The sequence below is a fragment of the Solanum verrucosum genome, unplaced genomic scaffold (genome assembly GCF_900185275.1).
Source record: "Solanum verrucosum unplaced genomic scaffold, falcon-dt-bn FXZP01000253.1, whole genome shotgun sequence".
NCBI lineage: Eukaryota > Viridiplantae > Streptophyta > Magnoliopsida > Solanales > Solanaceae > Solanum > Solanum verrucosum.
In genome coordinates this window covers 3,514,988-3,587,076 of record NW_026019984.1, presented here as the reverse complement: position 1 = coordinate 3,587,076, position 72,089 = coordinate 3,514,988, and the positions used below count along the sequence as shown (strand labels likewise).

General features: G+C 32.7%; 5 protein-coding genes, 1 long non-coding RNA gene and 2 pseudogenes across 7 annotated transcripts in view; 3 read left to right on the top strand and 5 right to left on the bottom strand.

Moving 5' to 3' along the window:
* LOC125818217 (uncharacterized) overlaps positions 1 to 652 on the bottom strand; it is a 1,873-nt gene extending 1,221 nt beyond the window's left edge. The window contains exon 1 of the mRNA XM_049497764.1: positions 1 to 652. This exon is cut by the window's left edge and continues 1,221 nt beyond it. The gene's annotated coding sequence lies outside the window, so the exon portion shown is untranslated.
* Positions 653 to 12,895: 12,243 nt separating this feature from the next.
* LOC125818194 (uncharacterized) lies at positions 12,896 to 14,689 on the top strand. The gene has a single exon (XM_049497739.1). The coding sequence runs from the start codon at positions 12,941 to 12,943 to the stop codon at positions 14,468 to 14,470; it is 1,530 nt and encodes a 509-aa protein (XP_049353696.1). The 5' UTR covers positions 12,896 to 12,940; the 3' UTR covers positions 14,471 to 14,689.
* Positions 14,690 to 15,523: 834 nt separating this feature from the next.
* On the bottom strand, positions 15,524 to 17,720 carry LOC125818188 (heat shock cognate 70 kDa protein-like; annotated as a pseudogene). The gene is made up of 2 exons (XR_007442344.1): positions 17,507 to 17,720; positions 15,524 to 17,408 (listed from the first exon to the last, which is right to left on the bottom strand). The product of XR_007442344.1 is annotated as a heat shock cognate 70 kDa protein-like (transcript).
* Positions 17,721 to 26,996: 9,276 nt separating this feature from the next.
* LOC125818187 (heat shock cognate 70 kDa protein) lies at positions 26,997 to 30,233 on the bottom strand. Its single transcript, XM_049497728.1, has 2 exons — positions 29,932 to 30,233; positions 26,997 to 28,756 (listed from the first exon to the last, which is right to left on the bottom strand). Exons 1-2 carry the CDS (start codon positions 30,143 to 30,145, stop codon positions 27,012 to 27,014), a joined length of 1,959 nt encoding a protein of 652 aa, XP_049353685.1. The 5' UTR covers positions 30,146 to 30,233; the 3' UTR covers positions 26,997 to 27,011.
* A 12,673-nt stretch (positions 30,234 to 42,906) lies between these two features.
* On the bottom strand, positions 42,907 to 43,473 carry LOC125818373 (uncharacterized). Its single transcript, XM_049497903.1, has 2 exons — positions 43,368 to 43,473; positions 42,907 to 43,304 (listed from the first exon to the last, which is right to left on the bottom strand). Exons 1-2 carry the CDS (start codon positions 43,471 to 43,473, stop codon positions 42,907 to 42,909), a joined length of 504 nt encoding a protein of 167 aa, XP_049353860.1.
* Positions 43,474 to 45,334: 1,861 nt separating this feature from the next.
* Positions 45,335 to 51,186, top strand: LOC125818372 (pectinesterase/pectinesterase inhibitor PPE8B-like; annotated as a pseudogene).
* Positions 51,187 to 56,925: 5,739 nt separating this feature from the next.
* LOC125818198 (inner membrane protein PPF-1, chloroplastic) lies at positions 56,926 to 63,877 on the top strand. Its single transcript, XM_049497742.1, has 11 exons — positions 56,926 to 57,354; positions 58,326 to 58,436; positions 58,685 to 58,759; positions 59,167 to 59,227; positions 60,849 to 60,922; positions 61,011 to 61,115; positions 61,326 to 61,433; positions 61,532 to 61,635; positions 62,117 to 62,266; positions 62,339 to 62,465; positions 63,609 to 63,877. Exons 1-11 carry the CDS (start codon positions 57,031 to 57,033, stop codon positions 63,714 to 63,716), a joined length of 1,347 nt encoding a protein of 448 aa, XP_049353699.1. The 5' UTR covers positions 56,926 to 57,030; the 3' UTR covers positions 63,717 to 63,877.
* A 725-nt stretch (positions 63,878 to 64,602) lies between these two features.
* On the bottom strand, positions 64,603 to 66,039 carry LOC125818233 (uncharacterized). The gene is made up of 3 exons (XR_007442350.1): positions 65,912 to 66,039; positions 65,674 to 65,834; positions 64,603 to 64,826 (listed from the first exon to the last, which is right to left on the bottom strand). It is a non-coding gene; the product is annotated as an uncharacterized LOC125818233 (long non-coding RNA).
* Between the last annotated feature and the right edge of the window lie 6,050 nt (positions 66,040 to 72,089).

Sequence of the window (72,089 nt, the reverse complement as noted above, 5' to 3'; positions counted from 1 at the left end):
AATCTTGCACACAACCCTTTTCTAGATTTTCCTCAATGAGCCAAAAGAGAAACTCAAAAAGCAACACTACTTGCAAAACTCACAATCTTGCACACAACCTGTTTGTGGAAATTCCCAAATGAGAAAAAAGAAAACAGAAAAACAGGCAGTTTTCCCAAATCTATATACTTGAGCAACTTACATAAACTTCAAACTTCAAAACCAAATCAAGAAAACCATTTAAAGACTACCCATTTTTTCCTCTGAAGTTCAGATCCTGAAACAACCATTAATTGATTCCTTAAAGAAAAAAAGACCCTTTTTTGGGAACATTATAATATATATATTTGCCTTAAACACACGCTAAGAAAAAAGCTGTGCCTGTGTGGATACTTACTGCGGTGGGAAAAGGGAAAACAGAAGGAAAGGGAAAGAAATTGAATCAACCAGTAAGTTGTACAAAAGAAAGTGGCAGAAAGTATATATTATCTATGATATTAAAAATATGTAGACTAGAAGGGTGTATTGAATGGCAAAGATGGGAGTTTATGTCCTTTAGTGCAAAAAATGGTTGGTTATATGTGTCAAAGTGTCTTTCTAAAGATAGCTCATCACATGGGCTGGCAAAAAGCATGCATTAGATAATATTTGTGTGAACATGTTTTTTGAAGGGATATTTGAAAAATACTACTAAAAAATTCTAGAAATAGGTAAAATAAAACCATTTTAGAAATAATAATTATTTCAAAAAGGTTTTTCATGTGCTTGTTAGTATATGGAGTTCAAGAAAAAGGAAATATAATAGTCTGCTGATTTTGATATATAGAGTAGTTTATGTTCTTGTCACGCCCTGAGACAATCACTTAGACGTAACGTGGTGCTTAGAAGCTAGAGCTATAAGTGATCCCAAGCTAACCGCATGACATGACAATAAGATAGCATAATAAGACTGAAAATATTAAATGCGGGATAAAGTCTGAAATAATCTATTATTATAGTACTAAACAAAAATATGATAAAAACAACATAAGCGAACTTTAACTGTCTGTCTGAAAGTCTCTACTAATACAAGTTGCTAGAACAAACCCCTAACTAACACGAACTGTCTGAAAACTAAAATAAAGCACTGAAGGAAAACATAAAGGTCATGCTCAGATAGATGAAGACTCACCAATTGGTCTGTTAGCTGATGAGCGCAAAACCTATATTATCAAACAATATATGCATAAAGTATGTGTTCAATACTTGAAATGTATTGAGTAGGAGAAAATGCATAATAAACATGATTCTGAACATGGTAAATCTGTAAACCATACTGATGCAATGACCAAGTAAGATAATATGATATTGAGATATACTGATCTGAAATACATATATACAAGATCATCCAATATTTGAAAATTTAACTATGGGAGATATTAAAATCGATATAAATTATGTGAGCTACTACACGGAGTTTAGTGTACTACTTCCCCACCGATATAAAATTTAATTTGGAGATATTAAAATCGATATAAACCATATTGTTCGTGATTCCTTTTACGGACCGTAGAATCCTATCCATAGAAATCAAAGAGATTTCTTGAGTTCTGAACTTTGAACTATATATGAAACCCTTCTACGGATCATAATTCCTTATACAATCCGTACTATCCATTCGTAGAAAATAGAGTACTGAATTTCACATTCTCTGAAGTATGATCTACGAGACCCAAACCATGACATGTAGTCCCTTTTACGAACCATAGTGTCAGGTCGTCAATCCAATTTACTAAAGGTTATGAAGTCTCGGGACTTGAAACTACAAATGTCGTTTTAAGAATCGTAAACACTTCTTCGACTCGAATTTAAGGCTCGTTGTGTCAAACTCATTTTTTCAAGTTTCAATATTTTTTTTACGAGTGCAGTTTACGACCCGTAGAATCAAGTACGGTTCGTAAACCCACTCGTAGTCACTGACATAATTAATCTGAAATTAGAAGTCTTATCTACGAACCCTTCCCATGAGTTGTAATACTACTTACGAACCGTAAATCTCAAAAATATGCAGACTTCCGATCTTTCTTTTTCTGATTTTATTTAAGTTTGAATTTCTGAGGTGTTACAATTCTTGAAGAAATTTAAGCCTTTTTATTAGTTGTTGTACGAATAATGACATAATTCCTTTGAAATTTACAAAGCCTAGGAAGTTCAAGTTTCAGTAGTTAATTTGAACTTTCCACAAGAAAAAAATTATTTTTCTTATGAGTATTTTGAGAAGAACAAAAGAAAGATAGTTATTTGTATTGTATTTTTGTTTAGAGGAGATACAATATTTATAGTTACTATATATTAGAAGACTCTAGGAATGACTATCATTGTGCCAATAAGATCTCTACAAATGTCCAATATATTTATAAAATATATAAGTGGGCCCCATCACCTTCTACTTAAATACTACATATTATATATTATTAATTACTATACTATAAATCACTACTAATATTCAATATCAAACTATATAAGTGGGCCCCACCACCTTCCACTTAAATACTACATATTATATATTAATTACTATACTATAAATGACTTAAATACTCCATATTATCTATTACAATAATTAACAATTATTTGACACTTTAAATTCTATCAATGCCATATAAATTAGGATAAAAAACCTAACATATAATATTTAAATTTATTTAAAAATAATATATGTAATACTATACATTATAATAATTAACAGCTTAATTATTTAAAACTTATATAAAAAATTTAATTGACTCTCTAAATTCTATTGGTACCACATAAAATGGATTATATAATAAACATATATTGTTTGAAATTGACGAAAAAGAAACAATAAATTACAATAATTAATAAAAAAAATAGTTCACTCCAAAAAATCTATCAATTAACAACATATATTGTTTGAAATTGACGAAAAAGAAACTATAAATTACAATAATTAACAAAATAAATCTCTTGACTCCAACAAACCTATCAATTAATGCCACATAAATTGGGACATGGCAAATAACATATAGTATTAAAAAATTAGGTTCAAAATGTACTAAAAAAATACAATAATTAACAACTTAATATATTAAAGAGACATAAAAAAGGGTTAATATTTGAAATTCTGCATCTGCCACATAAATTAAAACAAAGAGAGTAATAAATATTACTTTCAAAATTATGTTAAAAAAAAAGTACTGCAAATCACAATAGCTAACAATTTAAAATATTTTTAAAATCATATAAAAATTTCAATAACTTCTCAAATTCCATAATATGACATAAATTTTTTTAAAAAAAGTGTTATAAATCATAATAAATAGTACAATATTTAAACTACTTTAAAAGCATTATAAATTGTAATAAATAATACAACAATTTAAATTACTTAAAATTTAACGACTTAATTTTTTTTTTAAAATGTATTAAAATTTTGGTTAATTGTCAAAACTTTACATGTGCCACATAAATTGGGACATAGACAGTCACACATATTTTTTTTTAAAAATTACATTAAAAATATTCTATCAATTAACAACATATATTGTTTGAAATTGACGAAAAAGAAACTATAAATTACAATAATTAACAAAATAAATCTCTCGACTCCAACAAATCTATCAATTAATGCCACATAAATTGGGACATGGCAAATAACAGATATTATTAAAAAATTAGGTTCAAAATGTACTATAAAATACAATAATTAACAAGTTAATATATTAAAGAGACATATAAAAAATGGTTAATATTTGAAATTCTGCGTGTACCACATAAATTAGAACAAATAGAGTAATAAATATTATTTTCAAAATTATGTAAAAAAAAAAAAGTACTACAAATCACAATAGCTAACAATTTAAAATATTTTTAAAATCATATAAAAATTTCAATAACTTCTCAAATTCCATAATATAACACTTAAATACTACATATTATATATTAATTACTATACTATGAATGACTTAAATACTCCATATTATCTATTACAATAATTAACAATTATTTGACACTTTAAATTCTATCAATGCCATATAAATTAGGATAAAAAACCTAACATATAATATTTAAATATATTTAAAAAAACTATAAGTAATACTATACATTACAATAATTAACAGCTTAATTATTTAAAACTTATATACAAAATTTAATTGACTCTCTAAATTCTATTGGTACCACATAAAATGGATTATATGATAAACATATATTGTTTGAAATTGACGAAAAACAAACAATAAATTACAATAATTAATAAAAAAAATAGTCGACGAAATTGACGAAAAACAAATTATAAATTACAATAATTAACAAAATAAATCTCTCGACTCCAACAAATCTATCAACTAATGCCACATAAATTGGGACATGGCAAATAACATATATTATTAAAAAATTAGGTTCAAAATGTACTATAAAATACAATAATTAACAACTTAATATATTAAAGAGACATATAAAAAAGGGTTAATATTTGAAAATCTGCATCTGCCACATAAATTAGAACAAATAGAGTAATAAATATTATTTTCAAAATTATGTTAAAAAAAAAGTACTACAAATCACAATAGCTAACAATTTAAAATATACATATAAATATTTCAATAACTTCTCAAATTCCATAACATGACATAAATTTAAAAAAAAAGTGTTATAAATCATAATAAATAGTACAATATTTCAACTACTTTAAAAGTATTATAAATTATAATAAATAATACAACAATTTAAATTACTTATTACTTAAAATTTAACGACTTAAAAATATTTTTTTAAATGTATTAAAATTTTGGTTAATTGTCAAAACTTTACATGTGCCACATAAATTGGGACATGGAGAGTCACACATTTTTAAAAAAAAATTACATTAAAAGTATTCTATCAATTAACAACATATATTGTTTGAAATTGACGGAAAAAAAAACTATAAATTACAATAATTAACAAAATAAATCTCTCGACTCCAACAAATCTATCAATTAATGCCATATAAATTGGGACATGGCAAATAACATATATTATTAAAAAATTAGGTTCAAAATGTACTATAAAATACAATAATTAGCAACTTAATATATTAAAGAGACATATAAAAAATGGTTAATATTTGAAATTCTGCGTGTGCCACATAAATTAGAACAAACAGAGTAATAAATATTTTAAAAAAAATTATGTTAAAAAAAAGTACTACAAATCACAATAGCTAAAAATTTAAAATATTTTTAAAATCATATAAAAATTTCAATAACTTCTCAAATTCCATAATATGACATAAATTAAAATAAAAAAATAATATATATTGGGCCCCGTGATGGCACGGGGTCCTATATCTAGTATCTTTAGAAGTCCGTTAGCAACAGACCCAATCCTTTTCAAATTGGTGTCTTTTCAAACACCAACAAACATTTTTGATTGTCATAGTGGCCGCGCTCTCTTATAATTCTATCAACACTAACTATTTCAACAATCTTCCACTTAGCTAGTGATGTTTTAAATTTATGCATATAATAGGAGTCATTCGAATCAAACCTACTACTTATATAAACCATCAAGAACTTGTCAAAATTAATGATTAGATTAAATTCTATTAAATCATAATTTCTTTATGGCAAGAGGGGATTTTGTTTTATACACATAAATGTACCATGCAGGTTACACAATTTCCTTAATTGTGAGTTTTAGCATTAGATTATGTCTAAATATTATCCACATATATATAAATTAGAACATGCAAAATAGGACCTCTTTAACTTTTGTTGTGATTGTTAAAAGACAACAAAACACACATACACATATACTCACAGCTGTCTTCTTTCTCATTCTTTTCAGAAAATTAAAATAGAAAAAAAAATATAAAAAAATATGTTGATTTCTAGCCAATAAAATTGAAGATATGAGAACCCGTGACCAAATGAAAGATTGAGGCATCACAACATGTTAATAACAAATTTTGAGAAAAAGTTTTCATTGATAAGAGATTTTTTTTTGTTTTTGGAAAACAAAAAAAATTAGGGGTAGGTTGGTGGAAGGTGGGGGGTGCCTCGGGGGGTGGGGGTGCCTGGGGGAGGGGGTAATTTTTTTTTTTGAAAAATATATATTTTTTAAAATGGGTTAGAACCATTTTACCCAAATCATATTTGATCAAATCCATATTTATTCATATTTTATTTGGGTGGATTGTGATCCAAACCATTTTTGCTTAATCCATCCAAATCCGATCCGATCCAATCCAACCATTTGCCACCCCTATTAATTCGATTCAATCAATTATTTTTTGTTTTCCTTCTTTTGTTATATAGAGAGAGAGAATTGTAATTAAACTATTTTTGAATTGTTCAAACGATCTCATTTTTTTCCATCAATATCGACAATTTTCAATAATTCTTTCAAAACGTCAAGTAAATGTCTGATAATTTTTTTTGTAATATAATGACAAATGTTCATACAACACATTGCGTATAACTTAAGAGTATTAAATATATATCCATTGAATATGATCTTTACGATAAGGACTTGTGTATTTAAATAAGATTTTAAGTTGCAAGTTAGAGTTTGAGAAACCTTTTAAAATCAACTCGTTTCGATTTTAATTCTTTTATGATATTTAAAACTTAATTAATTATTTGATTCAATTTTAAATTTTTATCGAAACCTACAATTTCATTTAAAAACATAGTACTTTTCGGTTGATTTGATAGATTTCAAACAATAATCGACTGATTCTGTAATATGCTTATATAATCAAATAACTTTAAGATGTATACCGATATATTTTAGGAAAAATGACGCGTATAAGTAAATATATACAAGTTAATTAGTTAACATAATTATAATTTGCCTTAATTACAATTTTTTACCTCCTTTTAGCTATAATTACACAACCCAATTTTTTAATTTTTTATAATTCGCACGTTTGTATAATTCAGAATTTGTATAACTTTTGTATAATTCGGAATTTGTATAATATGATTTGTATAACTGTTTATACTTCTGATGTTTGTAATTGTATAAATTTGTTATTTCGAGTTTATACAAAAATAACTGAATTATAAAAATGAACCCGCGAAATTATACAAATCCATGAATTATACAAACAAGTAGCTTAAACTGTAGCTATAACATGTAAATATGCAAACTATAATTATGGAGTATAGTAAATTTATTATAGTGGCAATTTGCGAAAGTCCGCTATTATATTTTATGTCAAGCATTAACGATGACAACTTACCTATTGTAATGGGTTAAATTACTTGTCAACTGATTATTTTTTTACACTCTAGGGTCGAAAATAGTGCATACATGCATTACCTTTGTGTAATAATTAGTATCTTGTCTGATATTTTTTTTGAATTTATATTATATATATGTATTAGTTATATGTTTTATTTGATATTAAGGTATGTATAACTAATACATGATAATCCATGATATTAGTAATACAAAAGATTTCAATGTATGCATTAACATGATTAAAGTCTTGCCAAAATCTTTTTCACATAGTCCTTTCCATCATATTTGTGGAGGGTTTTTTTTTTTTTGTAAACAAATATTTTTTTAAAAATTATGCAATGCATGTTATCTTCATATATCAAATCAAACACTGCATTAAGAAATAATCTTAGCATGCATAGCTAATTCAAGACATTATTAATGCCAGCATTACTAATACACCATTTTCAACACTATTCTACTATTTTTATATACCATATCAAATGATCCCGAAATGCGTAGAGTATAATTTTATACATCCAATCATAATAATTTATTTTATTTTTTTTATAAAAGAAGGGTTTGCATCAGCCATGTTAAACATTCACGAAATGTCGTGCACTGATTATTAAACGACACCATTTCTACGCAAAAATCTAGCTGGATCACTTTGTGTTTTATTTTTATTCCATTTTTTGTTTGAAATCTTGTGCATCATTATACTTCTTTTTGACCAAGATCATTGCTCATTAGATTGCTTCTATTTGTTGTGTTAGCTCATTAGCCTATATTTTTTGGTTTCTCATCTGGTGTCTGGTACTCATATTAGAGTTTGATTAAATTTGAATTCGCGTCAGAAAGTCTTACATTAAAGTATTGTCTAACAAAGTAACTTTGTACTCAAGACATTTGATTAAGAATGAAGGAGTGAGTACTTATCAGTCCACTGCAACCCTGGTCGGTCATTAACCAATATATTATGGACCTTAATTCAAAGTGCTCTCTTGTCATACCTCTTTATTCTTTGGATTCATGAATGGTGAATAAGAGAGATTTTCTCATTAAAATCTATTCAACCTTGAAATCAACAACCAATTTTATTATTCTCTAGTTTTAATTTTGTTTTGAATTGGAAGTTTAAGAAAGTAAATAATTTTTTTGAATTTTATGGTTTTAATTAAAAATATGTAGAATATACCAAAATGATATTTAATTTTGTTGTCTTAAATATCACGTGAAAAGTTGAAATTAAAAAATTATCAAAAAGGTGAAAGATGTTATTTTTAAAACAGAGTACAATAAAACCAAAATAAATAAATTAAAACGAAAAGAGTACTATTTTTCAAAGTGTTACATGTAAGCCACGAGGACTAACTGATTTTCCATGACATTGATGTAATAACTCAGGCTTCTTCTGTTCGAGTTTACATTTATCAAATCATAATTTGAAATCTTGTACTCCTTGTATCTCAATGTAATTATGTGATATTTTTTAGCTTATCAAGAAAAAAAGTACTATCTTTTTATAATTAGAAATAACTTATTTTTTTTATGAACGTAGTGATTTTCTCAACTCAACAATGAATAACAGAAAGAACAAACTAACAAGCTATGATTCGTACGTATATGAGCAATTACAATATGAAGAATACTAATAAAACAGTAACTTTAAAGGAGAATGAGATGAGGGGACTAAGAGAGAATTGAGGATGAGAAGCATAGTTTTGTCTACGCATAATCACACTTCACATAAATCTATTTTACTCTCAAAAGACTCTATTTATCAACCCAAATTCCACACATAACCACTTAATCTGGCATTGGGCTGCTTCGCCAATAGTGGTCTAGGCACATTCATATAACAAAATGATTTATTGCCCCACAAAAGGTTCAAAGAGTGTTTAAAGCTATCAATTCTAAACATTTTATTTTTTTCATTAAATTTCATGTCAAGTCAAACAATGTCATATAAATTGAGACGGAAAAATATAAGTCAATACATTATCTGAGATTTGTTGGTGGAATATGGATTGATACTTAAGAAGATTAAAATGTATTCAATGTAATGCTTTGTGATTGCATTATAAGGTTTCAATTGAATACATTAATAAGCAAGTTCAAATTGACGTAACATAAAACCTTAATCAGGTCTTTATAGTTCACCAGCAACGTAATGTAACATTTCTTGAGATCTATAAATTCAGGCCAAGAAATTGCAATTAGTGGAAAGTGTGTCCCTAGACTTATGTGAGATCACACATCTTACTAAATCAAATTATTTCTTGAGGGGAAGTTGCATATGACTTTGTTATTATGGAAAAAGGGTAATTTGTTGAGCTGAGTTGAATTCAAGTTTTAATGATTAACAAACATTTTACAAGAATCAGATCCTAATTAACAGGACTTTTAGAAGAACAGATTATGTTGACAACTAGTTAGGTTGTGTTGGATTAATTTAACAAGGTGCGAATGGAAAATGAAAGGTTGTGACTTTTCTGAAGAGTTGTGATTATTCTGAAGAATTGTGACTTTTTTGAAAGGTTGTGACTTTTCTAAAGAATTGTGATTTTTCTGAAGGATTGTGACCTTTTCAATAAGGTATAATAAACACTTGTTCATACTTTTTTTTGTTGTCGGTAAATAGAAGGGTTTTCTCTCATTTCTAACAATGAATTTTCTCAACTTCTTCTTTTACACAAACAAATTCTAGCGTATTTTACTGTTGTTGAGTGGTTTGTTGACATCGTGATTTTAGGTATCAATACATTGGTGAGTAAAATCGTTCTATCTTGGAAGGAGATATATATTTCATACATTAACCTAAGGGTACTTGAGGAGAATAATTTTCCTTAAGAAAGCATTGTGCATTCAATGAACTCGGTTTTCTTCTTTCAGAAAAATATTTCAAATTCTTTTTTGTTTACTGATTTTGAGTTTACTTGTTTTGAAAATATTTTTTAAACCTTACTGTTTGAAAATTTCTGTTCATAATATTTTAGTAATACATATTAATAACAAGTTGTAGAAATATCATCGACATTGAAGATTCAGGCCCAATAGACCAATGGAGAGAACTGTTGATTAGAAGTTACTCAACAAATTTCAAATGCAAGAAGAATTTATTGAAGAATTGAGTTTAGGAATAAACATGTTGATCAAGGAAACATGTTCTTATAACATGCAAATTAATATTTCTACAAGCTTTAGGTTGTATGAAAATTCTTTCGAACATTGTTAGACTTTTGTTTTGATCATTTTATAATTCAAAAAATAAAAATAAAGGACGGGGATGGAAAGGGTAAATTGACTCCTAAATTATGTGAAATGAAACTAATATGTCCTTGTTAAAATGAGTTATTTTCAAACTATAAAAGCTTAGCATCTGGTGATGTCACGTGTTTGATTAATATTTTTTAAGCTAAGGATGAATTTTACCATTTTCTTAATTTTGAATTTTTAAATTTTGTTTTCTATTATTCCTTTTTCTTTTCCAACACTACTTTATCACCAATCACCCTTTTTTTTCTTCCTTTGGACATGTGGTATCATCGAGTGTCAACCTTTCATCGTTTGAAAATAAAAACAAAATTTGGTCATTTTAATAAAGTTAAGGGTATTTTTTATTTCAACTATTAATGTAGGATAAAAATTCATTTCATTTCGCATAATTCAAGAATAATTTAAGAAAAATTTACACAACTAGACAAACATAAGCCTTATATTTACTAATTAGAACCGTATTTAAAAATAATTAACCAACAAAGTTACAATATTATTTTAATAGCAAATTTAAATGGTTATGCCAAACCCTTATTTCACATATAATTAAAAATTATATCAGAATATTTTTTCTCTCTCTCTTCTTTCTCTCACTTATACTATCCCTATTTATCTCCCATGTCTCAACTCCACCAATTAAGTATGATTTACTTCAATTTCTTCTAATTAAAGTTAATTAGAAATTTTCCTAAATTTCCTCTTTTATGATTATCCATATAAGGTAAAGATTTTATTTCAGTAAGTTCATCTACATATTTTTTTTTTCGATTCTTATTTTCTAAGTATAATTTTTAATTATTTTTTTAGGATTTGCTCTAAGCTTTCACAAATTCTCTATCAATGGTGTGGATTCTAGTACCCAAAAAAGTGAAAATGTAGAAAAGATTGTATTAGACATTATTGATACATCATGTATTCGAAAGGTATCATGATACATTATACATTCAAAAGGTATCATGATACATAATGAATCCTAAACGTATCGAGATACATCATGTATCTTAAGCGAATCATGATACATCATGTATCCTAAACGTATCGAGATACATCATGTATCTAAAGGTATCATGATACATGGTGTATCCTAAAGATATCATGATACATCACAATTAATTTTCTATGCATTAATCTTCATGTTAACTTGTAGAAAAGTAGGTTTCGTCCATTGCACATTCAATTAGTGAATTTTAATTAAAAAAGTTGTTTGGGATATATTATTACCGATATGAATTTATACGATTCTATAGCAAATCAATTACTTAGTTTCATAAATTAATGCAATTGATTACATTGTTGTACTAATTACTTACGTCAGATAAGAAATTGTACAAATAATGACAATAACCATAATTGTATCTTTGATACAATCTTCACAACTTCAATACAAAAAATGTATCTACACTTGCGTAACTAGAAAAAGTATCGCTGAAGTACATAATATACAAAAACTTTCTCAGTCCAATAATAATTGTTCACTATTGACTTGACATATCCCTTAAAAAATAATAAATAATAGGGATAATATTACTACTACCTCCATCCATTTTTAATTGTCATAATTTCCTTTTTTAGAGTCAAACAATAATATATTTGACTAATATTTTATGATGTATCTTTTCATCATATTGATATGCAAAAAGTTGGAATTTACGGTACTTTTCGTATAGTTTTTGAATATCTAATTTTTTTTGTTTAAAATATCAAATTAATGTAATCTAATTTAACTTTGAAAATTAGTCAAATTGACTTTCGAAAAACGCAACATGACAATTAAAAGTGGACAGATGGAGTATATTACTTTGACTTTATTAAATTTAATGATTTGAGAAATATGTTAAACGATAAATAGTATTTAATAACAGGGTTAAATAGACACAAAATATAAATTATCTTTTGATTTTTTAGAGTGGAATGAGGGAGTATAAATAACAAATATGTACGTAAGATATGATAAGCTAGATTACTTATCACTCATCCCCTAATCACAATTAGACCTTGGCTTATCAGGCGTTACGTTTCCCATTAACGCCGTCAAAGTTAACGGTCTCCGTCACCATTTATTTTTTCTTCAATCTCAAAGGTCTTTCTTCCTTCCTTTTTTTTTTTTCTCTGTAGACATGGACTGCTGCTGCTGATTCTTTTTGAATATTTCTATTCGATTCAAAGTTGAAATCTTTGTTAAAAAGGTAATCTTAATAAACCCTTTATTTGTATTCCTTATAATTCAAATCCATATATATGTTTTTTTCAATTTTATAGGGTTTTTTCTTGAATTCAAGAATCCTTTTTTTTTTCTGATAAAAATCTCATCTTTATAGCATAGAACAACCTCTTATACTGATATTTGATAAAATATTAAATACCCATGTTTGTTTTATTGTTTTTGTAGTAAAATCTTGAACTTGTGTGTGTATTGAGGTTTTTTTTTTTTTGGTAATTGGGGTTTTGTTGTAAGGAATTAAATAGTGGTAAACAGATGGGGGAAGATTTGATGACAAGTTTGTCAATTGATAATTATCAACTATCTACATTCTTGTCTATGGACTCAATTGCAATTGCTGCTGCTACCTCTAATGAGGATTCAGACAGGGATATGAATAGGGAGATTGTGATTTCGAGGCCACCGGATATTAATCTCCCATTATATATGGAACGTAGCCCTACTCCTCGTCCTCCACCACCACCTCTATCTTGGAATCATGACGTGTTTGATATGATGGAGGTTGGACTTGGAAACCAGATTAATGAATGTTTTGAGCTTCTTGATTTGCCTAAAGTTGGAAGGAATTGTGATAAGAGATTGGATAGTGTTTGGGGTGCTTGGTTTTTCTTTACTTTTTACTTTAAGCCTGTTTTGAAGGAGAAATCTAAGTGCAAAGTTGTTCGAGATAGTAATGGGGTGTCGGGATTTGATAAGTCTGATCTCCAGCTTGATGTGTTTTTGGCTCAGCATGATATGGAGAATATGTACATGTGGGTTTTCAAGGATAGGTCTGAAAATGCGTTGGGGGAAATGCAGTTGAGGAGTTATATGAATGGACATTCCAAGCAGGGCGAGCATTCATTTCCATTTAGTGTTGACAAGGGGTTCATCTGTTCTCATAAAATGCAGCATAAGCATTATAGAGGCCTCTCCAATCCGGTGTGTTTGCATGGAATTGAGCTTGTTCCATCACCCAATTTATTGTGTATTGATGAGGAAGAGCAGAAGAAGTGGATGGAACTTACTGGTAGGGATCTCAAATTTTCAATACCACCCGAAGCTAGAGACTTCAGTTCATGGCGGAACCTTCCCAACACAGATTTTGAGCTTCAAAGATCGATCCCTTTGCCAAAGAGCAATTCTCATCTTCCTTCGAAAAAATTGCTTAATGGTTCTAGTCTTAACTTGTCAACTCGACCATCAAACCATGTGAACAGCAATGGTTTAGAGCTCTCATCTGATTGTGGTAAGAAAAGGAAAGACTTCTTTTCTCATGGAAGTGATGAAGATTGTTTCTTGTCGACTAATCCCAGTTTAAACAGACATCAAGATGGACAACCACACACTATTGCACCACCTTGGATGAATGAGTTTTCGGGGGTAATGAAGAATGTGTATGGGCCAGCCGTTGCTGCAAAAGTTATATACGAGGACTCGGAAGGATATGTGATTATGATCACTCTACCTTTTGTTGATCGTGAAAAGGTGAAAGTTCATTGGTGGAACAATACTAATCATGCCATCATAAGAATAACATTTGTGTCCACGGCATGCCCCCCATTCATGGTGAGAAATGGTAGAACATTCAAGCTAACTGACCCATCTCCAGAGCACTGTCCTTGCGGTGAATTCACAAGGGAAATCTCACTTCCAACTCGAATACCTGATGATGCGAAGCTAGAAGCATATTTTGACATGAGTGGAGCTGTACTTGAATTGAAAGTTCCCAAATATGGCACAACTCCAGAAGTGCATGAAGTTCCTGTTTGTCTTCGACCTCCAAATGAGTTTATGTTGTCGTGAGATAGGTATTGATTGCAGAAAGTGTAGTGTAGCCCAGATAGTTAACTTCCATTCTTTTCTTAGGTTAAGTTTTTAGTGGGAAATTCAATCATTGTTGAATTGCTGCTCAGTCAAGGGCCTCATAGCTGATGATACCACCTTATTAGATCCTTTGCTGCTGCTCTTTTAAGGCTGTTCTGTAGCACTGCTGTGTCGCGTACAATGTGATGCAGAGCGAAGCATGTTATTATAAGTGGAGATATATGTAGTCATTTTTAATGAATCAAGTCTATAGGAAAAAAGAAAAGGTAATCTTTAGTGGTCTGAATTACAATGATCCATTCTGTTACTCTAGGAACATGAAGACTGTTTCCTGCCTAGTGTTTTCAGACAATAAGATCTACTTCTTTTCTAAATTTGTCGTTTCTAACGTTACATAATGCAATAGAGCTCTGCATAGTCTTTGAGTATCTATGTTCCTCTCCCATGGCACCTCTTGAGTGAACATGTTGTAAGTGCAAGTGGAGACAAATGTTCATTCCAGGTATTGAATACCAGCTTATAATTTTCAGAAATGCAAAATGAACCATACTATTTTGAGCTGGATTGTTTTCTCTAATAGTACATATATCCTTTTTGCTTTGCTTGGGAGTTGATAAATGTATTCCCAACCAAGTTTCTTTTTCTCCTCCTCTTTGTTGCTAACGAGTTTTTCTCCTATTTTAACAAATATATATATGTAACCCGAAAATGTTGCTAATGAGTTTTTCTCCTATTTTAACCAAATATATATATGTAACCCGAAAATGAAAGCAATCGAAGGAAGGAGTAGAGCATGTTTTATTTTCCCGAATCTAGCTTTGCTTGACTAAGGAGTAGTCCATCCCAGATAGGCTTTCCTTTATGATACTAAGGAATTTCCCAATTATTGAAGTGCATATATTTGTATATTGTATCTCCATATATTCAGTTTTTAATCTAGTGAACTAAACATTATAGTTTTGACATAACTTGTTCACAAGCAGATTTTTGTCAGAAAAAGAAGAAGCTATTAAGTCACTGCACCACAGTTTAAGGATAAGAACAGCAGAAGCTTTCTTCAATTCTATATTGAAAAGCACATAATTTATTAACAACAAAAGGATGAACAAACTTTCATTACAAAAGGCTATTCAAAGCATACTTAGTAACAAACAAGTAAAACAATTCAACTCAAAAACTCCTAATCCACTTCCTCAATCTTTGGTCCAGCACCACTTCCTGCACCACCACCAACAGAAGGACCACCATCTTCATCCATAGTAGCTCCACCAGCACCACCTTGATACATCTTGGCAATAATCGGATTGCATATGCTTTCCAGTTCCTTCATCTTGTCTTCGAACTCATCAGCTTCTGCAAGTTGGTTGCTGTCTATCCACTTGATAGCTTCATCGATCGCGTCCTCAATTTTCTTCTTATCAGCAGCTGGAAGTTGGGAACTAACCTTGTCATCTTTAATAGTGTTCCTCATGTTGTAAGCGTAATTCTCCAATCCATTCTTAGCTTCCACCTTTTTCTTGAGCTCTTCATCTTCAGACTTGTACTTCTCAGCTTCTTGCACCATTCTCTCAATCTCTTCCTTGGAGAGTCGACCCTTGTCGTTGGTGATAGTTATCTTGCTCTTCTGTCCGGTAGTTTTGTCCTCTGCGGAAACATTCAGGATTCCATTGGCATCAATGTCGAAGCAGACATTGATCTGAGGAACACCCCTTGGTGCAGGTGGGATGCCAGAGAGTTCAAACTTGCCTAACAGGTTGTTGTCCTTGGTCCTCGCTCTTTCTCCTTCGTACACCTGGATCAGCACACCGGGTTGGTTGTCCGAGTATGTAGAGAAAACTTGCTCCTTCTTGGTTGGAATGGTTGTATTTCTTGGAATCAACACAGTCATTACACCTCCCGCGGTTTCTAAACCGAGTGACAGAGGAGTGACATCCAACAGCAACAAATCTTGAACCTTCTCGTTGCCTTCACCGCTCAAAATTGCAGCTTGCACAGCTGCACCATAAGCAACTGCTTCATCGGGGTTGATACTCTTGCAAAGCTCCTTTCCATTAAAAAAATCTTGAAGTAATTGTTGAACTTTGGGGATCCTAGTTGACCCACCAACAAGAACCACATCATGAACGCCGCTTTTATCCATCTTAGCATCTCTCAAACACTTCTCCACAGGCTCCATACACTTCCTGAACAAGTCCATGTTCATCTCCTCAAATCTTGCCCAAGTGATAGTTGTGTAAAAATCAATCCCTTCATACAACGAATCAATTTCAATTGTTGTTTGAGCAGTGGATGATAAAGTCCTCTTAGCCCTCTCACAAGCAGTCCTTAACCTCCTCAAGGCTCTCGGATTCCCACTAATATCCTTCTTATGCTTCCTCTTGAACTCTTGAACGAAATGATTCACCATTCTATTATCAAAATCCTCACCTCCCAAGTGAGTATCACCAGCAGTAGCTTTAACCTCAAAAATCCCCTCTTCAATAGTGAGAAGAGACATCAAAAGTACCACCACCTAAGTCGAAAATCAACACATTTTTCTCACCAGTACTGGTAGATTTCTTGTCAAGTCCATAGGCAATTGCAGCTGCTGTTGGTTCGTTGATTATACGCATCACATTAAGACCAGATATGACACCAGCATCTTTAGTTGCCTGACGCTGCGAATCATTGAAGTAAGCAGGGACTGTGACGACCGCATTCTTGATTGTTGTCCCAAGGTATGCCTCAGCAATCTCCTTCATTTTGGTTAAGACCATGGATGAGATTTCCTCAGCAGAAAATTGCTTCTCCTCACCCTTGTATGTAACAACAATCATTGGCTTGTCAGCAGGCCCGGGTATAACCTTAAAAGGCCATAATTTCATATCGCTCTGCACCGAAGGATCACTAAATCTCCTTCCAATTAAACGCTTAGCATCTGAAACCAAAAAAGAAAATCAAAATGTCGTTCGATAATTACGAGTAGCAAGCGGAATGTTAAACATACAATGCACAATAAGTAAAACAGGTGCATACCGAATACAGTGTTAACTGGGTTCATAGCGACTTGATTCTTCGCAGCATCACCAATGAGGCGTTCAGTATCAGTAAAAGCAACATAAGAGGGTGTGGTTCTGTTGCCTTGATCATTTGCTATAATTTCAACACGATCATGTTGCCATACACCTACACAGGAGTAGGTAGTACCCAAATCAATTCCAATGGCTGGCCCTTCACCTTTTCCTGCCATTCTTTTCTTTTCTTTTCTTTACTTTACTTTATTCACCCAAATACAGAGAAACAATTAAATTAAAGAAGAAAGAAATTGTGATGTTTGAGATGTAATGTAATGAAGCAAATTTCTGTGATTGGAGAAGACAAATTGTCAAGTTTATATATAAAGGAAAAAAGTTTGATTTCCAGAGCATTCTGATACTTAGATTACGGCCGTTCGATGAACTCTCTATTGCCTTCCTGTTCCTTCCAGAATATTCCAGTTTGACCTTACTAATAATAGACACATTTTATTCAAACCAATTATTTGAGGGGAAACTGAACTCATGTCCTATAGACAATTTTAATTTTAAATAAATAAATACCCCATAATAATTACTAATATTTTCAAATTAATTATGATTAATATACTCTAACTGATATTATGAAGGGATTATCAGCAATTACAATCTCTTTCCAATTTTTTCCTTATTCTCTAATTCTCCCTTTTCCCCTAGTTCTCTCTTCTTCTTTTTCCCCCAATTTTCCTTCTTTTTCAATTCAAATCAATACTGGATTCCATAACATTTTATCAATAGAGAAAATTGTGATCCTCTTACTACATCATGGAAGTTGAAATTCACAATAATACATTAGTTCTGACGTTGAGATAATAATAATAGAATTGTTGGAATTACAGATGATGAAAATCCATTAGGGAAGAAAGATAGCAAAGGTTTCATTATGAAAGAGAAGAGTGTTTCAGACATAGATATTGCAAAATTGAAAAAAGCAAAGTAAAAATGAAGACTGAAGAAACACGTGGCCTCACAGCTGGCACCAATCCAGAACCTTCCACAATTTTCTGTTCTTGTTTAAATATTATTTCCATTTATGTTTTTATTAATTGTAAATAATAGTTTGTTACAAGTTAGCCAATTGAGATAGGACACCTGTTAGTCTGTTAGCATTTTTATTCCTTGTATTTCCTATATATACATTTGTTATGCAGAAATAAGTTATACAGAAAATTTAGCTCAATTGTTCTTCGTCTACTCATTCATGGTATCAGAGCAAGAGTTCTGATTTCTACTCTTTTCATTTTTTTCAGTTCAATATTTTGTTATCATGGTAGAGACTACTGAAATAGCTACTGGGATTACAGTTCTCCTTTCAGCTGTTAATATGCTCTCTACTGATTTGATTAACCCTGCTCACCCTTACTTCATATCACATTCTGATTCTCCTGGTACTTTGTTGGTCAATATTGTGTTTGATGGAAAGAGCTTCGGTGGATGGAAGAGAGGCATGTGGATAACCTTGACTGCTAAGAACAAATCAGGTTTCATTGATGGATCAACTGTGGAACCTGAAGCAGGAACATACCTCCATCAAGCTTGGTCCAGATCTAACAACATGGTAATTTCTTGGTTACTGAACTCTCTTTCTAGAGAAATTTCTGAAAGTGTCTTGTATTACTCCATTGCTAAAGATATTTGGGCAGAATTGGAAGACAGGTTTGGTCGGAGCTCTGGCCCTCATCTTTTCCAACTTCAAAAAGAACTCAGTGACCTTGTCCAAGGGTCATCTGATATTATTGCTTACTATACCAGGATCAAACGACTCTGGGATGAGTTGGATACTTTAGACTCTTTTACTCTTTGCTCTTGTGTGTGTTCCTGCGGAGCAAAAGAGAAAAACGTTAAGTCCAAACAAGATGAACGTCTAGTTCAATTTTTAATGGGACTCAATAAGTCTTATTGTGCTGCCAGGGGTAACATACTCATGATCTCACCCTTACCTTCTATTTCAAATGCTTATGCCCTGTTGATTCAGGAGGAGAAACAAAGGGAGTTGCAAAAGATCCCAAAATTTCCTGGAGAATCCTCTTCTTTTATTGCGACAAATCAAACAAATGTTGGTCAAAGGACTTTTTCTACTGATTTCAGGGGTCAGAGAGTTCCTTATGATGCTAAGAAATCAACTCTTTTATGCAAATATTGTAAGAAATCAAGGCATCTTATTGAGAAATACTATAAGCTACATGGTTTTCCACCAAATTTTAAATTTACTAGGTAGAAAAATTTTCAGAATTCTGTTCAGGGACATGCAGTGACTTCAAATGAGTTTTCTGGAAATTCTTTTATGGCTGATGTGGACTCAACAGATTCAGGTAAACTACTATCTACAAATCAGCTAGCACAGGTGATGCAGATGCTTCAAAATATGAAAAACAATGATCAAAGCAACAATGTCTCTGAAGTCACAACCTCTGTTAACTGTGTTGGTATAACTTTTTGTCCTCGTCCTTTTTCTTTGAATTTACATGTTTGATCCTACTACCTATACTAGGCTAACTTGGATAATAGATTCAGGTGCAAGTGAGCACATAAGCTATAACAAGGATCTCTTTTTCAATCTTGAATCTCTACCTAAGACTATTTGTGTTAATTTGCCTAATTCCCAAAAGGTTGAGGTCTCACACTCAGGTTCTGTGAAACTTTTCTCTAATCTTATCATTCACAATATTTTATTTGTGCCCAGTTTTCACTTCAACCTCTTGTCTGTCCATCAGTTGTGCAAACAACTTTCTAACATGCTAATTTTTACCTCTTCTCATTGTTTCATGCAGGGTCCTTCAATGAAGAGCTCAATGCTCCTTGGTGAAAGTCAGAATGGTCTCTATGCCCTCAAGAATAGGCTTCCAGTTGCTCTTTCTTTTAAAAATTCTAGTTGTAGTTCTCATTCCTTCAAGGATGTTTCATCCAGTTTGTCTTGTATTTCTTCTAATGATGTTAAAAGTAGACTATGGCATGTAAGATTGGGTCATATCCCTCTTTTAAATATTCAGCATATTAATGAAATTCCAGTTTCTGTTGTTTCAAAGTTTTCTGTGCCCTGTTCTATTTGCCCCTTAGCAAGACAACACAAACTCCCTTTTCCTACTAGCCAGATTTCTTCTAAGCAAATTTTTGACTTAATTCATATTAATACATGGGGACCCTTTCAAACACCTACTTATGATGGATATTTTTTTACCATAGTTGATGATTTTAGTAGAGGAACTTGGACTTTTTTGCTAACCACTAAAAGCAATGCATTCACTATTCTTAAGTCCTTCCTTGCTATGATAGAAAGACAATTTCAACAAAAAGTCAAAATCATTAGATCAGATAATGCTTGGGAATTAGGTTCCAGTTCAGAAAATTCTAGATTTCTATCCTCCAAGGAATTATTCATCAAACCTCTTGTGTCGCCACACCACAACAAAATGGTGTGGTTGAACGAAAACACAAACATTTATTGGAAATTTGTCAAGCCCTTCTTTTTCAGTTTCATCTTCCACATAAATTTTGGGGGGATGCTCTTATGACAACCACTTACTTGATTAATAGGTGCCCCACTAAGTTATTTTCTTTCAAAACATCTTATGAAAGATTGTTTCACCATCCTCCTTCTTACTCTCATTTAAAGTGTTTTGGGTGTCTTGGCTTTGCCTCTACTCTTTCTCAGGGAAGATCTAAATTAGCGCCAAGGGCTGAGCCTTGTGTTTTTCTTGGATATCCATTTGGCAAAAAAGGTTACAAATTATTAAGTCTCATTTCTCAAAAGTGTTTTGTTTCAAGGGATGTTAAATTCCATGAAGATATTTACCCTTTTGTTGCCATTCAGCCATCCGTTTCTATGTTTCCCTTTGACATTCCTCAAGCCTATTATGAGCCTGATTTTTCCTCTAGTATGTCACCTTCTCCTGTTCCTATTATTTATGTCCCTCATTCCCTTGTTTCGAATCCTCCTATTTCTTCTTCAGATCCTGTTATCTTACGAAAATCCACTAGATCTGTCAAGACTCCAGCCTACCTACGAGATTATGTTTGCAATAGTGTCCATCTTTCTCGTGTGTCTGATATTTGTTTCTCTTACCCTTCATCCGTTTCCCTTTTCGCTTTTTCTGCTTTATCTCACTCTAACCATAATTATATCACTTCTTTGTCCCATATTCAAGAGCCTACTTCTTTTACCCAAGCTATTTTATATCCGGGTTGGCAAGATGCTATGACTAAGGAGCTAGAGGCTTTGATCACTAATGACACTTGGGAAGTGGTCTCATTACCTCCGGGAAAGAAAGCTTTGCCTACTAAATGGGTCTACAAAGTTAAGCTCAATTCATCCAGTTCTGTAGAGAGACTGAAGGCTAGGTTAGTTGTACGAGGTGATTTTCAAAAATACGGTATTGATTTTACAGAAACTTTCAGCCCTGTCGTCAAGATTACTACTATACGTTGTCTGCTTGCTATTGCCATTAAGAAGGGTTGGGGGTTATATCAATTAGATGTAAACAACATATTTCTTCATGGTAAGTTAGATAAGGAAGTCTACATGAAATTTCCAGTTAGTTTGAAAGTGGCTGATCCTACTCAAGTTTGTCGTTTAAAGAAGTCTCTTTACGACTTAAAACATACCTCGAGACAGTGGTATATTCGTCTGACTTCAGCCTTGCAGTTTAAAGGCTTTACTCACTCCCTAAATGATTATTCACTTTTTTATAAGTGCCATGATTCTTCTATTTCTATCCTAGCCGTCTATGTTGATGATATTCTACTTACAGGCAACAACAAGGCAGAATTAGATGCTTTAAAATCATTCTTGGACTCAGAATTTAAGATCAAAGATTTGGGGGACTTACACTATTTTTTGGGTATTGAAGTAATCAGGGAACCCCATGGTTTAATTCTTAATCAACGAAAGTTCATCCTGGAGCTCTTATCGGAATATGAGTGCCTTGGCCTTAAACCCGCTTCTTCCCCTTTGGATCTCACACACAAATTACAATCAGATATGGGTTATCCCCTTCCTGATGCTACTAGTTATCGCCGGCTTATTGTGCAACTCAACTTTCTCACCCACACACGCCCTGACATCTCTTTTTTCGTCCAACATCTTAGTCAATATATGCAACGACCTCATCAAGCACATCTCTTGGTTGCCTATCATGTCCTTCGGTATCTTCTTTCCGACCCTGGCTTAAGGATTTTCCTTAATTCTTCCCTTTCTTTCACCTTGTTGGCTTTTTGTGACTCTGACTGGGCTACTTGTCCTGACTCTCGCTGGTCAGTCAGTGGTTTCTATATTAGCCTCGGTGGTAGTCCTATTTCTTGGAAATAAAAAAAGCAACCATCTATTTCGCTTTCCTCTTCCGAAGCAGAGTATAGGTCTATGCGCCGTGTTGTTGCCGAGTTAACATGGCTTGTCCGTCTTCTTTCTGATCTTACATTGTCTCTTTGTCTACCCATTTCTCTTCATTCTGACAGCCAAGCCGCGATTCATATCGCCAAAAATCTTGTTTTTCATGAGCGGACGAAACATGTTGACTTAGATTGCCACTTCGTCCGACAACAATATCTTGCTGGTTTGATTTCTTTATCGTTTCTTCCTTCGTCTTCCCAGATAGCAGATCTTTTTACTAAACCGCTTCCAGGTACCTCTCATCATCTTCTGTTAAGCAAATTGGGTGTTCGTTCCTCCCCCTCCAATTTGAGAGGGGGTGTTGGAATTACAAATGATGGAAATCCATTAGGGAAGAAAGATAGCAAAGGTTTCATTATGAAAGAGAAGAGTGTTTCAGACATAGATATTGCAAAATTGAAAAGAGCAAAGTAAAAATGAAGACTGAAGAAACACGTGGCCTCACAGCTGGCGCCAATCCAGAACCTTTCACAATTTTCTGTTCTTGTTTAAATATTATTTCCATTTATGTTTTTATTAATTGTAAATAATAGTTTGTTACAAGTTAGCCAATTGAGATAGGACACCTGTTAGTCTGCTAGCATTTTTATTCCTTGTATTTCCTATATATACATTTGTTATGCAGAAATAAGTTATACAGAAAATTTAGCTCAATTGTTCTTCGTCTACTCATTCAAGAATTTACTTCCCATTACTAAAATTTAGTCACACAAATTTCAAATCAATTCAAAATTGTTACTTCTGAAAATATCGAGATCAAGTATGCAATTTTACTTGAATTTTCGTCATTAAAAATATCTAATGATATATACTTGAAAGTCTACATTGAGTTGAAGAAGAAGACTCAAATGGTGTCAACGTGATACCCGTTCCCATTGTACCGGTGTTATACCCATTTCCATTGTATCGGCATGGTGCCCGTTCCAGATGTTAGTGTAACGACAAGGTACCCATTCCAGATGTTAGTGTACTAGCGCAATACCCATTCTAGATGTTAGTGTGCCGGTGTGATACCTGATCTCAATCAACAACTCACTCAAAATCACAATGAATCACAATCACACATGTATATTCATGAAACACATTCATTGCATGTGATTGATTACATCTTTCATTTCATATTATATCCTTCCAATTTTCCTAATCATATATCACACATGTGTTACTAACTATACAATTAACAAACACATATATATAACATGAACGGGAAAATCACAACCTTTACCTACCTTGAAACAAGCCTGAATGCTTTAAAAAACTTGAGTTTTCCCCTTGCTATGAATTTTGACTTGTTCTTAGTCTAAAACAATAACAAAATACAATAACTAATGATCAATGACTTAGTTAAACCCGGATCATACTCAAATCCTAACCCTGGGCCAATTCATGATCTTTCTACCTATACTAGGATTTTTCCCACCATTAACTCAAGTCAAAACCCACAATACCCTAGATTCTAAGGCTTAAGAATCAATTTAAAGATAAAAGAGTAATTCACTTACCACTGTCGAAGAGATTGGTGGAAAAACTGAAAGAAACTGCCCTAAATCACCCTTTCCAGTTCCAAGAACAAAGTTGCAGAATATAAAAGATTTTTGGGACTTTTCTGCATAAAATTCCGACTAACCCCATTATAGCCGCTCAACCCATTATAGATTGTCATAACGGCCCATCCACTACAGTGGAAATTAATTCAGGCCGCTATAGCGGCTTACACAGAGACATAGACTCGTAAATTCTTCTTCAAGCCCTCATTTCGCAACACACCTTTGAATCTTGACGCTCTAAACTATCCTTTTAATATCAAGTTCGATTCCTGAAGTCTTACTCCCCGAATTCAATTCTGAAAGGCTTTGTGGATTCCTTAATGTCCTACTACTAGGAAATACGATTCAAGCTTAGACATACTACTCCATCCGTTCCCAGATTGCCATAAAGCTCGCCTCACTCAAATTCCATCTGAGACTGGCCTAGCCCTAACTTTATAAGTCACTACCCAAAAAAAATTCTGGCATAAAAAAAAAGTGCCACAAATCATGCTTTATATATCATGATTTAGTTTTTCTCATTTTGTGTTCATACAAAAATTCATTATACCCTACTGAATTTACACCTTCATGTGTTCGGACTATCGGTCTAAAAATTTTGCATTTCTCAAGCAAAGCTAAGAATTGAATTGCATTTCTTTCATTTGGTCATTCATTTCTCTACATTCCTCAATAGAATTTGATTCAAGATATTTATTTTGTTGCATTATTACAATGGAAAAGGGTCAAAATTGCCCCTGAACTATGCGAAATAGATCATTTATACCCTCCATTACATTTTGGGATCAAAAATACCCCCGCAGTTATTCCAGGAGACCACAAATACCCTCAAGAGTTAACACCCCAATTTTTTAGTGACGTGGCAAGCCACATGGGACTAATCCCTCCACCTAAGCATTGTCAACTAAGATTCACTACAAAAGAACTTGACTTTTAGTAGCGACAAAGTCGCCACAAAATCCCAAAATATTGTCACTAAAGGTAATGAGTGATTTTTAGTGGCGACTAAGGCTCCAACAACCATTCGCTAGTAAAACCTATTTTTTCAACAAAAAAATATGATAATTAATTTTCGATTGCGACCTAATTTTCTAAAATAAATAACTTGCAATATCCATATTAAAAACATCCAATATTATTATGAAAAATAATCAAAATTACTTCTCGATTCAAATCTCCTACTATATATATATAATGCATCATTGTACATTTTATACATTTACATATGACATAAAAATAAAACATATAGTGTTTTCAAACTCCTACTTAATCGATATCATATTTGGTTTTTAAAAAACAATGAAGAAAAAAACACAAAATTAGAATTTAATGTTAAAAACTTTTAGTGGCGATTTTCTATGCTTTTGTGGCGACTGTTGTTGCCGCTAAAGGTCTAATTCTTTTGTAGTGAATCCTAGTTGGCAACGCTTAGGTGGAAGGATTAATCCCACGTGGCTTGCCACGTCAACAAAAATTTGGGGTGTTAACTCTTGAGGGTATTTGTGGTCTCTTAGGATAACAATAGGGGCATTTTTTATCCCAAAATGTAACGAAGGGTATAAATGGTCTATTTCATATAGTTCGAGGGCAATTTTGACCCTTTTCCGTTATTACAATAACAATATTATAAGTAAAAATATTATTGATAATTATATTATTTTGATTTCATATTTATTTTAATAAAGTATAATTTATTGAATCTCTCCCTTATTTTCAGACACCTAAACCTCACTCAAGGTCTTATTAATTGTTATGTCTCCTTGTTCCATTTATTTTAATGAGGTATAGTTAATTTTCATTTATTCTTTTGAGTCAAGTTTTAGCGGGAAACAATTGTTGAATTGCTACTTAGTCAAGGGCCTCATATCTGATGACACCACATTTATTTAGATCCTTTGCCGCTGCTCTTTTGAGGTTATTCTGTAGCACTGCTGTATTGCAACGTTGAATTCAATGGCAACTAATTAATATCGATGTAGTACTACAAGGTATAACTAGTATTACGATAGACACTAACAAGCTTGATTATTCACAAGGCAATGGTGCTATACCTATACTAACCTTCTACCCGAATACGTAACCCCTACTAACCTACTAACATACGTTCAGAAGTGCAAACTAATTTGAAACACAATGAATCGTTGCTGTTTTAGTATAAGAGACTTACCCTGTTAAGCAGCTCTCATGTTAAGATGCCCCATCCATTTATAATGTGAAATAACAATTCAGGACAACAAAATTCTTCCTCCATTTATCCAAAGGTATTTCCCCATATCTTCAGTGTTTACTCAAGTGAACTAAACATTGTAGTTTTGACATAACTTGTTCACAATAAGATTTTTGTCAGTAAAAAGAAGAAGCTGTTGAGTCACTGCACCACAGTTTCAGGATAAAAACAGCAGAAGCTTTCTTCAATTCTATATTGAAAAGCACATAATTTATTAACAACTAAAGGATGAACAAACTTTCATTTCAAAATGCTATTGAAAGCATACTTAGTAACAAACAAGTAAAACAATTCAACTCAAAATTTCTTAATCCACTTCCTCAATTTTTGGTCCTGCACCACTTCCACTCCCTGCACCACCACCTACAGAAGGACTATCATCTTCATCCATAGTAGCTCCACCGGCACCACCTTGATACATCTTGGCAATAATTGGATTGCATACGCTTTCCAGTTCCTTCATCTTGTCTTCGAACTCATCAGCTTCTGCAAGTTGGTTGCTGTCTAGCCACTTGATAGCTTCGTCGATCGCGCCCTCAATCTTCTTCTTATCAGCAGCTGGAAGTTGGGAACTAACCTTGTCATCTTTAATAGTGTTCCTCATGTTGTATGCATAATTCTCCAATCCATTCTTAGCTTCCACCTTTTTCTTGAGATCTTCATCTTCAGACTTGTACTTCTCAGCTTCTTGCACCATTCTCTCAATCTCTTCCTTGGAGAGTCGACCCTTATCGTTGGTGATAGTTATCTTGTTCTTCTGTCCAGTAGTTTTATCCTCCGCGGAGACATTCAGGATTCCATTGGCATCAATGTCGAAGCAGACATTGATCTGAGGAACACCCCTTGGTGCAGGTGGGATGCCAGAGAGTTCAAACTTGCCTAACAGGTTGTTGTCCTTGGTCCTCGCTCTTTCTCCCTCGAACACCTGGATCAGGACGCCGGGTTGGTTGTCCGAGTATGTAGAGAAAACTTGCTCTTTCTTGGTGGGAATGGTTGTATTTCTTGGAATCAACACAGTCATTACACCTCCAGCAGTCTCTAAACCAAGAGACAGAGGAGTGACATCCAACAGCAACAAATCTTGAACCTTCTCGTTGCCTTCACCGCTCAAAATTGCAGCTTGCACAGCTGCACCATAAGCAACTGCTTCATCGGGGTTGATACTCTTACAAAGCTCCTTTCCATTAAAAAAATCTTGAAGTAATTGTTGAACTTTCGGGATCCTAGTTGATCCACCAACAAGAACCACATCATGAACCCCGCTTTTATCCATCTTAGCATCTCTCAAACACTTCTCCACTGGCTCCATACACTTCCTGAACAAATCCATGTTCATCTCCTCGAATCTTGCCCTAGTGATAGTCGTGTAAAAATCAATCCCTTCATACAACGAATCGATTTCAATTGTAGTTTGGGCAGTGGATGATAAAGTCCTCTTTGCTCTCTCACAAGCAGTCCTTAACCTCCTCAACGCTCTCGGATTCCCACTAATATCCTTCTTATGCTTCCTCTTGAACTCTTGAACAAAATGATTCACCATTCTATTATCAAAATCCTCACCTCCCAAGTGAGTATCACCAGCAGTTGCTTTAACCTCAAAGATCCCCTCTTCAATAGTGAGAAGAGACACATCAAAAGTACCACCACCTAAATCGAAAATCAACACATTTTTCTCACCAGTACTAGTAGACTTCTTGTCAAGTCCATAGGCAATTGCAGCTGCTGTTGGTTCGTTGATTATACGCATCACATTAAGACCAGATATGACACCAGCATCTTTAGTTGCCTGACGCTGAGAATCATTGAAGTAAGCAGGGACTGTGACGACCGCATTCTTGATTGTTGTCCCAAGGTATGCCTCAGCAATCTCCTTCATCTTGGTTAAGACCATGGATGAGATTTCCTCAGCAGAAAATTGCTTCTCCTCACCCTTGTATGTAACAACAATCATTGGCTTGTCAGCAGGCCCGGGTATAACCTTAAAAGGCCATAATTTCATATCGCTCTGCACCGAAGGATCACTAAATCTCCTTCCAATTAAACGCTTAGCATCTGAAACCCACAACAACAAAATTAATGTCACTATGAATCTCCTTCCAATTATACTTCAATCTTAGATTATTAAGATTACATCATTTAGTATAACATTCCCACTTAATTTCAAGATTATTTTACTTCAATTACTCAACAACTGAACTTTTAAAGAGAAGTTGGGAGCTCATTCCAGTTCTCAATAATTTCAAATAAAAAACTAGTATTAGGTTTGGAAGTCTACATAATCTCACTTTAGTCAATCAATTTCAAATTAGGACTAATGGATGCAATTACTAGAGTTGATTTCTCAGATGGTACTCAACTAATGATTATTATTTCACAAAGTTTTTTTCTTGATTCCATTTTGTTTTCAAATAACTCTTAAAAGCTAAATATTCTCTTAATCTAACTCCACATTCACACACCACACCATCAATAATAAAAGGTTTACATGCTTGAATGACGTTATAAATGTATAAACCAATTAAAAATATTATCAAAATAAATTTTCAGACAAAGATGGAGAAAGTTCAAAAAAATTCAGAATAACTCAGTGTTATCCCCATTTATATGTCACCTTCCAAATTCCGAGAGTAAAAATTATCAATTTTGATCGTAAATTTCAACATATAATCTTCCAATATTTGAAAATTGGGAAAATGCATAAGTACCCCAACCTATGCCCGAAATTCCAGAGACACACCTAACCTTTACTAAAGTCCTATTACCCGAACTTATTTTATATATAATATTCTACCCCTTTTTGGCCTACATGGCACTATCTTGTGGGTCCAGCGCATGTTGACAATTTTTTCAAGATAGTGTCACGTAGGCCGAAAAGGGGTAGAATATTATAGATAAATTAAGTTCAGGGTAATAGAACTTTAGTAAAGATTAAGTGTGTCTCTGAGATTACGGGCACAGGCTGAGCTACTTATGCATTTTCCCTTGAAAATTAGGTATAAAACTCTATCCTATCCTTGGTAATGCACTACTTTTAGAGAATTCAAAGAGCACCCTTTGTTCTAGTCGTCTGAACTATAACTCACAATAATTAATAATTTAACAATCTAGAAGGCATATGGAAAGATTGGGATAAAACAACACTCATTTAACTCTCGAAATCCAATTAAATTGGAACGGAGAGAGTAGCAAGCATTGGGGTAACGAAGATTTGAGAATGGAAAACATACCGAATACAGTGTTAACTGGGTTCATAGCTACTTGATTCTTCGCAGCATCACCAATGAGGCGTTCAGTATCAGTAAAAGCAACATAAGAGGGTGTGGTTCTGTTGCCTTGATCATTTGCTATAATTTCAACACGATCATGTTGCCATACACCTACACAAGAATATGTAGTACCCAAATCAATTCCAATTGCTGGTCCTTCGCCTTTTCCCGCCATTCTTATTGAAAAAATTACAGAAACAGAGTAGAAGAAAATGTGATGTTTTTTGTTTTAGATGTATGTTTTGAAGCAAATTTCTGTGATTGGAGAAGGAAGACAAGTTGTCAGTTTATAAAGGAAAAAAAGTTTCATAATCCAGAACGTTCTGATCAGATTACAGCCGTTGGATCAACTCTCTATTGCGTTCACGTTCGTTCCAGAATATTCCAGTTTTGACCTTACTAATAATAGACTTTATGCTATCGTGAAATGTCTAGATACTACTATTATTCATTCTCGCTGACGTGGTGGCCCAGCATGAAGCCAATTATTTTATAGATGAGGTGAGGCGGGTTGAGCTTAACCCGTAAAATTTTTAATTCGATCCTCCTCTCTCCAATAACTTTTTTTCATAGACCTGCCCACATGAATTTGCCTCACATAATTTTTTTCTAGTTAAATTTGATACTAAAAATAAATTTATTTTTCATTAAATTGTATTACTCCCTCTATTTCATATCCTCATTTCCTTTTTAGTCTGTTTAAAAAAGAATGATCCTTTTTTTTTTTGGCAACACTTTAACTTCAACTTTCCACATGACATGTTTAAGCCCACAAGATTAAATGACATTTTGGTACATTTGACATAACTTTAATTTAGAACCACAAAATTAAAAAATCTTCTTTCTTTTCTTAAACTTCGTTCCAAGTCAAACTAGGACATTCTTTTTGAAATAGAGGGAGTAATTTAATAGATGATGACTCACAAATTTATTTTTTAGAGGTCAATTGGGAACATTTAAGAAATTGTATTATTTTTCATTGAACCATTTTCATTTACTATCTTGAATAATTTAGTAGCTTTAAAGAAATTATTTTAATAAATAATGCTCTATCACTCTCATGATAACATGTAAAAAGTTAAAATTAATCACATAAAATTACATATACCCGCAACCCTCCCCTCCCCGCCCCGCATTAGTTTTAAAAAAATTCACTTCAATCTGCCCCGTATATCCTTAAATCCACCTCGCCCCACATCCGTCCCGCCTCATTGTCATCCATATGTAGATTCTTCATTCCCATTCTAAATAATAGGTGATACGACGATAACACATTCGATGAAGTTTCATAAAATAAGTTTTGTTGAGGATATAATATGCGTAGATTTTATCTTTATTTTTTTAAAATAAAAAATTTATTTTCAAAATAAAATCTTCGATTCAAATAAAATAAATAAAAAATAAAGAAAGAAAAGAAAATGTTAAATTTAAGGATTTACTTTTGAAATGGGTGGGATTAAAAGTTCAAAATCACTTGCCTTTGAGATCATTTTAGTAAATCACCTAATTGAGCTAAACGCAACATTGTCTTCATATAGTGTTATTGGGATATCTCTTTTTAAATAAATATCACATGTTTTCTGAATGTGTTGGGTTATCGATTTCAACCTCACACATATTCGACTTGCTTCATGGATGACTATTATCTCTACATGATTTGAAGAAGTAGCAATAATAGTTTATTTTGTTGAATGTCATGATATAGTTTATAACTTCACATGTAAATAAATAACCAGTCTGATACCAACCTTTATGTGGGTCAAACAAATATCTTGCATCTGCATATTCAATTAATTGTGAATCAAACTTTTTGAATAGAATAGTCTCATATCAATTGTTTCTTGAAGATATCTAAATATATGTTTAATACTATTTCAGTGTCTCCGTGTTGGAGAAGAACTAAATCTTGCTAACAAAATTATAGAAAAAGATACATCTGATCAAGAATTACTAGCAAGGTACATTTGTCACGAATCAAAATACACCCTAGACGTGACATGACGTATAAGACCCCGAGAGGTCCTACACACATCACTTGACATACACACACACACAATATAATAGACAAAAATAAATAATCTCATAAAAATGGAAAAGTTTGACATTGAAGCGGAACTAACATAGTCTTGACAAGTCGTACATCAAAGAAGTGGTCGGGACGTAACCCGTACACCACGTACAACATTCGAAATGTAAAGAAATAAGAAAGCAATAAAGGTGACATCGTCCTCACAGTAGAAGGACTCACCAAGTCTTCAAGTCTCTAAAATGATCAACTAGCCACGAACGGAGGGAGAGGAATCGCCAAGCCTTACATTAGCAAAACAATGTAAGCATAAGTATGCATTACTATATGGAATGTACTAAGTATGAGGGATATGCATAAAAATGTAAAATGATCATAAGGGGACATAGTAAAAAACATGATGTGCATGACCAAGCTAAATATAGTAAAAATCTTTAAAGAAGAATCATAATCATGAACCTCGTCAATGCATCTTGAATCACAAAAGAAAGCTTCATAAAACTTTTGAAAGTAACTTAGTTACTTTAATGGGATATTTACTATTAACCGGCATAGACCACGTTAGCTATAATGTAGAATATGGTGTCTTGCTCCTACACCGAAAGAGATGTCCTTACTTGCCAAGGCAAGAATCTTAACTTCTAGCTTAGGTGGATCCACTAGCTATGTCACTTAAGACAACCTACGGGGGCACATAGTTAGGGACACAAGGATTATTACTAGAGACTCGGCCTCTACTAATGAGAGAGCCTCCATCTTAATATCTTCTCGGTGCTAAGTAAAATCTCAGCGGAATAGTCATCTATACTACCTTAAAGCATGAACTCCTAACTCGAATGTTCAATTACTATATTACCCCCAACTTAAAGCACCCAATTTAGTATATATTTTATACAATATTATATTTATTTATTTATTCTATATTATATTAAAAGCATACACATTTTCACATTAATCGGTAGTGACTTCTCTGAAGGGTTGTGACTTCTTCGATGAGTTATGACATTTTTGAATGGTTGTGATTTTTTGAAAGGGTTGTAACTTATCTGATAAGGCACGAGAAGCAACATTTCACACTGCTATTTGTTGTCTACAATTAGAGGGGTTCTCACATTATTAATCTACGAATTTTGTAAGTTTTATATTCTTCTTCTTCTTAAAACAAGGAAGATTGTGAGAATTGTTCAATTATGCAGTTACAATATTTTTTGTGGATAAATTAGACAGATCAACAAAGGTTGATGCAACAAAGAGAATGAAATAACTCTACTGCAAACAAACTATCTAAATAATTAATATGTACTCATTTTCATTTCCATAAATATACTTTTGCAGCAAGTTCCACTTGAGAAGAAGTTCAATGATTTTATGTTGCGCAAACTATAACTTGGTGTTCAAGCTGTGAAAAGCCTCAAACTGTTGGAGAAAAATGATTTGATCAAAACCTTGTTTGAAGAGTCCAAACTAGATTTAATAAGTACTCTTTTTTTTTCAATTTATTCGTTGTACTTTTATTTTTATTCAGTTTAATATAAAATGTTTTTTTAGGGGAGGGGGATGTTTAAGAACACAAAGATAAAATACATTTTTATATATTCTGCATATCCCTAAATTAAAAGTCTTCTTTATTATTTTTTAAAATTTCATATTTAATTAAAATTAGATAAATATATATCTATCTTTTTATTTATACTACCTTAAAAGTATGAACTACATAAATTAAATTTTCAATTATTATAATGTCCCCACCCCAACTTAAAACACTAAATTTAGAGGATGTTTGGCATTGCTGCTAAAAACAACATATTTTTAAAAGTGCTTTTTTAAAATGCCTTTTCGGAAAAGTACTATTGAAAAAAACAATTTGTGTTTGACCAATTCATTTGAAAAGTATTTTTCATACGCAAATTGGGTTTGATTGATCTTTTAAAAAAAATACTTTTGAGAGTAAAATTACAAAAAAAGACAACTATTAATGTAATTCTAATATTAAAATTTATTCTATAGAGAGAACTATTTAAAATATCTATTATAAAATTTTATTTTTATTAAATTAAAATGTACATGTTTAAATTTTCAATTAATATTATACCTTTTTTGGGAGGTTGAAATCTTTTTAAAAAAAATTCTAATATTGTAAAAATATTGTTGTTACCTTTTTCTAATCCTGCAAAATAATATATAATAAATAACCATAAAATAAAATTATAAAATTTATTATGTAAAACTAAAAAATAAAATTATTAAATGAAATTTAACCAAAGTTTTGAAATATGCTAATTAATTAATAAGCAATATATTGGTAAATATGTATATATGAAAATGATATTTTAGTCTTGAGAAAAATATTTTTTTGTTTCTGCGAAATTTTTAGTATCTTCTCAACACCAGAAAAACTATTTCTACTTTCATTTAAAAGCACTTTTACTGATTTGCCAAACACCTAATTTTTCAACAAAAATATTTTTTCTCAAAATAAGATTCTGTTTGGCATTGTTGCTGAGAGGCGAGAAACACGTATTTTCTATCACTTGATCTGGACCCTTCAAATGATACTCCGCTTGATTTCTATCACTTGATGTGGACCCTTCAAGTTCAATCACTTCAAGAACATGAACAATAGATGAGAAAATAACTATAAAGTTATCTAAAGTTTTGAAATGCGATCCCAACGAGTATCACCGGTCTTTGAAGTCCATAATCTTGAGTATTTATTGGCCTTTATGAACTTCACCGGATTCAAATAATTGCTTTAACTTTTTAGCTTGGTGATGACGGAATAAGTCTATACGCTTGAAAGATCCTCCAACAACATTCAACACATTACTAACATGATAAAAAAGTCTTCAACATCCAAATATTTTTAGCAATAGCCACAAGTGTTAGTTGCAATTAGTGAGAAAAACAATGAATGTAATATGCCGATGAATTATCTTTCATAATCAAAGTTTTGATCCCATTTATCACTCACTTCATATTACTAGCTCCATCATAACATTGTCCACATAATTTGGATGGACTTAGTGAGTGATCGGGAAGCAAATAATTAATCATTTTCTTCAATGAGCATGCCGATTATCACTAACATGGACAAGACCGATAAATCGTCCAGCTACTTCACCATTCTTATTAACAAATCGCAAAACAAGAGTCATTTGTTCTTTGTGAGAGATGTCTTTTGACTCATCAACTAATATACTAAAGTAATCTCCATTCAAGTCCCCAATTATTGCTTTCAACGTTTCTTTCCCACAAGCATTGGCAATATCTTTTTGAATCATAGGACAAGTCAAAGTATCATTTTGTGGGGCATTTTCTAATATCACTTTTCCCTCATTCGGATGTTTGTCCCAGTGTTATCGCAAAAATCCTAGAAAGAAACCTTAATTAGTTGAAGATTCACTTTCATCATGACCTCGAAAAGGTAACCCATATTGCAAAAGAAGCCTTGACACATATATTGAGGCTTCCAAATGCATTATGTACTACTTTTTAACTTTTGAGAATGCTTGTCAAGAGCAACTTGAATTGATTGATAATAATTTGACAAACTAGCACCTTATTGAAATATTTGTCATGAATACGATCAACATCACCAACATGTTTACGAAATCTTTCAAGTGCCTTACTCCAACTCCTAAAATCACTTTTTGTGTAAAACTCACTCTTACTTTCATGAAAAATTTCATCTTTAAATAAGTAACAACATAGACAATAGACATAATCTTTCTCCACACTATGCTCCAACCATTTAGAATATGGACCTTTGAAACAACTTTTACAAAATTGGCGCATTATACTTCCAATTTCAGTTGGAGGATAGAATCAATGCGAGGTTGACAAAACCCTTTTTGAATATGATATTTTCTCACTTCATCCTTTATTCGAGGGTTAGAGCAATTGGTACTCTTTTTCTTGGATCGGCTTCAAGTGAATCCAAATTAAGGTCATCTATAAGATGAGAACGATTGACATTCGTACTAGAACTTGCTTGAAAATAATTAAATTTCGCAAGAAATTTATCCATCTCAATTCACAAAACTAGAACACATTCCTAGAAGAATTAAAATTCAATTCAACTCATAATTAATTCAAATTTAATAGGGTAATTCATAGTTAATTCAAATTAATATGGTTCATATCACACAATTTCTAACTAATAATGTTCTTACAATGTTCATTAGAAATTTAGAATACCAAAGTAAAATCAAAATTCTTATCTAATATGAAATCAATCATCAGTCATCAAAACTTTAAAAAACTCAAGAAAGAGAAATAAAAAAATCTTACAAAAATAGAATTACAAACTTACAATCTATAAAGGTTGTGGATGAATGTAGGAAAATGAAAACAATATTACTCAACAACAAACAAGCATGTGAGATTTAGCCGTTGGATGGAACGCCAAGGCGAGCAACGGGTGTCGATGACAACAAGGGGCCTGGGTTTAGAATGGGCAATGAAGACTTTGAGAAAAGGTTGAAACTTGGAGGAAGAAGGGTTTTAGTTGAAGAGAAAGAGATAATAACATTTTTGTTTGTGTTTAATCAAATAAAAGAAAAGTCAAAGAGTTATTATTAAGTATTTACTAATAATTTAACTAATTTAATTTAAGTCAACAATAATTATAATTTTTTATAAAAAAAATGTTCCCTATAAGCTATTTTTTTCTTTTAAAAACGTGCATGTAGGATTTTTTTGTCTTTAAAAACGTGCCTGTAGGCTTTTTTTAACAAAAAATTGTGTAGAGATTTCCCATAAATAATGAATGCAGTCGGGAGTCGATCCCGCAACGTCAGCCTCATCAATTCGCACTCTTACCGTGGACATCATATGCCGGCCAATTTAGTTCTCTGAGTGGCACATTATATATCTATATAAATATTGTATATATATACATATACATATACATATGTATATATAAAGTTTTCATCGAAATTCATGAATAGCGTTGTCGTCCCGTAATTTAACTATCTTTAGAAAAATCACTTTTTGAAATGTTCTAAGTATAAAACAATTAGAGAAAATACTTAGAAAAGAGTCGCCACTTAATTTTTTAAATAAATTAAGAAAACTTACAATTTCCAAAGATTTAAACAAAAAAAATCATTTGAAAATACCAAAGAGGGTTCGGGGTTCAGTTTACACTTCGAGAAGGGTTTAAGCATTCGAAGTGTCCGCTAACGTGCGGTTGACCTGTGACTTGACTAAAATATATTTGACTATTTTTTAGAAAAAATAAAGATTTAGCATAAAAATAAAATAAAATAATAACTTACAATATATTTGATTAACTTTGAGAAAAAAAATTAAACAAAGGACGCATTTTTTTATTTTTATTTTTTAGAGAAAGGGACCCAAAAATGAAACATTTGACTCGAAATACAAGTGATTAGAAATTAATTGGAATTTATTTTATTCATTTTTTGAAACAATAATTTAAACCCATTTAAAGCATGAAAATCATTTTTTAATTAATTGACTAACTTTTTTTTTTAGAAAAGACTAAGTAAGTGTATATATATATATATTCAATTAATTGAAAAGGGTTTGATTAACATTTTTTAAAAAAGTTTATTTGAGAAAATACTTTAACTTACAACAATTTTAAAATGAATAAAAATGTGATTAAGTGAAGAGGCGTTAAAACATATCTCTTAAGAACAAAATGTTTAACTTAATTAGAAAGTATAATTTGATCCACATATTTGATAAAAATAAAAAATATATATTAAAAGTTAACCAACACAAAGAAAATAACTTATCTTTTGGGGAGTCTAATTAGGTTAATTAAAAATTATAAACTTAGAGTTAAACAACAAACAATAAATCATCACAATTAAATAATTAAAGAGTAAGGGAGAAAATGAATTTGGGCCTCCTTTTGGGCCAAATTCGCTGGAATTTTTGGGGGTTTAAATCTGAACCCGTTTTTGTATACACGTTATGTATATTAATGTGTATATCAGCCTCTTTCATGTATTTCTTGCTTCCAAACACATGTATTTCGCCTCAGCCCTGTATTCCTGCATTTTTTACCTGTATATCTCTATATAATGATGTATACTGCTGTATACAATATATATACAACCCATTTCTGGCTTTTCGAGACCTATGTTTCAGCTTCCTTAGCCTGTAAGTTAGCTTCTCTTCCCTTGTATTCTAGCTTCCCATCAATTTGAGCAATGATGACGACCGACTCGATAAAATAGGAGTGTTGGATTTCAACCCAACTCGAGATGCAAGGAATGAAGGAGAGGGTCCAATGGACCCAAATTGAGGAAGGTCATGCACAAAATAAGAAATGATAAGAATTAGTAACTAATCAAAATTGAACACTCACTAAAGTAGCTATGTATGTAAAATAGTAATAAGATAAATTTCCTCACAATAGCATGATCAACATTAACAACTCTTAGATGGATAGATATGCAAAGAATCAAGAATCAAGGAAGTGAAACTAACAAAACTTCACAGTAACTTTGATGCACACTGGGATTGAAGAAGTTAAAGGCACCAAACCAAACTTCATGTGGCTTTACAAAGGAAACAACCGAATGACAAATCTCAAAGAGTACATCGATGATTTCAAACCCGTGCTTATTAAAATTACCTTATTTCAACACGACTATCAATATTCGATCTTAATTCACAAATAAACTGACATCATGTAATTTTCGACTCTAAATCATGTTGAAATTCTGTTCACGAGTCAAAACATAAATCTAGCATATATAATTCCCAACATGACAAAGTACAAGTTCATGAAGAGAGTAAAATGATCTAACAACAAACAAGGGGACAAGAGTTGCCTGGGAACATAAAAGAAAAATGCAAAAAAATATAATAATAAAATAAGATGGCATGAGTTGAAAAGAAGTTTCAATAATGAAGGAGACTATTGGATTTGTACCAATATCCTGTATTAAGCAAAGAAGGACAAATGACTACCCATATCAAGACAAGTATTAAGATTTTTGGAGAAAAAGACCACAATAACTTTACACTTATATATATACACATACACACCAACTACAATATAAAAACAAGATAAAATATTTTTTGGCTAATGTTAGCACACGAGTCACATTTGCACGCCAATGATTTAATAAATCATAGTAATTCAATTCAAACGAGCTTACACTAAATTTATAGCACACCATATCTTATCAACAAGAGGAGTAACATTTAGCTAAATTCGAATGCTAAAATGACAACTAGGTATCACCATTATGGGAGCCAAAAGCGAACAACAACAACATGATCAAAATTCAAAAAAATTCAAACAATGCGAACACGAGATGAAGAGGAATTTAACAAAAAGCAAGAATGATATTACCTTTTTCTGGGCAGCGAATTGAGACAACGAGTTTAACCACGAAGAATTACCACCACTGTGAGCCTGCTTCGATGGGTTCCGAAAAATAAAATAACTTTGAATTCTAATAAAGAAGACTCAAACTCTCTGTTCTTTTTTTTTTTACTCTTTCCGGTTTGTTCTTCTTCTTTTTTGTATCAATTTTCCTCTATTTCTCCCTCTTTTTTAGTGATAAAAAAAGATGATTATATAGATGAAAATTAGGGGGAAATCGGGTGAAATTTCTCATTTCAAATTCAAATTTCTTGCTTCTTTTCAAGGCCAACAGGGAGCAACTGAGTTTGGTATGAAATTTCTCCAAAATCCCAGAAAATTCGAGGCAGCAGGGTGCTGCGTACAGCTGCTGTTGACATTTTGGACTGCTGCTGCTATTGTTGAAATTAGAAGGGAAAAAAGGGTGGGGTCGGCTGGTTGCTGTTGATGTATTGTAAGTAGTGTTGTTTGGAATTGTATGTATTGTATGCATTGTATGTTAGAAGTCAAAAGGGAAAAAGGGGTGGGGTCAGTTGTTGTTATTATTTTATTGGAAGGGATCGGTTGGTACATCTATTGTATTGTTAATGTTGGGTGCTTCTTGAATTAGGAAATAGGTTGGCCAGGGGTTATTGAAAGGGGATTAGGAAAAACTTAGCCAATTTGATTTAGTTAAATAGGCTTTGGCTAGTAATTAAATAAGACAAATTGATATTAATTAATTAACGAGCTTTTTAATCTTAATAAAATAAAATAATTAACTTAATTATAAACGACTAAATAACCAAATAAAATAAAGCTAAAATCCTTTTGAGACAATTTTCGAACATTCATAAAATATATTAATTAGACACATAATTCTATAAAATATCGCATTTATTATTTTAAAATTTATAAAAATGACAAAACTACTTAAAATGACTTGAAAATTATTTTGAATTTTATAAAGCCAATTATTTCAAACCATTTGGAATTTAGGAAGTTCGATGATTAATTTATATTGTGGAGGTCCAAAATTGGATATCAACAACTATCCCTCGTTTAACTTGGATTGATGAAAGAAATTCGAGGAAAATGAAATTGACGATTCCAAATTTGACCGACCACATCTTCATCTTTAAGAAAGAGGGATTTGGTAGGGACTTTAGGAATTACGGCCGAACCATGGAAATGGGTTTCCTACATGTCTCATGCTATATGAGAATTTAGGTCATTTGTAGTTCGGTACGCTCGATTGAAAAGGAAATCTATTATGCAAGATAACTTTTGATTCTGGAAAAGCGACAAAGTAAGTCGAGTTATGAAAAAGAGGCTTGCAACTTCTTAGCCATGAATGTGGAGCTCTTCACATCCATAAGTAAGAACTTACATGGACATAATTTCCAAAGCTCTTGGTACATTGTCACTCAGATTGGAAATTTGCTTCCGGTAAAGACCAAAAAAATTTTGGATGCGAAACTAAAACTGACAAACCCAAAGATAAACCCACATGCCTTCTGATAGGGGTGTGGGTTGATTGTGGTGGAAGTCGCTCCTCTGCTCGCGTCCTAAGAGTTTGGCACTCCTCTTTGGACTATGTCCCAGTTCGTTACTAAGAAAAAGTTCCACGTTGTGCTGCATCCTCTTTGATGTCGTCCGCACCTGTGGTTTGTTTTGGAGAATTCATCCTTTCGAATGTTCTCAACAAAGACTGAGATAAAACTCATTAGCATAAAAATGTAATTCAAAAGGGAGACAGTGTCTTTTACCGTGTTGACACTTAATTGTTCTCCTTGGACATTTGACGTCAGCTTCCTCTATTCTGACGTAAAGCAAATAAAGCTTGTATTTTGTATTTGTAATATAATCTTCAATGTATTCTTCTTTTGATGGTGAAGTAATAAAATAAGCAGATGTAATATGTTGATAGTTCTCTTGATGTCGTCTTTGCAATTTGATTATGAATGACCCTCTTGACGGTTTGAATATGCAATGGCCCTCTTGGCAGTTTGAATATAAATGCCCATCTTGGCATTTTGATATGCAATGACCCTTTTGTCAATTTAAATATGAATGACCCTCTCGACAATTTGAATATGCATTGGCCCTCTAGGCAGTTTGAATATGCAATGGCCCTCTTGACAGCTTGAATATGCAATGGCCCTCTTGGCAGCTAAAATATGCAATGGCCCTCTCGGCGATTTTGAATATAAATGCCCTCTTGGCATTTTGATATGCAATGGCCTTCTTGACATTTTGAATATGATGGCCTTTTTGGCAATTTGATTATGAATGACTCTCTTGGCAATTTTAATATGCAATGGCCCTCTCGGCAGTTTGAATATGAATGGCCCTCTTGGCGGTTTGAATATGCAATGGCCCTCTTGGCGGTTTGAATATGATGGCCCTCTCAGCAGTTTGAATGTGATGGTGCTCTCGGCATTTTGAATATGAATGGCCATTTTGGCAATTTAATATGCAATGTCCCTCTCGACATTTTGAATATGAATGACTTTGACTATGAATGTCGTCTTTCATCAATATCTCTTTGGTCAAGCAGAGATGTTACACTCACTATAAGACATTTCCTGGATATGTTCTCCTGAGCTAGTTGGTTGGCAAATATAGCTCCTTTGATGATCTTATTATACCCTGCATCCACAAAAATATGTTAGTTTTGGAACACTGAGCTAGTTGGTTTGCAAATATAGCTCATTTGATGATCTTATTATACCCTGCATCCACAAAAATATGTTAGTTTTGGAACACTGATCTGTGTTGAAGTCGCCTTGCTCCTGGTCTCGTTATCTCTGGCACTTTGTCTGGTAGATCCAAGGAATCGCAGGAGACAAAAGAAAAAAAATCATATTTAGATTAAAACATTTGCTAGGCATGAAGTTTTGAAAAATAGTTTTAAAGAAAATATCTGCCAATTAACTGTCACGATATGCACGACACGAACCAAACCCTTTGTCTCAGATTTTGATATGATAGGTAGCTTGCTGGCAACTTAAAACCCTTTAAGAACACGTCAATTTGAGGCAATTGAAGTTGACTTCGAAGGTCCGAGTATCCTTGATGGAATTTTTGAGGTCCTTCTCAAAAATTCTGTCCCAGTTAGATATTTCAAAAACAAATTTGATGATGATCACGGGAGTCTTGCATTTGAGATCTCCTCAAAATTATTCCCAATTGCACATTTCGATATGATATTTGACTCTTGTTTGTAGGAAATGACCTTTCTTGTTGAATTTTTGAGGTCCTCTCAAAAATTCTGTCCCAGTTTCCATTGTGAGGGGAAATGGAAATCTGATTGGGAATATAACCGAACCTTTGTGGTGCCTACGTATCCTGTTGAGGCAAGAATCAGGTCAAACGTAGTTCCCATCTCGAGAATTGACAAAAATAGAGAATTTGATAAGGAAACGACCGAGGTCGACATAGACCGCCTACGTATCTCATTCTTGAGAATTCAGGTCGAACATAGTTTAAGTACAAGGGGAATGTTTCAAAACATGATCTGACAATGATTACAAGTAAACTGCAATTACAAGGAAATAAAGAAAAGAAGTATCATCCTTCAAATGTAGTATCTCTTGACGGCATCTGAATTGATAGCTTTGCGCCACACCTGACCGTCCATCTCTGTTAGAACCAAAGCTCCTCTTGATAGTACTTTGTGGACAACATACGGTCCTTGCCAGTTAGGTGCAAATTTCCCTTTATATTCCTCTTGATGAGGGAAAATGCGTTTCAACACCAATTGGCCTACCTCAAATGTTCGAACTCTTACTTTCTTGTTGAAAGCGCGAGTCATTCTCTGTTGATACAACTGACCATGACAAACAACACTCATTCTTTTCTCATCAATCAATGCTAATTGCTCATATCGATCACGAATCCACTCGGCATTACTCAATTCAGCTTCCTGAACAATCCTTAAAGATGGTATCTCAACTTCAGCTGGTATCACTGCTTCTGTTCCATATACCAATAGGTAAGGAGTTGCTCCAGTTGAGGTTCAAATTGTGGTGCGGTAACCTAGCAAAGCATAAGGCAAATTTTCATGCCAACATTTGTAGTTGTCAATCATCTTTCTCAGTATCCTCTTGATGTTCTTATTAGCAGCTTCCACAGTTCCATTCATCTGAGGGCGATATGCAGTTGAATTGTGGTGGGTAATTTTGAATTTTTCAAATATCTCTTTCATCAAGTGACTATTTAGATTTGCTCCATTGTCTGTGATGATAGACTCTGGAACTCCAAAACGTCATATCAAATTGTTGCGAACAAAATCGGCCACAACATTCTTTGTCACAGCTTTGTAGGAAGCAGCTTCGACCCACTTTGTGAAGTAATCAATGGCGACCAAAATGAACCTATGACCATTGGAAGCAGCAGGCTCAATCGGTCCAATAACATCCATGCCCCAGGCTACAAATGGCCAAGGGGAACTCATCGCATTGAGCTTGTAGGGTGGTACCTTGATCAAATTTTCGTGTACCTGGCATTTATGACATTTTTGGACAAACCGGCCACAATCATTTTCCATAGTCATCCAGAAGTATCCCGCCCTTAAGATTTTCTTTGCTAATGTAAACCCATTCATATGCGTCCCACACACTCCAGCGTGCACTTCTTCAAGCAATTTTGTGGCTTCTGCAGCATCCACACATCTCAGTAGTCCCAAATCGGGTGTCCTCTTATAAAGAACCTCTCCATTCAAGAAAAAGTTGTTTGCCATTCTTCGAATTGTTTTCTTCTGAATACCTGTTGCTTTTTTTGGATATTCGCCAGCTTCTAAGTACTTTTTTACATCGATATACGATGGATTCCCATCCCATTCTGCTTCTACATGTGAATAATGTGCTGGTTGTTCTTTTAAAACTATCTCAAGTGGATCGATATAATTCTTTTCTGGGTGTTGTATCATGGACGATATGGTTGCAAGGGCATCAGCAAGCTCGTTCTGTATTCTCGGCGTGTGTCTGAACTTGGTCTTCCTAAATCTTTGGCATAATCTTCGTACCAATTGTACGTATGGTAAGATTTTAGGATTCTTCATCGCCCATTCTCCTTGAACTTGATGAATCAACAAGTCTGAATCACCACTTAATTTTTTAAAGAAATTAAGAAAACTTACAATTTTCAAAGATTTAAACAGAAAAAATCATTTGGAAATACCAAAGAGGGTTCGGGGTTCAATTTACACTTCGAGAAAGGTTTAAGCATTTGAAGTGTCCGTAACGTGCGGTTGACCTGTGACTTGACTAAAATATATTTGACTATTTTTTAGAAAAAATAAAGATTTAGCATAAAAATAAAATAAAATAATAACTTACAATATATTTGATTAACTTTGAGAAAAAAAATTAAACAAATGACGCATTTAATAAATCATAGTAATTCAATTCAAACGAGCTTACACTAAATTTATAGCACACCATATCTTATCAACAAGAGGAGTAACATTTAGCTAAATTCGAATGCTAAAACGACAACTAGGTATCACCATTATGGGAGCCAAAAGCGAACAACAACAACATGATCAAAATTCAAAAAAATTCAAACAATGCGAACACGAGATGAAGAGGAATTTAACAAAAAAGAAGAATGATATTACCTTTTTCTGTGCAGCGAATTGAGACAACGAGTTTAACCACGAAGAATTACCACCACTGTGAGCCTGCTTCGATGGGTTCCGAAAAATAAAATAACTTGAATTCTAATAAATGAGACTCAAACTTTGTGTTCTTTTTTTTTTTTACTCTTTCCGGTTTGTTCTTCTTCTTTTTTTTAAATTAATTTTCCTCTATTTCTCCCTCTTTTTTAGTGATAAAAAAAGATGATTATATAGATGAAAATTAGGGGGAAATCGGGTGAAATTTCTCATTTCAAATTCAAATTTCTTGCTTCTTTTCAAGACCAACAGGGAGCAACTGAGTTTGATATGAAATTTCTCCAAAATCCCAGAAAATCCGAGGCAGCAGGGCTGCTGCGTACAGCTGATGTTGACATTTTGGACTGCTGCTGCTATTGTTGAAATTAGAAGGGAAAAAGGGGTGGGGTTGGCTGGTTGCTGTTGATGTATTGTAAGTAGTGTTGTTTGGAATTGTATGTATTGTATGCATTGTATGTTAGAAGTCAAAAGGGAAAAAGGGGTGGGGTCAGTTGTTGTTATTATTTTATTGGAAGGGGTCGGTTGGTACATGTATTGTATTTTTAATGTTGGGTGTTTCTTGAATTAGGAAATAGGTGGGCCAGGGGTTATTGAAAGGGGATTAGGAAAAACTTAGCCAATTTGATTTAGTTAAAATAGGCTTTGGCTAGTAATTAAATAAGACAAATTGATATTAATTAATTAACGAGCTTCTTAATCTTAATAAAATAAAATAATTAACTTAATTATAAACGACTAAATAACCAAATAAAATAAAGCTAAAATCCTTTTGAGACAATTTTCGAACATTCATAAAATATACTAATTGGACACATAATTCTATAAAATATCACATTTATTATTTTAAAATTTATAAAAATGACAAAACTACTTAAAATGACTTGAAAATTATTTTGAATTTTATAAATCCAATTATTTCAAACCATTTGAAATTTAGGAAACTCGATGATTAATTTATATTGTGGAGGTCCAAAATTGGATGTCAACAAGCGTGACATCCCACCACTCTTAATAGATCCGCTTCTACTTGAAGGAATTGGTCTTCTACAGTTAAATGAATCTATGAATATCTATCATTTACAACAATTCATTATATAATTAAAAAAATATATCTTTAATTTTATTTTACTTTGAGTTATATATTTCATGTGGTATCAGAGCCAATTAAAAAATATTTTTCTTCATATTATTGAGGAAAATAATTTCTATTACAAAAGTGAGTTCGAATATTCATATTCAGATTATATAGCTCTAATTATAAGTTAGAGATAAATTAAAAATATATTTATCGATTAAAATATAAATCATCTAACTAATTAAAATATAAATTAATTAGCTAATTTTATGCGGATCTAAAATTATTAGGTCTACTCTCATTCCACTTAGACCTCTTGGATCCATTGTCATTCAATTAATTCAGCTTGTTTCCATCCTTCTTTGATATGTTTAATTTTTTTAATAGAGATTGAAAATAAGTTAGAGATGGACATAGATTCTTTTGTATCTACACTCTATATGAAATACGAAATACGAAATGTTTCAAATGACTAAATTTTTTTAAAAAATAATCTATTTATTGCTTTTAAAAAAAAAAACTAACTTGATATCATAAAAAAATTATTTAATTTGGAGAATACTACAAAAGCTAAAATATCATTCAAAAAGAATGAAGAAAGTACAAGATTATATCTTCACAAAATGAAAATTTCATAAGATTCACAAGTTGATTATTTCCAAATAAGAAAGATAATAAGAAGAAAACAATACTATAACAAAGCTATGGATTAAAATTGTTCCTACAATTACATACTACCTATATAAGTAATTGTTCAAATAGTAGAAAAATACATTGAAATGAAGATGACATTTAATTGTTTAAGAAATGAGCATTTAAACCTTTACTACAATACAAAGGAGAGGGATTGTTAAAAATACTTCTAAAACTTTGCTACAATATTAAAGAGGGATATTGTTAAGAATACTTCATAAAAATCATCAACAGCTAAGCACAATTGTTGTTTACTCATTACCTTCAGTGACTCGAAGAGTTTCAGTTCTTGCATGTTCATCATCTTTGCGATGGTCATCTCAGATAGTTTTTGCGATATCCTTCTTACATATCTCTAGACTGTAGCTATAATTCTTGTTCATAAATTGATCATATTTTTTTAAATTTTTAGGGCAGGAAGTATAATGGTGTTGTTTGTTTCTGCAACTATAGTTATATGTTGTCAAAGCCAACTGATAACGAAAACACCGTATACCATGATTGTTTCTCAAGATGGGACTGGAGATTTCAACACAATTATTGGAGCAATATTGGGGCCCCAGATCACAGTGTCAAGCAATTCTTCATAAAAATCAAGAAAGACACGTATCAGGAATATATTAGAGTTGCTAAAAAGAAGACTAATACAGTCCTGATCGAAGAGATGAATACCGCAATAATAACGGGTAATAGAAGTTTTGTCAATGGCAACAAAACCTATGACACCGCAATCGTTGGTAAGTACCTCTTTCTATATATATGTGTATGTGTGTGTGTGTGTGTGTGTGTGTGTGTGTGTGAATTTTATTAATTTTGATGAATTATAATTGTTTCTTTCGTATTTTGCAAGGGTCGTTGGTGATCGATTCGAAAGTGATTAGAGCGTCATGCAAAAGCTTACAATTGCAAAGCATATATGGTTGATAAATCAAACGACAAAAAAAAGGTATACTAAAGACATATTATTGATATGGTTTGGTCAAGCGACGTACATATTGAAAACTAATATTAAAAACATAAAATATATTGGGAGAATAATCTCCTCATAAACAAAACTCTTAAACGATTACATTGTGAATTCTATTGTGTTCTGCTATGAGAATATGGATCTCCAAACTTTCTTTAAAAATATGTTAAGAAAATTAGGGTAAATCTTAACAAATCTCCCCTTATGACTGGAATTTTTTGACAAAACTTGTTTCGTCTTCTTTATATGCGTGACAATCTTGTTCTTCACAAAATCTTCATTACTACTGATTATCATGATTAAAAATTAGGTTAAAAATATATGTGTTAAAAATGATTTAAAAATATCTTGTGTTTATTTTTAAAATTACAGCAATAGGAATATTGAAAATATGGTTTTAAAACTTTTCCTCCACATGTAGCTAGACAAAATCTTCATTATCATCAAATTTGTTGCAAATTGATTTGAAACTGCTTGAACTTGTGTTCAACCTCATTTAACCATTGAATCATTGGACCATCGAACCATATGATCGTCGAACCATGTACTCTGATACCACAAGCTGGGTTCGAAAATGAATAGTGTGTTATGCAAAAATTTACAAGTGTTAATGATATATGATTAATAAATCAGATGACAAATAAAAGTATAGAAAAGACATATTATTGATATGGTTTGGTTGAGCGACCTACATATTGAAAACTAATATTAAAAAGCATAAACTATATTGGAAGAATAATCTCTCATAAACAAAACTCTTAAACGACTACATTATTGATTTTATTGTGTTACTATGAGAATATGAATCTTCAATTTATAGATCTCCAAACTTTTTCTCTAAGAAAAGAATAACCAAATATGGAAGAAAATTATATTTTCTTTTCAGGAAAACTTCAAGCATTTATAATAATACTTTGACTTTATTTCAAGGAAAAAATAAAACTTAAAATATGGTAAGTAAATCATGGCAAAACCCTAACAAATCTCCTCTTATGACTGAATTTTCTTGACGAAACATGATCCGTCTTTTTCTTATGCATGATAATCTTGTTCTTCACAAATCTCAATTAATGTTGCTTGTCATAGTTAAAAATAAGGTTTAAAATATGTGTTAAAATGGTTTTAAAATATCTTATGTTTATTTTTAAAATTACAGTAACAAAAATGTTGAAAATGTGGTTTAAAACTTTTTCACCATATGTAGCTAGACAAAATCTTCATTATCATCAAATTTATTGCAAATTGATTTGAAACTGCTTAGACTTGTTTTCAACCCTATTTAACCATTGAATCATTGGACCATCGAACCATATGATCGTTGGACCATGTGCTCTGATATCACTTGTTGGGTTCGAAAGTGATTAGGATGTCATGAGAAAATTTACAATTGCAAATCATATGTGGTTGATAAATTACACGATAAATAAAAGTATACTAAAGACATAATATTGATATGATTTGGTCAAGCGACCTACATATTGAAATTAATATTAAAAAACATAAACTATATTGGGAGAATAATCTCCCCATAAACAAAACTCTTAAATGACTATATTGTGGATTCTATGTGTTCTGCTATGAAAATATGGATCTTCAATTTATAGATCTCCAAACTTTTTCTCTTAAGAAAAAATAACTAAATATGAAAAAGAATTATATTTTCTTTCTAGAAAAAGTTCAAGTATTTATGGTAATACTTTAAGGAAAAAATAAAACTTAATATATGATTAAAAAAATCAGGGCAAAACCCTAATAGTTGACAATGACTTCACAAACCAAGACATAACTTTTAGGAATAATTTTGGACCCATAAAGCATCAGGCAGCAGTGACATTAAAAGTTGAAGCAGATTCAACATCCTTTTATAGATGTCGTTTCAACGGGTATCAAGACACTCTGTATGTGAAAAGGCAATATCAATTCTACCACATTGTGAAATCTATGGCACAATAAATTTTATAAGTTGTGACGCAATCAATGGCGTACGCATGATTTTTCATAAGCGGTGTCACGTTTTAAAATAAAATAAAAAATTATAATATTATTTTAAAAATTAAGAATTTTTTTAGCATTTTTATGTGTGTAGCGAAAATAAGTTTAAATTAAAAAAATTAACTAAGAAAGAAAAATGTGATATTGAGGTTCGAACCCCCCAACATCTAACCAAAAGTTATGACCCCTAACCAAATGACCTACACTCATCTTTGGTATAAGGAGTGTCACTTTAGTGTATTGGTCTTTATTTATATTTTGTTTTTCAGTTATTTATACTTATTTAATAAAAAAATTCGATGAAGCCATGTCACGTGACATACCTGCTCCTAGGGGTGTCAAAAGAATATGAAAACCGACCAAATCGATCGAACCCAACCGAACCGATTTATTTTATTTTTTCAATAAAACTGTGGACTTTTATTTAAGTGTATAACGTCTCGAACAATTGGGATGGTATTTTTAATTTATTGAAAAAACCAAAAAATTTCCAAACCGAACCGAATAACCTTACATGTATGTAAATATATTTTATGTATTAACAATAAGTTAAATTCAATATATAAATATATTTTATAATAATTTTAAAATATAATTATAACATAGGTCCTAGACCTCTAGTGACTAGACAACTTTGGGTCTTCGCTCTTTAATTAACCTTTACTTAATTAGGTTTAAAATTAAAGATATTGTAATAGATACTCTATCAAACAATACAACAAAATATATGCAAACACTCTTATTAAATTTTTAAAATCAAACAATACGGTAACAAGGTTTTACATTCTTATCTTCTTGATGAAGAATTATAGTGCTTCTTCAAAAACATATTTGCGAAAGAAATATTTTAGTAGTAGTATATTTTGAGGTGACATTTTAAAAGTAAAAAAAAATAAAAAAATTAACCGAACCGTACCAATACAGAAGAGAAACCGATATGATTGGGATGATTTTAAAAAAATCTAATTTTAGTTATATATTATAAAATAACCAAAAAATTGAGATGGTATAATTTTAAAAAAATAACTGACCGAATCATACCATTGACACCCTTACATGCGCGCCTAAGGTAAATCCGCCCCTGGACGCAATAACCATGTTCCAAAACTGTTGATTGAAACACACACTCCAATTACGAGGCAATATAACACAATCATAGCGCAACACAGAGAGCTTGAGTTTGTATCAACTGGAATAGTGCTTCAAAATTGCATTATAAAGGCTACCCACGATTTGGAGAAATCGGACAACGTCACAACATATTTAGGTTGGTTGTGGGGTATATTTTCTTGGACTGTGATAATGAAAAGTTACATCGGTAACTTTGATAGATCCTAGAGGATGGGTTGAATGAATTGAATTGACAAATAAATCTATTGTTAGCCGCTGACCATATTATCTGGAGTACAAGAATAGAAGACCGGGTGCTATCACGAAGGGATGTGCAACATAGGTGTTGGGAAAGACAAGGCACTAACAAGAATGTCAGACAGGATAACAGCGGAATAATACCCAAATCTAACTTTCCCTCTCAATTTGAACCAAGAGAAGACAAACCAAATCAAGCAATATGAAGAATGGACAGCAAGTATATCAATCAAACTAAAGCAACAAGATAAGAATAACCCAATCACACAAGACACAACGATTTACGTGGAAAACCCTTCGATGTGAAGAGTAAAAAACCACAGGACCAAAAGCTCCACTATAAACACCAAGAGTTACAAAATTGTTCTCCACAATTGGCCACAAAACAAGTGCCAAACAACGAACAACAACAAATCAAGATTGCACCAAAACTAGAGAATTAAAGAAGAGATTTCACCCAAAAACGCGCTACTGTTCACTCCCCAAAATCAGAAGCTACAGACCTCCAAATCCGATCTCCACCGTTGAATTACAAGAACTAGATGCTGAGAACTCCCAGTTCAAATTTGAGCACGATCCAATGGTTAACGAAGCAGCAAATTCTGTCTGAAGCGGACTGCCTGAGCAGAAAATTTCCAGAAGCAAAAAAGGGATTTTTTTCTCTTTTTCTCTCAATCTCTAAAACGAAACTCTCTTGATTTTTCTCTTTTGTGTTTCTGAAAATAAGACCAAATAAGCCTTATATATGCCACATAATATTTTGGGTTATGGGCTAAAGTGGGTTAGTCCTAATAAGACTTTTATTTATCTAACAATTCTTCCCCTCACAACTATGTGGAGGAGACCGCCATCCCGACGATCATGCAACAATCCTCAAACTTCCCTCTTGGCAAAGCTTTAGTCATCATGTCGGAACCATTATCATTGGTATGGATCTTTTCAAGTTCAAGCAACTTAGAATCCAACACATCTCGAATCCAATGATACCTCACATCAATGTGTTTAGACCGACCATGAAATGTAGAATTCTTGCCAAGATGAATAACACTTTGACTGTCGCAATAAAGCACATACCTCTCTTGAGCACAACCAAGTTCCCCCAAAAATCTCTTCATCCAGATCAACTCTTTGCAAGCTTCAACAGCAGCAATAAGCTCAGCCTCTGTAGTAGATAAAGCAACACATTTTTGCAACCTTGATTGCCAAGACACAGCTCCCCCTGCAAAAGTAATCAAGAAGCCTGAAGTAGACTTACGAGTATCAACATCACCAGCCATGTCTGAATCAGTGTAACCACAAAGAATAGGCTTCCCTGTACCAAAACACAAACTCAAACTAGAAGTGCCACAAAGATATTTCATAATCCATTTAACAGTATTTCAATGCTCTTTTCCCGGATTAGAAAGAAAACGGCTAACAATACTAACAGCATGAGCAATATCTGGTCTTGTACACACCATCGCATACATCAAACTACCAACAGCTGAAGCATAAGGAACTTTCTTCATATCTTCCTTCTCACCATCACTAGCTAGAAGGACAATGTCTAGTACTCAATTTGAAGTGCATAGCTAAAGGTGTATTGACAACCTTAGCTTTGTCCATGTTAAATCTACGAAACACTTTCTGAATATACTTTTCTTGTGACAACCACAACTTCTTGGCATCTCTATCACGGACAATCTGCATGCCAAGAATTTGCCTTGCTAGTCCCAAGTCTTTCATAGAAAAAGACTTATTCAACTCTTGCTTCAACTCTTTAATCATGCAAGCATTATGACCAACAACAAGCATGTCATCAACATAAAGCAAAACGATAATAAAGTCACCATCAGAGAATTTTTGCACAAAAACACAATGGTCTGAAGAAGTCTTCTTGAAGCCCTGCTGACTCATAAAAGAAACAAACTTCTTGTACCATTGCCTGGGAGCTTGTTTTAAACCATACAAGCTATTCTTCAATTTGCAAACATACTTCTCTTTTCCCTTGACTTCAAAGCCTTCTGGCTGCTCCATATAAATTTCTTCATCCAAGTCACCATGGAGAAAAGCAGTTTTAACATCCATTTGTTCAACCTCTAAGTCCAGACTTGCAACCAAGCCTAGAGCCACACGAATGGATGACATCTTCACAACTGGAGAGAATATCTCATCAAAATCAATCCCTTTTTTCTGGCTAAAACCCTTCACAACTAATCTAGCCTTGTACCGTGGAATTGGGTTACCATCTTCATGTTTAACTCGGAAAATCCACCTGTTTTTCAAAGCTTTTCGATCTTTAGGTAACATAACCAAATCGAAGGTATGATTATCATGTAGAGACTTCATTTCATCCTCCATAGCATCAAACCACTTTTCTTTTTCTTCACTTTCCATGGCCTCATCAAGACTCCCTGATTCTCCCCCATCAGTCAAGAGTACATACTCATTGGAAGAATAACGAGATGAAGGTATTTTCTCTCTAGTAGATCTTCTGAGAAAACTCTCTGGAGCATCAATAATAGTTGGTTGCAGACCAACCACATCGTCTTGCACTGGAGCATCAGCAGCATACTGGTCATTCTGAATATGATCACCATCTTCAATATCAACTTGATTTTCATGAAGATTTTCACCTGGTGGAATAGTCAAAGGCACTGGATCAACATCAGCTAGGCTATCACTACTCTGAGAATCAACTTTGTCAAGATCTTCAATTGTTTGGTCTTCAAAGAACACAACATCACGGCTTCTAACAAGTTTCTTCTCAACTGGATCAAAGAAACGATAGCCAAATTCATTTTGACCATAACCAACAAAGATACATTTCCTAGTTTTAACATCTAACTTTGACCTTTCATTCTTAGGAACATGCACAAAGGCTTTACACCCAAAAACTTTAAGATGATCATAAGAAACATTCTTACCAGACCAAACTCTGTCAGGGACATCACCATTCAAAGCAACAGTAGGAGATAAATTGATAACATATGCAACAGTATTAAGTGTTTCTGCCCAAAAGGAATCTGGCAGCTTAGCATCTGAAAGCATACATCTAACTCTCTCAACAAGAGTTCTATTCATCCTCTCCGCCAAACCATTTAGTTGAGGAGTCTTTGGAGGAGTTTTCTGATGCCGAATACCCTGCTCTCTGCAATATCTATCAAAGGGGCCAATATACTCACCACCATTATCAGAACGAATGCATTTCAATTTCTTCCCTGTTTGTCTCTCAACCAAGGCCTGAAAACTCTTGAACACATCAAGTACCTGATCCTTGGACTTCAAAGAGAATACCCAGAGTTTGCGTGAATAATCATCAATAAAAGTCACAAAATAAAGTGCACCACCATAAGACCTTACCTTAAAAGGACCACACAAATCAGAATGTACCAACTCCAGCAAATCAAGCTTTCTTGAAGGCGGATGACTCTGAAAAGAAACTCTCTTCTGTTTACCTGCTAAGCAATGAACACATTTGTTCAACTTTGCTTGTTTCACTCCAGAAAGCAAATTCTTCTTAGCCAAATTGTTCATCCCCTTCTCACTCATATGACTCAGTCTTCTATGCCATAACAATGATGAAGTATCATTCTCCACCAAATTTATTGAGCCTCTAAAAGTGGAGCTCTGAAAAACATACAAGTTAGACAACTTATCACCACGGGCTACAATCATCGAACCTTTAGTAAGCTTCCACTGGCCAGCACCAAGGGTATTAACATAACCCTCATCATCAAGGTATCCCACAGAAATCAAATTCAAGCGAATATCTGGAGCATGTTTGACATTATTGAGAACTAATTTGGAACCATTGTTACTTTCCAAACAAACTGTCCCAATACCAAGAACTGCAACCTCATGATTATTACTCATTTTCAACATCCCAAAATTACCTGGAGTATAAAAAGAAAATAATTCCTTCTTGGGCGTGACATGAGAAGTAGCACCAGAATCCACAAACCAGCTAGACTCATCACGAACAAGATTGACGGCATTTTCATCACAAGAAACAAGAAGACATCATTAGCAACAACATCAACACGATTTTCATTGTCACCTTCTTTATTTTGTTGTCTCATATCTCTCTTGTACTTAAAACAAAATTTCTTGATATGCCCATTCTTGTGGCAATAGTCACATGTAACATTCTTGTATTTAGACCTTGACTTACCTCTACTTTTATCTCTGTCACTCTGACCTCTGAACTTGTTTCTACCCCTATCTTCAGTAACCAAAACATCAGAGTGTGAAGTAGAAGAAGTTGAGCCTTGAGATCTTCTTCTCATCTCTTCATTCAAGACACCACTCTTAGCATATTCCATGGTCACAACACCACTGGGAGCAGAATTAGTCAAAGAAACTCAAAAAGTTTCAAAAGAGTCTGGCAGAGTATTAAAAAGCCATAGTCCCTGTATTTCTTCATCGAATTTTACATTCATTCCAGATAGCTGGTCAAGAACACCCTGAAAATCATTAATATGATCAGAAATAGGAGTGCCCTCTTTATACCTGATATTCATCAATTGTTTCAATAGAAACAACTTATTGTTGCCAGTCTTCGAAGCATATAGCGTCTCGAGCTTGTCCCACAAACTTCTGGCATGTGTCTCATTCACAATGTGATTTCGAACATTATCTTCAACCCATTGTCTAATATAGCCACAAACCTGCAAGTGCTCAAATTCCCATTCCTCATCTGTCATGGATTGGGGTTTATTAGAGGTAAAGACAGGTAAATGCATTTTCTTGACAAATAGAAGATCTTTCATCTTGCCTCTCCAAATATGATAGTTACTACCATTCAAACAAACCATCTTGCTCATATTTATCTCCATAATTCAAATCAATAATGAACAACAACCAATGCTCTGATACCACTTTGTTGGGAAAGACAAGGCACTAACAAGAATGTCAGACAGGATAACAGCGGAATAATACCCAAATCTAAACTTTCCCTTTCAATTTGAACCAAGAGAAGACAAACCAAATTAAGCAATATGAAGAATGGACAGCAAGTATATCAATCAAACTAAAGCGACAAGATAAGAATAACCCAATCACACAAGACATAACGATTTACGTGGAAAACCCTTCGATGTGAAGAGTAAAAAACCACAGGACCAAAAGCTCCACTATAAACACCAAGAGTTACAAAATTGTTCTCCAAAATTGGCCACAAAACAAGTGCCAAACAACGAGCAACAACAAATCAAGATTGCACAAAAACTAGAGAATTAAAGAAGAGATTTCACCCAAAAACGCGCTACTGTTCACTCCCCAAAATCAGAAGCTACAGACCTCCAAATCCGATCTCCACCGTTGAATTGCAAGAACCAGATGCTGAGAACTCCCAGTTCAAATTTGAGCACGATCCAATGGTTAACGAAGCAGCAAATTCTGTCTGAAGTGGACTGCCTGAGCAGAAAATTTCCAGAAGCAAAAAAGGGATTTTTTCTCGTTTTCTCTCAATCTCTAAAACGAAACTCTCTTGATTTTTCTCTCTTGTGTTTCTGAAAATAAGACCAAATAAGCCTTATATATGCCACATAATATTTTGGGTTATGGGCTTAAGTGGGCTAGTCCTAATAAGACTTTTATTTATCCACATAGGAAGGGAAAAAAGATCATAAACCCAATAATAGGCATCCGTCACTAGTTGAAATATAATTATTACTATAGATATTTTTTTATAATAAATAATATAGGATTAATAGATTTTGAATTATTTATTTTTTAGAAAAATTAGTAGTCGTGGACTAACCACAACGAAATACCAAACAAAATAACGGAATTTTAATTCCCAATTAAGGAAAAAATGGATATGGATATTTTTTCTCTTCTAATAGCTGCCACTCATCCAATCCACAAATTTCCCTCTCTTCTATGAGAAGCTGAATTGAACTCTTCCCATTTTTCTCCGTTCATCTTCGCCGGAGAAATTTTTCCCATGGCGAAAACTTTGATATCATCTCCGTCGTCGTTCATCGGAACTCCTTTGCCGTCGCTCTCTCGCCATGTATTTCACCGGCGAAGGCTTATCTCTACTAGAGTGAAATTCAGCTTCCATGGCCTTCCCCCGATTCACTCGCTTCACTCTCATTTTGATTTTGAAGCTGTTGTAAGCCGAGCGGAGGGACTTCTCTATACGTTAGCTGATGCTGCTGTCGCGGCTGATCCTGGTGTTGCTTCCGATGTTACTGCCGCCGGTACTGCTCAGAAAAGTGGTGGTTGGTTTGCTTTCATTTCTGACGCCATGGAAGTTGTGTTGAAGGTTAAATTTTGTTACACATACTTTTGAACTAATTACGATCATTGTTACTGCCTTTTAGATTTTATATAAGTTGGGCATATTCATAATAATGATTTCACTTGCTTCCTTGTGTATTTATTTCATGTTTATATAGTTTTTTAAGTTTAAGATTAGGAATGAAGATATTTGGAGAAGGTAGGAGAGGTGAACAACTTGAGGGAAGCCGTAGAAGTCCTAGTGAGAAGGTGTGAGGGTTGGCAATAGCGGGCATTAGGAGAGGTAGAGGCAGGCCGAAGAAGTATTGGGATCTAGTATTGTTTGACATCATGTTTCCTACTATTTCCTACTAAGATTTTGTCTAGCTACTAAACAATAACTATTTAACTTAAGTAAAATTTTATGAATTACTTTATCTGGATAGTTGTTGTTTGTGTTTACAGTTATTACTCTTGACTTATACAGGTATTCTATTTTTCTCCTCATTTGCGCCTTTATTCATTAAAGTCCACACTTTATTTATGCTTTGCAGTTAAAGTTCTAACAAACCTGAGGGTATGTTTCTTTTAAATTTATTTTTGCTTTTCACCTTAGTAACACTTGAAGTAAACTAACCTTTCTTTTTTGGATTTTTTTCTACCTATTGAAAAACTTCTCTATTAAATTTTGTCATCTTTCATGTTAATACAAGTCGACAACCAGATTTTCCCCCTTATCATACCATCCACTCTCCTCCTCCCCTTCTGTCTTTCCTCTTAAATAAAGAAAAAGGAATTTAGTGGATGCTGAATAAACCTTATCAAGATTATCATAGGACAACAGGTTGGTTGTCTTCAGTAGATCACATGGCGAAGCACAAGTACTGAAGCTTATTTTGTTTCAGTTCTAGATGCATTATCTTTTGGTTTTAGTTTTAAAAAGACCGTCTTTTTGCAATACTGGTACTATTATGCCTCATGTACTCTATATTCACTCATTCACTTTTCTCTTTTCAGGTAATGAAGGATGGACTGCAAACTGTGCATGTGCCTTATTCCTATGGATTCGCAATCATATTGCTTACTCTCCTGGTTAAAGCTGCCACTTTCCCTTTGACAAAGCAACAGGTGAGCCTGTGATGCAGTTGCTGCTAGACCTGGATGTTATAGAGTTGGTCTGATATTTCAGGTCTTGCCACTTAGTTACGTCTGTCTAGTATTATTAATAGTGCAGTGGAATGAGAACTTAAATTAATAGAACTGATTGTTTTGTCAAACTCAAGTCAACAGGAGTCCCCTGTTCCTTTATTCCTCATTAATCGTTAAATCACTGCAATGGAGTTATTGCTGATGTATGACATTATGTCATTTGAAAGGTTGAATCAACTTTAGCAATGCAAAATCTCCAACCAAAGATCAAAGCTATTCAACAAAGATATGCTGGAAATCAGGTGCGCTCAAATTCATGTTGATTGATACTTTCTGTTTCATCTAAACTTCTTTTCAGAACTATATGACCTTCCAAATTTGACTTATGTATGTGTATTCTTTGGTACTGAGTGCTGTAAAAAAGAGTGAAGTATTAGCAAATTGATATTGTAACTGTTACAACTTGCTTGTTAGATTTCAGATTAATATGGGTACTTCAGAGTTTTATTATTTTGTGTGGCTATAGTATTACTTCTCTTATCAAAAGAGAAAAGGGCATTGCTTATGGTGATAAAAAAACTTGTTCAATAAAAGGAAAGGTGTTTCTAATGTTGTGAAGCTATACTTACAGAATTATGATTATTGTTGTGTCCTTTCCATGAGGTGTTTAGAAAACAAACTTACATCTTTGATCTTGTCTTTCATTCAGGAGAGAATCCAACTTGAGACTTCACGTTTATATAAGCAGGCAGGGGTCAATCCTCTTGCTGGTAATTTTTCATTCTTGCAGTCAGCGGTCTCTTCTCTAGTTATGCTTCCATTTGCTATTTCTGTTTGATCTTCTTAGTTGGTTTAAAGCATTGGGCATATATGTTGTAAGAAACTTGCCATGGCTTTCTTTCCTAGCTAGTAGTGAATCACAAATTGTATCTCCTGGAGTTGTAAGAGCCATATAATCAGTTAAAGAATAAGGTATCTGTTGATTCATAGTTTGTCCCTCTGTGGTCTAGTTTTTGCATTGTTAGTCTTATTTTAGTACATCTTAGAACTGGTTGCCTAGTGATATTCTTCCTTCCAGAATTTGTTTGATCTGGATTTCAGTTTTATTCCTTTTCAATCTCTGGTGTCTGTGGCATATGAAGTTGTCATTAAGTTAGTTCCTCATTCATAGCTCTCAATTCATCAACTCCCTTTTTCCTTATTTTTTGGGGGGTAAGTCTGATATTTTATTCCGTCGAAGCAGCACAATATGGAACTGAGGAACTCTAGTACAAAAACTCAGTTGCCATTTATGAATGTATGGAACTGAGGAACTCCAGTAATGCGTCTTCATCTAAACATTTACTCCCTCCGTCTCAATTTATGTGGCACCCTTTCCTTTTTAGTTTTTCCCAAAAGAATGTCACCTTTCTATAATTAGAAACAGCTTAACTTTAAAACTCCCTTTGTACTCTTAATGAATATGATTTATAGCCACATAAATGTCTTAAGGTTCGCTTAGACCACAAATTTCAAAAGTCTTCCTTTCTTTCTTAAACTTTGTGCCAAGTCAAACACTACCACATAAGTGCAACTTTTGACTTAGTTTACACAATGGTTGGAAAACCATAGATGATCATGAACACCAAACTAGTTCCTCAATGCCAGAGAACACTGATCTATGAACTTAAATTTGCTTTTTAATGTATTTCATCTCCTGTTTTAATTCAAATGATAAACAATAGCTTTAAGTTAGTCAACCTCTTCTTTCTTATGTATCCTAGCGATAGTCCTTCGAGGCTATGTGTTGTAAAAGAAGAAAGGGTTTGGCTTGTAAGAAGCAAGGGCTCCCAACTACTTAGCAACATGCGGTATGTTTTCAGGTGCAGTATCCGATGAGCTGTCTGGCCAATAGCTGCATTGAAGTGGTTATAAATGGCATAAAAAAATTCAACTTTATGCCCAAGGGTTTAAGTCTTATGCGAACACCACTATTCTAAAACATATGATGAATTGAAATATACACTCAATTACTATGCCTTTTTAGTTGTGACAGAGAGTTAGTAGAGCTAAGGTATGCTGTTAAATATGCATTGACTTGAAGCTTAACTGCATCATTAATGGGCAGGTTGTCTCTTCAATAAACCTCCACAAGGTTAATGAGCCCACTGCAATATAAAAACTACAAATTGTTTGACATGTGCTAATTGTAGCATATCGACTAACTGCAATTTTCAATGCCAGTTATTAAGAGACCATGCCATAAAAAATAATGAGTGCTGTGAGCTTCTGTATGGTTTGGATTTATATTTTGTTCCATCGTAAGTTTGGCTTCCATGTACTGAATGTAGCAAGTCCTTGCATTTCCATTGTGGTTTATCTTTTTCTTTTTTTGTGGTTACACTATAACAGGATGTTTCCCAACTTTGGCTACTATACCTGTTTGGATTGGTCTTTATCAAGCCCTCTCCAATGTGGCAAATGAGGTACTGAAGAAGTTAGTATTATTGTATGTTCTTACTTATTGATTCAAACAAATAATGAGTTTATTTACCTTTTTTCATTCTGAAAAAGGGATTGCTGACTGAAGGTTTCTTTTGGATCCCTTCTTTGGGAGGCCCGACTACTATAGCTGCTCGACAAAGTGGATCTGGAGTTTCTTGGTTATTCCCATTTGTGGTCAGTGTCATATCCTAATTACACCTTTATACCATGTCTGAAACTTTATTTTGAGTAATCTTCCTAATCTCAAAGAGGATGGAGCAATTCCCGCTTTCATCTCGCCAAATTGTCTTTCCTATAAATTCTTGGGCCCAGAAGATAAATCCGCTTGTAATACTAAGTACAGTTTAGTATGATTGCGGACATGAAATCTGTTGACATTTTCAGGATGGGCATCCGCCTTTGGGTTGGCATGACACGGTGGCTTACCTCATTTTGCCTGTCCTGCTAATTGTTTCACAATATGTTTCAATGGAGATAATGAAACCTCCCCAAGTATGATTCTGAATTTATTGTCCAGCTTATTTCCTTCTGATCCCAATTTATGGGTGCTTCTGTCATGTTATATTGAAATCCTTGATATCTTTTCTTAGACAGATGATCCGTCTCAAAAGAACACACTTCTGGTTTTCAAGTTCCTTCCGCTCATGATTGGCTATTTCTCTTTGTCTGTTCCATCAGGGTTAACAATTTACTGGTGAGCTCTTACTTAAAGGAATAATGTAATATTGCCTCTGATACAGAATTACAGTATTGGTCTTAAACAAATATGTTCCTATGAACATGCTGATGTGAATTATCATTTTTATTAATGAAAACTATATTACTCTGCAGTTTAGTAAATTGCAATTTGCTATTCACTTGTTTCCAGTGACCTCATCACTGAATGAGATGAGAGGATAAAGAAATTTTGTTGCTGCCTTTATACACATAGATATCCTTATACTGTCTTAGCGCTTTCATACTTTCCGTTGAAAAGACATGTCAAAATAGTTGCTCCATATCTCTTCTATTTGTTTTTCTTTTAAGTTCTCTCTCATCATTGAGGCAACAAATGACAAATTATCATGCTTCTGCCTTTTATCTCTTTATCTCAAAAGTAGATTCTTGTTCTGGATATTATAATCAATGAAGCAAGATGATTTTCTTAACCTGTGCCTTTTATGTTGAATTTCAAGGTTCACAAATAATGTGCTGACCACAGCACAGCAGGTATGGTTGCGCAAGTTAGGTGGTGCAAAGCCTGCTGTGAGTGGAGATGCCGGTGGTATCATCAGTGCTGGACGTGCAAAGAGAACTACCTCTCAACCTGAACAATCCGGAGAGAGGTGTGTATAATACTTCAAAGTTAATCAACTTTACAATGTCTACCTAGCTAACAAGAAAGTTTATGGAAACAGATTCAGGCAGCTAAAAGAAGATGAAAAGATGAAAAAGTCAACCAAGGCACTCCCTACAGATAAGGTTGAACTTTCTGCTTCTATATCTGATTCCGAGGACGAACAAGATGATGACACCAAGCCCAAGGTAAATGTCAAATTGTTGTTTTGCATATGATCTCTGCTGACAAGTTCACCCGAGACATGTTTGCATGATTAAATTTAGTTGTTAGTCGAATATGAAATGGCATGTCAATAACAATAAAAGACGTGGATGGCTTTCAGCCTAATAAGGCACGGCGATTTATTGCATTACACAAGTTCTCTGTCTGAAAGTACTATTCTTCCTTTTTTTGACTTAAAATGCAAGTCAAAGTCTAAGAAGAGAACATTTGTGTGAGAGTGAAAAGAAATACTACCCAACAAAGAGGAACAAAAGAAAAGAGACAGATTCACTTTGTGAGAGTTGGAAAGGGTCATAGTTTTTATTTCTTGTCATTCCGTAGGTTGGTCTTCCATTTTCTAAGGGTGCTTGAGTACATTTCTGAACTAGCAAACGACATATATTGGCAAAAATATCGCTACAGAATCCGTACTCTAACACTATTAGACAAAAGTTGCATGTGATGATAACATAGATGTAATTTTGTAGTTGCTGTCTGAAAATAGATCTTTCTCCAGTTGATTGGAGTTTGTTTTTGATTAGGAGTGTCTTGACTTCTCTAATCATTAATCCAGTGGTTCTGCTTTTTGGTAAATTGAAGTGCATGAAGACACATATGCTCGATATTTGTGGTCTAATAGTGTATTACATTTATAGATCCCAATTTTCTGTGTCTCCTTATATATTTCTGGCTATTTTCCGTAATTCGTTTGCTTGAGGAGAGGCGGTTGAGGAAAGAATAAATTGAAAAATCTATGTCTCTAGTGTTCTGAATAATTTCTTTTCTCTGTAGCTTAAGCAAGGATTAATCAAAAATTCAATTTTAAATCAATAATCTTGAGCAAAAATGCATAGTGATTGGTTATGTGATCAAGCTGAAAGTTTGAAGGGCTTCACTCAAAGACTAGAGATATATGCATACGTAATTCTAAGCTCGTGGATACCTAAATAGCTCTGGAACATTTCAAAATCTTAATTGATTCAGTTTGATGAGGAGGGAAAGAATAATTTCTTAGTACCTCCAAGATGAGTTGTTTTATTTGGTGCTGCGTGGCAGACTTTTAAATTTTCAATTGGAAGGCACTGTTCTGAATATGAGCTTATATACTTGATAAATATTGGTTGCAGGATGAAGAAGTTCTGGAAGAGGCTTATGCTTCTAGCAGTAGTAAAGAAGTTCCAAATTACTCAGGGCCAAGGAAGAGTAAGAGATCAAAAAGGAAGCGTGCTGTGTAAAGTGGTAAATCAATTCTTAGCTGTCAGTTTAACTTGTATATTCAAATATGTATTTTAGTTAGTGTATAGTGGCCATTTTCATGTCGGTCATCTATTTAATGGCTACCTGCCAAATGACGAGAACCTGATAAGTATGCAAAAGTGAATTCACGAGCTTTCAAAGCACCAGCTTAGCAAGCAGAAGCTAAATTTATCATATTGCTTTCATGTGTAACTTGTGGGCTTTCTTGTACCAATCCTCCTGCAAACAGTAACCATGACTTAAGCTAACAATAAGTTTGTTTAATGAGAGGGTTTGATCAGAACCATTTAATTTTAAGCTGTGGGCCTAAGCTTTCCTCTATTTTACTCATTAGTTGCCTACTTTCCTCTGCATCAATGATGCCTACCGTGGAAGTGGTTTTCTTTCCTTACAAGATTAGTTTGCTTTTTGTAGTATCCTGGTTAGAGTTCGTCTTCACAAATGGACTTCGGTCTGGTCCCCTGGGAGTTTGTCTCAGGGTAAGAATGCAGCAAATGATGTATGGGCTAGGTGCGGATCAGGGCTTCGAATCCGGCTGCCGACTAAAGTCTAGTATTTTAAGTGGAGAAGAGTAAGGAGAGCATTATTGATAGAGTTTCGAACCACGTACCACCGACCCTCATTGATTTATCGGATATCAAAAAAAGGAGCTTCGGTTTGGCGACCAGCTTATGCAAAACGTTTTCATTTTGTTAATACCTTGAAAATGCCATGTAGAATTAATACTTTTTCAGTGTTTATAGAGAACTAAATATTGATATTTATGAATTTTGATAGTATTGTTTGCAGTGAGCACATTAGAAGTGGAGCAACAAGGACTTTAGACTAGACAACATTACTCTTCCGACAATTCAGTTGGTGAAGGTTAATAAAGTTCCAATCTCAAAGATATCCCAGTGTTTGTACAAGCAAAATAACCTAAATCTTAGATCTTCTAACTATTAGATATATGTCTAACCTCCAACTCTCAGCAAATATCATGATTTCGTACGGCTAGCTTGTTCTTTTGCTCATAGCATTGATGGCAGGCGACAATTTCTAGTTGGCTTTGGCCCAGTAGTGGTATATGGATCCTTCTTGTATATTCCCTGCTTCACAACAGTTTGATAAGAGACAACTAAAGCAAAAGAGAGACTACACACTTTAGTTGGCAATTTAACTTGTATATATGACACATGTATCTTAGTCTGTGTCTAGTGCCCCTTTTTTATGCCGGTCATATATTGGAGGACTATTAGCTAAATGAAGAAAGCTGCTGAGTTGGCAAATTGGTTAAGATTTACTCAGGCTCTTTTAAGTTTTATGGCGAGCTTAGCTAGGAAAAGCTAAATTTTTCCATATTCGTTAATGTGTAGCATGTGGGCTTTGTTGTTCCAATTATTGTACGAATATTAACCACGACTTGAGTGGGCAGTAGTGTGTTCTGATGCATCAAAGTTTGCAGTAAGGTGGTGGCAGCATAGAATTTTAAGCATCTGGCCCAAGGTTTTCTTTATTTTGCTTCATTAGTCATTACAATAATCCTAATCCCTATCTCTCAATTCCTGATGCTAGCATGCAAATCGTTCTCTTGTGACCTACAATATTAAGCTTGGTTTCCTAGGTGCTCAGTCTTAAGTTGGCCTTCAGTAAATGAGTTTTGGTTTCACTTTTAGATTTTACTCAAAATTGTCTTGATCTTGTTGAGATTTGAGAATGGTCTGTGGAATTTTTACTTTTTTAAGAACTAGATATTGATAGTCGTAAATTGACAACATTGCTTGCAGTAAATCATACTAGGTGTGAAGTCTAAGGACTATAGATTAGATAAAGACCAGTTTTCTATACTGCTTAGTAAATGAAGGAAATGTAATTCCAATCTGATGAAAGGATATCCCACTGTTTTTACAAATAGCCTAAATATGAAATTGTCTAACTAATACATATATGTCTAACCTCCAATTCGATAATTGTGGTCTCATATGACTAGCTCATTCTTCTGTTCATGGCCTGATGGTGGACGATGATTTCCAGTTGGATTTGGCCCTTGATGGTGGACGATGATTTCCATTTGGATTCGGTCCAGATGGTGGTTTATGAATCTTTTCATACTTCCCCTGCTCCAGAATAGTTTGATTAGAAACTGCATGCATAAACTAGTTCAGAATAGAGACTCCATACTAGTAAGACTTACCAAATTAGCAAGAATGTGTCCTCTTGTTGATCTCAATGTGTAGAACACTGAGCTTTTATTGGACTTAACTGCGATAGAGAAGCTAGAGTTAAGACCCATTGATATACTTGCCTACTAAAATCACATAACTGTTTTGTATAGGAAATCCCGGAGTTGAAGAAACTAGAAAAAACACGACTTGCTTCAGCTACCACATCAAGAAAATAGCGCATCACAGTCATTTATTAGTGTTTCATTAGCAGTGAAGAGTCGTAAACTTGCCTGCTTTTATAGCTTGAGCCATGGGAATGAAGTTATACTCATGTGCACATATTGTCGATATGAGAAGAAGGTAGAGAAGGAGTTCTGTTCTCTTCATCTTTAGCATTGGAATGTTGAAGATGGATGGGTGCAGCAGAAGGTGAAGTTATAAGTGGGGAAATGATTTCCAATATAGGTAGCATATAATTGGTAATCATTACTAATCTTGAAAACATGGATTGTTAGATAAAGTTGCTGGGGTATCCTATGCCCATTTTTATGTAACAAGTGATAACTTGAGGAATTGCTGGCTCTCTTCTCATTGTGAATTGACTTCTTGCTCAGTCATCATTGTGTCCATGATGAATTACAAGCCATCGCATTATTCACCTCTTAAGTGCTCTAACCATGCTGTTGCCTTTGTCTGCCTCTCCCCCCACCACCCACATCAAGTGCTCCATTTAGTTTCTTTTTTTGTGTGGTATGAGTGTCAACAGGTAATATTAGATCAATTCTAGAAAATATGTACATAAAATATCGAGTTTTGTAGAGAAATAATTTCACGTGCACCATAATTTTCAAAGTAAATCCGCTTATGTATACTTCCCCTCCATCCCATCACCCAAACTCAGCTCGAGGGTTGCTTAAAATGCATTTGAGACTTATAGGTCGTTTGGTAGGGGTAGAGTAGCACTAAATAAGGTGGATTAGTTATGCCGGCAATATTTCTTATCAACGGTTTGGTTTGTTGTATTAGATGAATAGGGTGTATTATGAATTACTAAATGACTAGGGTGTGTTAGAATAAGAATAGTACTACTGAATACAGTGTATTAGAAAATGAATAGTATTGGTATTGTTAATGTCATTATTTACTTCTAAATAAACTTGATAGACCTTACGGATTTACTAGTAGAAGTTTTCTTGATAATACAGAGATGATGATCTTCCTCTGATATCTCCAATCTGGTTATGCAAGAGATATAATTATAAACAGTCATGAATGATTGAATTACGAGATTCTTCTAATGAACTAAGAGAATTTTATTTATAAAATTAAACGGATAACAACAAACAAGGCTTCTTGCAGAAATTTTCGTGATCTCTATGGCCAGTTTTTAGCAATAAGAACAAGTAATTTTGGCTTTTCCACTATTATAATGTAACTAGTGAACTTGTCCGTTGTTCGCGCGGTTATAAAAGATATACACACAGTTTTATTAAATATTATTTCTTCTATTTCATATTAAATGAATTTTTAGACATTTTTTCATTGTTTAAACTAATCAAATTGTTCAAAGTTTAAGATAAATGTTTGAATTTTTTCCCTTATTAGTCCTTCCCTTTTAAGGTTGTACATTTTTCCAAACTCTTTTGAATAATGACTATTTTACTTTTAAAAATAACTTGGGAATAACCAAAAGAGAAATAGTGAAAAATATAATTTAATTTATGTCCTGCAATATTTTTCTTAATATAAAAGGAAGATGTATTTATAATATCATTGCTATGACCTTTATTGTTAAAAAATAAATAAATAAATTTATGAATTCTTTGTACAATCTTCTGAGTTCTTGTTGGCATTCACTTTCACAAGACTATTTATAGACTACAATATGAAATATCTAATAATGTACGGTGACTATTAATTATTTTAGGGGTTATAATAATAAAAAGTTATTAGAGTAATGAAAATAAAGACCATTAATTTTTACATTAAAAGATATTTCTATAAAACAACTAATATACTCACATATTTCATGTTAATCAATATTTGCTAGAAATATGATATAGAATTATGAGAATTTGTGATATAAGACGTGTATTTTGGAGTTTTTAATATAACACATGAATTAAAAAAAAAATACGAAGAATCACAAAAATGTGATATGATTTAGAATTATGAGAATTAAAGATCTAAGATATGTATTTTGGAGTTTTTGCTAAAGGACATGTTTTTTTTAAAAAAAAAAAAGACACAAAAATGAGAAAAAAAAGATTAAATGAGTTTTTTTTATCATAAAAATGTGACACATCACGTTGTCTATATCTATCTTTAATATATATTAGATAAAGACATAGATTTATGTTTGTGATTATTTTAATTAAATATATTTGTGAATATTTTAATTAAATATTTTGGTGAATATTTTGAATCGAATAAAGAGGAGAAGACAAAAAACAGTTCTTTTTAAAAAAAAAGCCGGATGACAATAAAGGTATTTGAAAGGTTATTAGGAAGACATTAATAGTGGAGTAATAGTCGCGAGAGAGAAAGTGTAGTGTAGCTATTTTTCTAAATTAAATTAGAAAAATATTTAAAAATTGACAAAAAAAGGTAAAATAAAGATCCTTGCCAAGGAAACATGCCACATCATTTTGTTCACATCCAGCTTTATATAGATATATTGATTTAAGTTACTTCTTTCAAGATTAAAAGTCAAAATTTAACAAAAATAAGTGTTATGAAAGAATTTTATTGCAAAATCAAGAAATTCTTTCACGATGGAAGTCAATAAGCAATTGTGGGCAAAGGCAACATGGTTTTTTACCGTGTGAATTCAAATATAATCGATCCCAATGTGGATATCAGACACCAAATAACCAAAAACTTCAATTTTACGGTTGGATGAAATGAATCCTCATAATCTTTAGATGAAGTTTTTTTGGGAAAAAATTCTTTACCAACTTTATTCTGGGATTTATGGTTCACAAAAAATGAAACACAAGTGATCGATGATCCATTTTACAGGTGGTACAATTAGTCCAATAAATCATATAGTTTAAGTTTAAGTTTGAGCTGATTGTTCATCCGTCCATCTATTAGCTCAGCTCATTTCAGTTTATTATAATTTGGACTGATATCTAGTTCAAAGTGATTCATAAGAAATTTTGCTAAAGTACTTTTAAAAAGACATTTTTAATTTGACATATTAATATATTGACATAATAATAAAAGATAGTAAACTTATAAGGTACTAAAACATAAAAGATAAAAAATAAAAATTAAAACTTCCTAATAGTTGGATGAGTTTGGTTATTATGAACCGCTTTAAGCCGATTTTGATTCAATATATCACCACCGTTTGAATAACTTTTAAACGGATTAATAATCCGCTCAAATTTAACTCACTCCTAAATCCACCTATTTGTCATATTTAATCTGTTCTCTTAATTCCCAAACACTTGCGGCATCAGAACTTGAGTAAAATCTTATTTGTTATTTGTCGAGATATTTTCCTTCAAATTGAGAAATAAAATGCAAGTAATGAATAAGATAATGTACATGGAATGAGCGTAAAAAGCCAATATGTTTCCATTAAAATCTTTTATGGAGTCGTTTGATAGGATATATAAGAATGATATTGAATATGTTGTATTAGTAATGCTGACCATATTTATATTAGTTATACTTGTATTAGTTATATAGAGATAACTTTTTATGTATTGCTTGGTTTGATGTATTAAAAATAACATGCATGACATATTTCTAATAAAAAATATTTACTTACAAAAATACTCTTCATAAATATGATGGGAAAAGATGTGGAAAAGGTTCTGAGGGACAATTATATGGATTTTCATGTATTAGTTATACACCCCTTGCATTAATTACACGGGTTGAAAAAATGTACGTACTAAATTACAAGGTATTAATAATACACAAAAGTTTACTAATAATATACAAAACTAATGCATGCATTATTATTTCTAATAAACTATCAAACGACAATCATTGATAATACGTTGAGCATTATGAAGAAAATAAATATGATTAAGGGTGTGTTCGGTATGAAAATATTTTTCAACTTTCTCATATTGGGTTAGTCAAAATACTTTGAAAAATATTTTCTCTAAAAAACAAACTCATTAAAAATGAGGATAATGATTTCCCTAATGAAAATGAAAAAAAACAAGTTTTATAAGTAACTAAAAAGTTCATTGTCTTGACCTCTCCACCCATCTAACGTCCCCAACCTCCATCTCTTGACCTCCACCCCCTTCAATCCTCAAACCTCCACTCCCCATTACATCCTCATAACGCTTTGCTAGCTTACATTTTTTTAAAATATTCATTTTTTATTTACTTACTAAATACTAAAAATAAATAAAAACAGTCACTTATTTTTCAAAAAGATATTTTCTAAAAAGAAACGTATCAAATCCACCCCAAGTTGTAATGACAAAGAGGATGAAGTTAACTTGAAAAAAGATGATACCTGGTGACTCCTTAAACAAAATTTAAACTCCTAGATCACACACATTTAATTTGATTATTCCACATTACTCGATACACCAAATTGACTATGACACAATCTGGTTGGCGGCATTTTCTAATTAAAAACATAAAAGAATATTTGGATCTACATACAAAATGTATAATCATGTGTGAAAATTAGCAGTTTTAGTTCCTATATTATTGCATAATTTTAGTTTTAGTCTCTGTGTAATTTGAATGTGCAAATTTAACCTTTAGTTATTTGAAGTGTGTTGTTTGGACATTGAAATTAACAAAAGTTAATTATTTAATAAAATGATTATTTGAAAATATATAAAATAAAATAAAGGGTTGGTGATTCTAAACGCTTGAAGAATTATGTATATAAAATTAAATTATATTTTATATATTTTAAAAAATATACAATAGAATGATTATTTTAAATATATAAATTGATCTCACTTGCTTCTCAGTTTGCTCTTTTTTTTATTCATTAGTGACTCGTTCTTCCTCTCTTTTTCAATAGCTACTAATCAAGATCAAATACAATTACATTTGAAAGGGTTTAGTAGGTAGATAGGCTCCGTAAGGCTATTAATGGTGTCCTAACAACTTTCAGTTTTTAAAACATTTAACATTTATTTTTTATTAAATTCAAAAAAAAAATTATCCACAAGCATTTATTTTATATATTTTAAAATAATCATTTGGCTAAATAGTTATTTTTGTTAACTAAAAGGACCAAAATCATACACTTTAAATAATTAAAAATTAAATGTGCCTAGTCAAATAACACATAAATTAAAACTGAAATTATACAATAATATCGAGATTGTCATTTCCCTTTATGTCTGCCTGAATAATTGACCGTTAAAAGAAGGACAAGATAGTTCAAATAAATCATGCAGAAATAATAATCTAAGTTTTAAGACAATATCCCTACGTCAAATAAAATTAACGAAAAAGATCCTTAAATTACGGGAATAAATATCATAAGTTAATAGTTTGATCTAAATATGTTTTTATTGTCAATAATTTGGTCCAAAAATATATTTATTATTATTTTAATGAGTCAGAAATGCCTCTAATATATAGATATATAGTCCTAGACTGCTCTGGTTTGATTGTAAATATTTTTGTCATTATTAAAAATGATATTGTTAACGAATAAATAAATAAATTATTACCTACTTATTTATTAGTAAAAATGATTTTTTTTATAAAAAAAAAACAAATAAGATTTGAGTTTTATAATTGTAATACTTTTATCAGGAATAAAATATGTTCAAAAGTTAAAAAATGTTAATATTTTATTAGGAAAATAACATTTATTTATTTATTAATTAATCATAAGGGCATTTTTAAACCACAACTTTTAACAACAAAGATAATTTTGGATCAAACTGTTAAAGAACATGTTTGACATTGGTGCTAAAAACTACTTATTTTCATAAGCGCTTTTTTAAAATAGCCTTAAAAAAAATGCTTTTGAAAAATACAATTTGTGTTTGGGTAATTCATTTGTAAAGTGTTTTTCACAAGCAAATTGTGTTTGATAAATATTTGTCAAAAGTGCTTTTGAGAGTCAAATTACGAAAAAAAAAGACAAATATCAATGTGCTTTTAGTATTAAAATTATTTTATAGAGAGAATTATTTTTAATATCGATCACAAAAAAACTAATTTAATTTTTATTTTTATTAAATTAATGTACATATT

What these genes read in the sequence shown, in the direction of transcription:
- LOC125818198 (XM_049497742.1), top strand. Translation starts at nt 57,031, where the DNA reads ATGGCGAAAACTTTGATATCATCTCCGTCGTCGTTCATCGGAACTCCT. An exon ending in TCTCCAATGTGGCAAATGAG is followed by an intron (nt 60,923 to 61,010) that starts GTACTGAAGAAG and finishes ATTCTGAAAAAG; the next exon opens with GGATTGCTGACTGAAGGTTT. An exon ending in ATGATGACACCAAGCCCAAG is followed by an intron (nt 62,466 to 63,608) that starts GTAAATGTCAAA and finishes TATTGGTTGCAG; the next exon opens with GATGAAGAAGTTCTGGAAGA.
- LOC125818373 (XM_049497903.1), bottom strand. Translation starts at nt 43,473, where the DNA reads ATGAATGGAACTGTGGAAGCTGCTAATAAGAACATCAAGAGGATACTG. An exon ending in TTTGCCTTATGCTTTGCTAG is followed by an intron (nt 43,305 to 43,367) that starts GTTACCGCACCA and finishes TATATGGAACAG; the next exon opens with AAGCAGTGATACCAGCTGAA.
- LOC125818187 (XM_049497728.1), bottom strand. Translation starts at nt 30,145, where the DNA reads ATGGCGGGAAAAGGCGAAGGACCAGCAATTGGAATTGATTTGGGTACT. An exon ending in CCCAGTTAACACTGTATTCG is followed by an intron (nt 28,757 to 29,931) that starts GTATGTTTTCCA and finishes TGTGGGTTTCAG; the next exon opens with ATGCTAAGCGTTTAATTGGA.
- LOC125818194 (XM_049497739.1), top strand. Translation starts at nt 12,941, where the DNA reads ATGGGGGAAGATTTGATGACAAGTTTGTCAATTGATAATTATCAACTA.